Raw genomic sequence first — 72089 nt, forward strand, 5'->3', positions numbered from 1 at the left:
CTGGGATGGCCTCTACTTTACACCTTGTGGTATCATACACTGTGTCAGGCCCAGGCAGGGCATTTTACTTGGATGACCTCAACTTTCCACCTTGCGGTATCATACACTGTGTCAGGCCCAGGCAGGGCTTCCTACCTGGGATGGCCTCTACTTTCCACCTTGTGGTATCATACACCGTATCAGGCCCAGGCAGGGCATCTTACTTAGGATGGCCTCTACTTTCCACCTTGTGGTTTCATACACTGTGTCAGGCCCAGGCAAGTCTTCTTACCTGGGATGGCCTCTACTTTCCACCTTGTGGTATCATACACTGTGTCAGGCCCAGGCAGGGCATCTTACTTGGATGGCCTCAACTTTCCACCTTGTGGTATCATACACTGTGTCAGGCCCAGGCAGGGCATCTTACTTGGATGGCCTCAACTTTCCACCTTGTGGTATCATACACTGTGTCAGGCCCAGGCAGGGCTTCTTACCTGGGATGGCCTCTACTTTCCACCTTGTGGTATCATAAACTGTGTCTTGCCCAGGCAGGGCTTCTTACCTGGGATGTCCTCTACTTTCCACCTTGTGGTGTCATACACCGTATCAGGCCCAGGCAGGGCATCTTACCTGGGATGGCCTCAACTTTCCACCTTGTGGTATCATACACTGTGTCAGGCCCAGGCAGGGCATCTTACTTGGATGACCTCAACTTTCCACCTTGTGGTATCATACACTGTGTCAGGCCCAGATAGGGCTTCTTACCTGGGATGGCCTCAACTTTCCACTTTGTGGTATCATACACTTTATCAGGCCCAGACAGGGCATCTCACCTGGATGGCCTCAACTTTCCACCTTGTGGTATCATACACTGCGTCAGGTCCAGGCAGGGCTTCTTACCTAGGATGGCCTCAACGTTCCACCTTGTGGTATCATACACTGTGTCAGGCCCAGGCAGGGCTTCTTACCTGGGATGGCCTCAACTTTCCACCGTGTGGTTTCATTCACTGTGTCACACCCAGGCAGGGCTTCTTATCTGGGATGACCTCAACTTTCCACCTTGTGGTATCATACACTGTGTCAGGCCCAGGCAGGGCTTCTCACCTGGATGGCCTCAACTTTCCACCTTGTGGTATCATACACTGTGTCAGGCCCAGGCAGGGCTTCTCACCTGGATGGCCTCAACTTTCCACCTTGTGGTATCATACACCGTGTCACGCCCAAGCAGGGCATCTTACTTGGATGGCCTCAACTTTCCACCTTGTGGTATCATATACCGTGTCAGGCCCGGGAAGGGCAACTTACTTGGATGGCCTCAACTTTCCACCTTGTGGTATCATACAACGTGTCAGGCCCAGGCAGGGCTTCTTACCTGGGATGGCCTCTACTTTCCACCTTGTGGTATCATAAACTGTGTCAGGCCCAGGCAGGGCTTCTTACCTGTTATGGCCTCTACTTTCCACCTTGTGGTATCATACACCGTATCAGGCCCAGGCAGGGCATCTTACCTGGGATGGCCTCTACTTTCCACCTTGTGGTATCATACACTGTGTCAGGCCGCGGCAGGGCATCTTACTTGGATGGCCTCACCTTTCCACCTTGTGGTATCTTACACTGTGTCAGGCCCAGACAGGGCATCTTACTTGGATGGCCTCACCATTCCATCTTGTGGTATCATACACCGTATCAGGCATAGGCAAGGCTTCTTACCTGGGATAGCCTCAACTTTCCACCTTGTGGTAACATACACTGTGTCAGGCCCAGGCAGGGCATCTCACCTGGATGTCCTCAACTTTCCATCTTGTGGTATCATACACCGTATCAGGCATAGGCAAGGCTTCTTACCTGGGATGGCCTCAACTTTCCACCTTGTGATATAATACACAGTGTCAGGCCCAGGCAGGGCATCTCACCTGGATGGCCTCAACTTTCCACCTTGTGGTATCATAGACTGTGTAAGGCCCAGGCAGGGCATCTCACCTGGATGGCCTCAACTTTCCACCTTGTGGTATCATACACTGTGTCAGGCCCAGGCAGGGCACCTCATCTGGATGGCCTCAACTTTCCACCTTGTGGTATCATACACTGTGTCAGGCACAGGCAGGGCATCTTACTTGGATGGCCTCAACTTTCCACCTTGTTGTATCATACACTGTGTCAGGCCCAGGCAGGGCATCTCACCTGGATGGCCTCAACTTTCCACCTTGTGGTATCATTCACTGTGTCAGGCCCAGGCAGGGCATTTTACTTGGATGGCCTCAACTTTCCACCTTGTGGTATCATACACTGTGTCAGGCCCAGGCAGGGCATCTCACCTAGGATGACCTCTACTTTCCACCTTGTGGTATCATACACTGTGTCAGGCCCAGACAGGGCATCTTACTTGGATGGCCTCACCTTTCCACCTTGTGATATCATACACCGTGTCAGGCCCAGGCAGGGCATCTTACTTGGATGACCTCAACTTTCCACCTTGTGGTATCATACACTATGTCAGGGCCAGGCAGGGCATCTCACCTGGATGGCCTCACCTTTCCACCTTGTTGTATCATACACTGTGTCAGGCCCAGGTAGGGCATCTCACCTGAATGGCCTCAACTTTCCACCTTGTGGTATCATACACCGTGTCAGGCCCAGGCAAGGCATCTTACTTGGATGGCCTCAACTTTCCACCTTGTTGTATCATACACTGTGTCAGGCCCAGGCAGGGCATCTCACCTGGATGGCCTCAACTTTCCACCTTGTGGTATCATTCACTGTGTCAGTCCCAGGCAGGGCATTTTACTTGGATGGCCTCAACTTTCCACCTTGTGGTATCATACACTGTGTCAGGCCCAGGCAGGGCTTCTTACCTGGGATGGCCTCTACTTTCCACCTTGTGGTATCATACACTGTGTCAGGCCCGGGCAAGGCTACTTACCTGGGATGGCCACTACTTTCCACCTTGTGGTATCATACACTGTGTCAGGCCTAGGCAGGGCATCTTACTTGGATGACCTCAACTTTCCACCTTGTGGTATCATACACTGTGTCAGGCCGCGGCAGGGCATCTTACTTGGATGGCCTCAGCTTTCCACCTTGTGGTATCATACACTGTGTCAGGCCCAGGCAGGGCATCTTACTTGGGTGGCCTCAACTTTCCACCTTGTTGTATCATACACTGTGTCAGGCCCAGGCAGGGCATCTCAACTGGATGGCCTCAACTTTCCACCTTGTGGTATCATACACCGTGTCAGGCATAGGCAGGGCTTCTTACCTGGGATGGCTTCAACTTTCCACCTTGTGGTATCATCCACTGTGTCAGGCCCAGGCAGGGCATCTCACCTGGAGCCTCAACTTTCCACCTTGTGGAATCATACACTGTGTCAAGCATAGGCAGGGCTTCTTACCTGGGATGGCCTCAACTTTCCACCTTGTGGTATCATACACTGTGTCAGGCCCAGGCAGGGCCTCTTACTTGGATGGCCTCAACTTTCCACATTGTGGTTTCAGGTTTCATACACCGCATCAGGCCCAGGCAGGGCATCTTACTTGGATGGCCTCAACTTTCCACCTTGTTGTATCATACACTGTGTCAGGCCCAGGCAGGGCTTCTTACCTGGGATGGCCTCAACTTTCCACCTTGTGGTATCATACACTGTATCAGGCCCAGGCAGGGCATCTCACCTGGATGGCCTCAACTTTCCACCTTGTGGTATCATACACTGTGTCAGGCCCAGGCAGGGCATCTCACCTGGATGGCCTCAACTTTCCACCTTGTGGTATCATACACTGTGTCAGGCCCAGGCAGGGCCTCTCACCTGGATGGCCTCAACTTTCCACCTTGTGGTATCATACACACTGTCAGGCCCAGGCAGGGCACCTCACCTGGATGGCCCCAACTTTACACCTTGTGATAGCATACACTGTGTCAGGCCCAGGCAGGGCATCTTACTTGGATGGCCTCAACTTTCCACCTTGTGGTATCATACACCGTTCAGGCCCAGGCAGGGCATCTTACTTGGATGGCCTCAACTTTCCACCTTATGGTATCATATACCGTGTCAGGCCCAGGCAGGGCTACTTACCTGGGATGGCCTCTACTTTCCACCTTGTGGTATCATACACTGTGTCAGGCCCAGGCAGGGCATTTTACTTGGATGACCTCAACTTTCCACCTTGCGGTATCATACACTGTGTCAGGCCCAGGCAGGGCTTCCTACCTGGGATGGCCTCTACTTTCCACCTTGTGGTATCATACACCGTATCAGGCCCAGGCAGGGCATCTTACCTGGGATGGCCTCTACTTTCCACCTTGTGGTATCATACACTGTGTCAGGCCCAGGCAGGGCATCTTACTTGGATGGCCTCAACTTTCCACCTTGTGGTATCATACACTGTGTCAGGCCCAGGCAGGGCATCTTACTTGGATGGCCTCAACTTTCCACCTTGTGGTATCATACACCGTGTCAGGCCCAGGCAGGGCTTCTTACCTGGGATGGCCTCTACTTTCCACCTTGTGGTATCATAAACTGTGTCTTGCCCAGGCAGGGCTTCTTACCTGGGATGGCCTCTACTTTCCACCTTGTGGTGTCATACACCGTATCAGGCCCAGGCAGGGCATCCTACCTGGGATGGCCTCAACTTTCCACCTTGTGGTATCATACACTGTGTCAGGCCCAGGCAGGGCATCTTACTTGGATGGCCTCTACTTTCCACCTTGTGGTATCATACACCGTGTCAGGCCCAGGCAGGGCTTCTTACCTGGGATGGCCTCTACTTTCCACCTTGTTGTATCATACACTGTGTCAGGCCCAGGCAGGGCATCTCACCTGGATGGCCTCACCTTTCCACCCTGTGGCATCAAACACTGTGTCAGGCCCAGGCAGGGCATCTTACTTGGATGACCTCACCTTTCCACCTTGTTGTATCATACACTGTGTCAGGCCCAGGCAGGGCATCTCACCTGGATGGCCTCACCTTTCCACCTTGTGGTATCATACACCGTGTCAGGCCCAGGCAGGGCATCTTACTTGGATGGCCTCACCTTTCCACCTTGTGGTATCATACACTGTGTCAGGCCCAGACAGGGCATCTTACTTGGATGGCCTCACCATTCCATCTTGTGGTATCATACACCGTATCAGGCATAGGCAAGGCTTCTTACCTGGGATAGCCTCAACTTTCCACCTTGTGGTAACATACACTGTGTCAGGCCCAGGCAGGGCATCTCACCTGGATGTCCTCAACTTTCCATCTTGTGGTATCATACACCGTATCAGGCATAGGCAAGGCTTCTTACCTGGGATGGCCTCAACTTTCCACCTTGTGATATAATACACAGTGTCAGGCCCAGGCAGGGCATCTCACCTGGATGGCCTCAACTTTCCACCTTGTGGTATCATAGACTGTGTAAGGCCCAGGCAGGGCATCTCACCTGGATGGCCTCAACTTTCCACCTTGTGGTATCATACACTGTGTCAGGCCCAGGCAGGGCACCTCATCTGGATGGCCTCAACTTTCCACCTTGTTGTATCATTCACTGTGTCAGGCCCAGGCAGGGCATCTCACCTGGATGGCCTCAACTTTCCACCTTGTGGTAACATACACTGTGTCAGGCCCAGGCAGGGCATCTCACCTGGATGTCCTCAACTTTCCATCTTGTGGTATCATACACCGTATCAGGCATAGGCAAGGCTTCTTACCTGGGATGGCCTCAACTTTCCACCTTGTGATATAATACACAGTGTCAGGCCCAGGCAGGGCATCTCACCTGGATGGCCTCAACTTTCCACCTTGTGGTATCATAGACTGTGTAAGGCCCAGGCAGGGCATCTCACCTGGATGGCCTCAACTTTCCACCTTGTGGTATCATACACTGTGTCAGGCCGCGGCAGGGCATCTTACTTGGATGGCCTCAGCTTTCCACCTTGTTGTATCATTCACTGTGTCAGGCCCAGGCAGGGCATCTCACCTGGATGGCCTCAACTTTCCACCTTGTGGTATCATACACTGTGTCAGGCCCGGGCAAGGCTTCTTACCTGGGATGGCCTCAACTTTCCACCTTGTGGTATCATACACTGTGTCAGGCCCAGGCAAGGCTTCTTACCTGGGATGGCCTCAACTTTCCACCTTGTGGTATCATACACCGTGTCAGGCCCAGGCAGGGCATCTTACTTGGATGGCCTCAACTCTCCACCTTGTGGTATCATACACCGTGTCAGGCCCAGGCAGGGCATCTTACTTGGATGGCCTCAACTTTCCACCTTGTGGTATCATACACCGTATCAGGCCCAGGCAGGGCAACTTACTTGGATGGCCTCAGCTTTCCACCTTGTGGTATCATACACCGTATCAGGCATAGGCAAAGTTTCTTACCTGGAATGGCCTCAACTTTCCACCTTGTGGTATCATACACTGTGTCAGGCCCAGGCAGGGCATCTCACCTGGATGGCCTCAACTTTCCACCTTGTGGTATCATACACCTTGTCAGGCATAGGTAGGGCTTCTTACCTGGGATGGTCTCAACTTTCCACCTTGTGGTATCATACACTGTGTCAGGCCCAGGCATGGCATCTCACCTGGATGGCCTCAACTTTCCACCTTGTGGTATCATACACTGTGTCAGGCATAGGCAGGGCTTCTTACCTTGGATGGCCTCAACTTTCCACCTTGTGGTATCATACACTGTGTCAGGCCCAGACAGGGCATCTTACTTGGATGGCCTCAACTTTCCACCTTGTGGTATCATACACTGTGTCAGGCCCAGGCATGGCATCTCACCTGGATGGCCTCAACTTTCCACCTTGTGGTATCATACACTGTGTCAGGCCCAGGCAGGGCATCTCACCTGAATGGCCTCAACTTTCCACCTTGTGGTATCATACACTAAGTCAGGCCCAGGCAGGGCACCTCATCTGGATGGCCTCAACTTTCCACCTTGTTGTATCATACACTGTGTCAGGCCCAGGCATGGCATCTCACCTGGATGGCCTCAACTTTCCACCTTGTGGTATCATACACTGTGTCAGGCCCAGGCATGGCATCTCACCTGGATGGCCTCAAATTTCCACCTTGTGGTATCATACACTGTGTCAGGCATAGGCAGGGCTTCTTACCTTGGATGGCCTCAACTTTCCACCTTGTGGTATCATACACTGTGTCAGGCCCAGGCAGGGCATCTCACCTGGATGGCCTCAACTTTCCACCTTGTGGTATCATACACACTATCAGGCCCAGGCAGGGCACCTCACCTGGATGGCCTCAACTTTCCACCTTGTGGTATCATACACTGTGTCAGGCCCAGGCAGGGCATCTTACTTGGATGACCTCAACTTTCCACCTTGTGGTATCATACACTGTGTCAGGCCCAGGCAGGGCATCTCACCTGGATGGCCTCAACTTTCCACCTTGTGGTATCATACACTGTGTCAGGCCGCGGCAGGGCATCTTACTTGGATGGCCTCAGCTTTCCACCTTGTTGTATCATTCACTGTGTCAGGCCCAGGCAGGGCATCTCACCTGGATGGCCTCAACTTTCCACCTTGTGGTATCATACACTGTGTCAGGCCCGGGCAAGGCTTCTTACCTGGGATGGCCTCAACTTTCCACCTTGTGGTATCATACACTGTGTCAGGCCCAGGCAAGGCTTCTTACCTGGGATGGCCTCAACTTTCCACCTTGTGGTATCATACACCGTGTCAGGCCCAGGCAGGGCATCTTACTTGGATGGCCTCAACTCTCCACCTTGTGGTATCATACACCGTGTCAGGCCCAGGCAGGGCATCTTACTTGGATGGCCTCAACTTTCCACCTTGTGGTATCATACACCGTATCAGGCCCAGGCAGGGCAACTTACTTGGATGGCCTCAGCTTTCAACCTTGTGGTATCATACACCGTATCAGGCATAGGCAAAGTTTCTTACCTGGGATGGCCTCAACTTTCCACCTTGTGGTATCATACACTGTGTCAGGCCCAGGCAGGGCATCTCACCTGGATGGCCTCAACTTTCCACCTTGTGGTATCATACACCTTGTCAGGCATAGGTAGGGCTTCTTACCTGGGATGGTCTCAACTTTCCACCTTGTGGTATCATACACTGTGTCAGGCCCAGACAGGGCATCTTACTTGGATGGCCTCAACTTTCCACCTTGTGGTATCATACACTGTGTCAGGCCCAGGCATGGCATCTCACCTGGATGGCCTCAACTTTCCACCTTGTGGTATCATACACTGTGTCAGGCATAGGCAGGGCTTCTTACCTTGGATGGCCTCAACTTTCCACCTTGTGGTATCATACACCGTGTCGGGCCCAGGCAGGGCATCTTACTTGGATGGCCTCAACTTTCCACTTTGTGGTATCATACACTGTGTCAGGCCCAGACAGGGCATCTTACTTGGATGGCCTCAACTTTCCACCTTGTGGTATCATACACTGTGTCAGGCCCAGGCAGGGCATCTTACTTGGATGGCCTCACCTTTCCACCTTGTGGTATCATACACTGTGTCAGGCCCAGGCAGGGCATCTCACCTGGATCACCACAACTTTCCACCTTGTGGATTCATAACTGTGTAAGGCATAGGCAGGGCTTCTTACTTGGATGGCCTCACCTTTCCACCTTGTGGTATCATACACCGTGTCAAACCCAGGCAGGGCATCTTACTTGAATGGCCTCACCTTTCCACCTTGTGGTATCATACACTGTGTCAGGCCCAGGCAGGGCATCTCACCTGGATCACCACAACTTTCCACCTTGTGGATTCATACACTGTGTCAGGCATAGGCAGGGCTTCTTACCTGGGATGGCCTCGACTTTCCACCTTGTGGTATCATAAACTGTGTCAGGCCCAGGCAGGTCATCTCACCTGGATCGCCACAACTTTCCACCTTGTGGATTCACACACTGTGTCAGGCATAGGCAGGGCTTCTTACCTGGGATGGCCTCAACTTTCTACCTTGTGGTATCATACACTGTGTCAGGCCCAGGCAGGGCATCTCACCTGGATTACCTCAACTTTCCACCTTGTAGTATCATACACTGTGTCAGGCCCAGGCAGGTCTTCTTACCTGGGCTGGCCTGAACTTCCCACCTTGTGGTATCATACACTGTGTCAGGCCCAAGAAGGGCATCTCCCATGGATGGCATCACCTTCCAACTTGTGATATCATACTCCGTTTCAGGCATAGGCAAGGCTTGTTATCTGGGATGGCCTAAAGTTTCCACCTTGTGGTATCATACACTGTGTCAGGCCCAGGCAGGGCATCTCACCTGGATGGCCTCAACTTTCCACCTTGTGGTATCATACACCGTGTCAGGCATAGGCAGGGCTTCTTACCTGGGATGGCCTCAACTTTCCACCTTGTGGTTTCATACACTGTGTCAGGCCCAGGCAGGGCTTCTTACCTGGGATGGCCTCTACTTTCCACCTTGTGGTATCATACACTGTGTCAGGCCCAGACAGGGCATCTTACTTGATGGCCTCAACAATCCACCTTGTGGTATCATACACGGTGTCAGGCCCAGGCAGGGCTTCTTACTTGGATGGCCTCACCTTTCCACCTTGTGGTATCATACACCGTGTCAAGCCCAGGCAGGGCCTCTTACTTGGATGGCGTCAACTTTCCACCTTGTGGTATCATACACTGTGTCAGGCCCAGACAGGGCATCTTACTTGGATGGCATCACCTTCCAACTTGTGGTATCATACTCCGTTTCAGGCATAGGCAGGGCATCTCACCTGGATGGCCTCAGCTTTCCACCTTGTGGTGTCATACACTGTGTCAGGCCCAGGCAGGGCATCTCACCTGGATGGCCTCAGCTTTCCACCTTGTGGTGTCATACACTGTGTCAGGCCCAGGCAGGGCATCTCACCTGGATGGCCTCAACGTTCCACTTTGTGGTATCATACACTGTGTCAGGCCCAGACAGGGCATCTTACTTGGATGGCCTCAACTTTCCACCTTGTGGTATCATACACCGTGTCGTACCCAGGCAGGGCATCTTACTTGGATGGCCTCAACTTCCCACCTTGTGGTATCATACACCGTGTCAGGCCGAGGCAGGGCATCTTACTTGGATGGCCTCAACTTTCCACCTTGTGGTATCATACACCGTGTCAGGCCCAGACAGGGCATCTTACTTGGATGGCCTCACCTTTCCACCTTGTGGTATCATACACCGTATCAGGCATAGGCAAGGAATCTTACTTGAATGGCCTCACCTTTCCACCTTGTGGTATCATACACTGTGTCAGGCCCAGACAGGGCATCTTATTTGGATGGCCTCACCTTTCCACTTTGTGGTATCATACTCCGTTTCAGGCATAGGCAAGGCTTCTTACCTGGGATTGCCTCAACTTTCCATTTTGTGGTATCCTGTGTCAGGCCCAGGCAGGGTATCTCACCTGGATAGCCTCAACTTTCCACCTTGTGGTATCATACACTGTGTCAGGCATAGGCAGGGCTTCTTACCTGGGATGGCCTCAACTTTCCACCTTGTGGTATCATACACTTTGTCAGGCCCAGGCAGGCCATCTCACCAGGATCGCCTCAACTTTCCACCTTGTGGATTCATACACTGTGTCAGGCATAGGCAGGGCTTCTTACCTGGGATGGCCTCAACTTTCTACCTTGTGGTATCATACACTGTGTCAGGCGCAGGCAGGGCATCTCACCTGGGTGGCCTCAACTTTCCACCTTGTGGTATCATACACTGTTTCAGGCCCAGGTAGGGCATCTCGCCTGGATGGCCTCAACTTTCCACCTTGTGGTATCATACACTGTGTCAGGCCAGGCAGGGCCTCTTACTTGGATGGCCTCAACTTTCCACTTTGTGTTTTCAGGTTTCATACAACGTATCAGGCCCAGGCAGGGCATCTTACTTGGATGGCCTCAACTTTCCACCTTGTGGTATCATACACTGTGTCAGGCCCAGGCAGGGCTTCTTACCTGGGATGGCCTCAACTTTCGACCTTGTGGTATCATACACTGTATCCGGCCCAGGCGGGGCATCTCACCTGGATGGCCTCAACTTTCCACCTTGTGGTATCATACACTGTGTCAGGCCCAGGCAGGGATTCTTACCTGGGATGGCCTAAACTTTCCACATTGTGGTATCACACACTGTGTCAGTCCCAGGCAGGGCTTCTTACCTGGGATGGCCTCAACTTTCCACCTTGTGGTATCATACACTGTATCAGGCCCAGGCAGGGCATCTCACCTGGATTGCCTCAACTTTCCACCTTGTGGTATCATACACTGTGTCAGGCCCAGGCATGTCTTCTTACCTGGGCTGGCCTGAACTTTCCACCTTGTGGTATCATACACTGTGTCAGGCCCAGGCAGGGCTTCTTACCTGGGATGACCTCAACTTTCCACCTTGTGGTTTCATTCACTGTGTCAGACCCAGGCAGGGCTTCTTACCTGGGATGGCCTCAACTTTCCACCTTGTGGTATCATACACTGTGTCAGACCCAGGCAGGGCTTCTCACCTGGATGGCCTCAACTTTCCACCTTGTGGTATCATACACTGTGTCAGGACAGGCAGGGCATCTTACTTGGATGGCCTCAACTTTCCACCTTGTGGTATCATACACCGTGTCAGGCCAGGCAGGGCTTCTCACCTGATAGCCTCAACTTCCCACCTTGTGGTATCATACACTGTGTCAGGCCCAGGCAGGGCATCTTACTTGGATGGCCTCAACTTTCCACCTTGTGGTATCATACACCGTGTCAGGCCCAGGCAGGGAATCTTACTTGGATGGCCTCAACTTTCCACCTTGTGTTATCATACACCGTGTCAGGCCCATGCAGGGCATCTTACTTGGATGTCCTCAACTTTCCACCTTGTGGAATCTTACACCGTGTCAGGCCCAGGCAGGGCTTCTTACCTGGGATGGCCTCTACTTTCAACCTTGTGGTTTCATACACTGTGTCAGGCCCAGGTAAGGCTTCTTACATGGGATGGCCTCTACCTTCCACCTTGTGGTATCATACACTGTGTCAGGCCCAGGCAGGGCATCTTACTTGGATGACCTCAACTTTCCACCTTGTGGTATCATACACAGTGTCAGGCCCAGGCAGTGCTTCTTACTTGGATGGCCTCACCTTTCCACCTTGTGGTATCATACACTGTGTCAGGCCCAGGCAGGGCATCTTACTTGGATGGCCTCAGCTTTCCACCTTGTGGTATCATACACTGTGTCAGGCCCAGACAAGGCATCTTACTTGGATGGCCTCACCTTTCCACCTTGTGGTATCATACACTGTGTCAGGCCCAGGCAGGGCATCTCACCTGGATCGCCTCAACTTTCCACCTTGTGGTATCATACACCGTGTCAGGCATAGTCAGGGCTTCTTACCTGGGATGGCCTCAACTTTCCACCTTGTGGTATCATACACCGTATCAGGCCCAGGCAGGGCATCTTACCTGGGATGGCCTCTACTTTCCACCTTGTGGTATCATACACTGTGTCAGGCATAGGCAGGGCTTCTTACCTGGGATGGCCTCACCTTTCCACCTTGTGGTATCATACAACGTGTCAGGCACAGGCAGGGCATCTTACTTGGATGGCCTCAACTTTCCACCTTGTGGTATCATACACTGTGTCAGGCCCAGACAGGGCATCTTACTTGGATGGCCTCAACTTTCCACCTTGTGGTATCATACACCGTGTCAGGCCCAGGCAGGGAATCTTACTTGGATGGCCTCAACTTTCCACCTTGTGTTATCATACACCGTGTCAGGCCCAGGCAGGGCATCTTACTTGGATGTCCTCAACTTTCCACCTTGTGGTATCTTACACCGTGTCAGGCCCAGGCAGGGCTTCTTACCTGGGATGGCCTCTACTTTCAACCTTGTGGTATCATAAACTGTGTCAGGCCCAGGCAGGGCTTCTTACCTGGGATGGCCTCTACTTTCCACCTTGTGGTTTCATACACTGTGTCAGGCCCAGGTAAGGCTTCTTACATGGGATGGCCTCTACCTTCCACCTTGTGGTATCATACACTGTATCAGGCCCAGGCAGGGCTTCTTACCTGGGATGGCCTCTACTTTCCACCTTGTGGTATCATACACTGTGTCAGGCCCAGGCAGGGCATCTTACTTGGATGACCTCAACTTTCCACCTTGTGGTATCATACACAGTGTCAGGCCCAGGCAGTGCTTCTTACTTGGATGGCCTCACCTTTCCACCTTGTGGTATCATACACTGTGTCAGGCCCAGGCAGGGCATCTTACTTGGATGGCCTCACCTTTCCAGCTTGTGGTATCATACACTGTGTCAGGCCCAGACAAGGCATCTTACTTGGATGGCCTCACCTTTCCACCTTGTGGTATCATACACTGTGTCAGGCCCAGGCAGGGCATCTCACCTGGATCGCCTCTACTTTCCACCTTGTGGTATCATACACTGTGTCAGGCCCAGGCAGGGCATCTCACCTGGATGGCCTCAACTTTCCACCTTGTGGTATCATACAACGTGTCAGGCACAGGCAGGGCATCTTACTTGGATGGCCTCAACTTTCCACCTTGTGGTATCATACACCGTGTCAGGCCCAGGCAGGGCTTCTTACCTGGATGGCCTCAACTTTCCACCTTGTGGTATCATAAACCGTGTCAGGCCCAGGCAGGGCATCTTACTTGGATGGCCTCAGCTTTCCACCTTGTGGTATCATACACCGTATCAGGCATAGGCAAAGTTTCTTACCTGGGATGGCCTCAACTTTCCACCTTGTGGTATCATACACTGTGTCAGGCCCAGGCAGGGCATCTCACCTGGATGGCCTCAACTTTCCACCTTGTGGTATCATACACCTTGTCAGGCATAGGTAGGGCTTCTTACCTGGGATGGTCTCAACTTTCCACCTTGTGGTATCATACACTGTGTCAGGCCCAGGCATGGCATCTCACCTGGATGGCCTCAACTTTCCACCTTGTGGTATCATACACTGTGTCAGGCATAGGCAGGGCTTCTTACCTTGGATGGCCTCAACTTTCCACCTTGTGGTATCATACACTGTGTCAGGCCCAGGCAGGGCATCTCACCTGGATGGCCTCAACTTTCCACCTTGTGGTATCATACACACTGTCAGGCCCAGGCAGGGCACCTCACCTGGATGGCCTCAACTTTCCACCTTGTGGTGTCATACACTGTGTCAGGCCGAGGCAGGGCATCTTACTTGGATGGCCTCAACTTTCCACCTTGTGGTATAATACACTGTCTCAGGCCCAGGCAGGGCATTTTACCTGGATGGCCTCAACTTTCCACCTTGTTGTATCATATACTGTGTCAGGCCCAGGCAGGGCATCTCACCTGGATGGCCTCAACTTTCCACCTTGTGGTATCATTCACTGTGTCAGGCCCAGGCAGGGCATTTTACCTGGGATGGCTTCTAATTTCCACCTTGTGGTTTCATACACTGTGTCAGGCCCAGGCAAGGCTTCTTACCTGGGATGGCCTCTACTTTCCACCCTGTGGTATCATACACTGTGTCAGGCCCAGGCAGGGCATCTTACTTGGATGACCTCAACTTTCCACCTTGTGGTATCATACACTGTGTCAGGCCCAGGCAGGGCTTCTTAATTGGCTGGCCTCACCTTTCCACCTTGTGGTATCATACACCGTGTCAGGCCCAGGCAGGGCATCTTACTTGGATGGCCTCAACTTTCCACCTTGTGGTATCATACACTGTGACAGGCCCAGACAGGGCATCTTACTTGGATGGCCTCACCTTTCCACCTTGTGGTATCATACACTGTGTCAGGCCCAGACAGGGCATCTTACTTGGATGGCCTCAACTTTCCACCTTGTGGTATCATACACTGTGACAGGCCCAGACAGGGCATCTTACTTGGATGGCCTCAACTTTCCATCTTGTGGTATCATACACCGTATCAGGCATAGGCAAGGCTTCTTACCTGGGATAGCCTCAACTTTCCACCTTGTGGTATCATACACTGTGTCAGGCCCAGGCAGGGCATCTCACCTGGAAGGCCTCAACTTTCCACCTTGTGGTATCATACACCGTGTGAGGCATAGGCAGTGCTTCTTACCTGGGATGGCCTCAACTTTCCACCTTGTGGTAACATACACTGTGTCAGGCCCAGGCAGGGCATGTCACCTGGATGGCCTCAACTTTCCACCTTGTGGTATCATACACTGTGTCAGGCATAGACAGGGCTTCTTACCTGGGATGGCTTCAACTTTCCACCTTGTGGTATCATACACAGTGTCAGGCCCAGGCAGGGCATCTCACCTGGATGGCCTCAACTTTCCACCTTGTGGTATCATACACTGTGTAAGGCCCAGGCAGGGCATCTCACCTGGATGGCCTCAACTTTCCACCTTGTGGTATCATACACTAAGTCAGGCCCAGGCAGGGCACCTCATCTGGATGGCCTCAACTTTCCACCTTGTGGTATCATACACTGTGTTAGGCCCAGGCAGGGCATCTTACTTGGATGGCCTCAGCTTTCCACCTTGTTGTATCATTCACTGTGTCAGGCCCAGGCAGTGCATCTCACCTGGATGGCCTCAACTTTCCACCTTGTGGTATCATACACTGTGTCATGCCCAAGTAGGGCATCTCACCTGGATGGCCTCAACTTTCCACCTTGTGGTGTAATACACTGTGTCAGGCCGAGGCAGGACAACTTACTTGGATGGCCTCAACTTTCCACCTTGTGGTATCATACACTGTGTCAGGCCCAGGCAGGGCATTTTACTTGGATGGCCTCAAATTTCCATCTTGTTGTATCATACACTGTGTCAGGCCCAGGCAGGGCATCTTACTTGGATGGCCTCAACTTTCCCCCTTGTGGTATCATACACTGTGTCAGGCCCAGGCAGGGAATCTTACTTGGATGGCGTCAACTTTCCACCTTGTGGTATCATACACTGTGTCAGGCCCAGGCAGGGCATCTCACCTGGATGGCCTCAACTTTCCACCTTGTGGTATCATACACTAAGTCAGGCCCAGGCAGGGCACCTCATCTGGATGGCCTCAACTTTCCACCTTGTTGTATCATACACTGTGTCAGGCCCAGGCAGGGCATCTCACCTGGATGGCCTCAACTTTCCTCCTTGTGGTATCATACATTGTGTCAGGCCCAGGCAGGGCATCTTACTTGGATGGCCTCAACTTTCCACCTTGTGGTATCATACACCGTGTCAGGCCCAGGCAGGGCATCTTACTTGGATGGCCTCAACTTTCCACCTTGTGGTATCATACACCGTGTCAGGCCCAGGCAGGGCATATTACTTGGATGGCCTCAACTTTCCACCTTGTGGTATCATACACCATGTCAGGCCCAGGAAGGGCAACTTACTTGGATGGCCTCAACTTTCCACCTTGTGGTATCATACACCGTGTCATGCCCAGGCAGGGCTTCTTACCTGGGATGGCCTCTACTTTCCACCTTGTGATATCATAAACCGTGTAAGCCCAGGCAGGGCTTCTTACCTGGGATGGCCTCTACTTTCCACCTTGTGGTACCATACACCGTATCAGGAACAGGCAGGGCATCTTACCTGGGATGGCCTCTACTTTCCACCTTGTGGTTTTATACACTGTGTCAGGCCCGGGCAGGGCTTCTTACCTGGGATGGCCTCAACTTTCCACCTTGTGGTATCATACACCGTGTCAGGCCCAGGCAGGGCATCTTACTTGGATGGCCTTAACTTTCCACCTTGTGGTATCATACACTGTGTCAGGCCCAGACAGGGCATCTTACTTGGATGGCCTCACCTTTCCACCTTGTGGTATCATACACCGTATCAGGCATAGGCAAGGCTTCTTACCTGGGATGGCCTCAACTTTCCACCTTGTGGTATCATACAGTGTGTCAGGCCCAGGCAGGGCATTTCACATGGATGGCCTCAACTTTCCACCTTGTGGTATCATACACTGTGTCAGGCATAGGCAGGGCTTCTTACTTGGATGGCTTCAACTTTCCACCTTGTGGTATCATACACTGTGTCAGGCCCAGGAATGGCATCTCACCTGGATGGCCTCAACTTTCCACCTTGTGGTATCATACACTGTGTAAGGCATAGGCAGGGCTTCTTACCTGGGATGGCCACAACTTTCCACCTTGTGGTATCATACACTATGTCAGGCCCAGGCAGGGGATCTCACCTGGATGGCCTCAACTTTCCACCTTGTGGTATCATACACTGTGTCAGGCCCAGGCAGGGCATCTCACCTGGATGGCCTCAACTTTCCACCTTGTGGTATCATACACACTGTCAGGCCCAGGCAGGGCACCTCACCTGGATGGCCTCAATTTTCCACCTTGTGGTATCATACACACTGTCAGGCCCAGGCAGGGCACCTCACCTGGATGGCCTCAACTTTCCACCTTGTGGTATCATACACTGTGTCAGCACGAGGCAGGGCAACTTACTTGGATGGCCTCAACTTTCCACCTTGTGGTATCATACACTGTGTCAGGCCCAGGCAGGGCATCTTACTTGGATGGCCTCTACTTTCCACCTTGTGGTATCATAAACTGTGTCAGGCCCAGGCAGGGCTTCTTACCTGGGATGGCCTCTACTTTACACCTTGTGGTATCATACACTGTGTCAGGCCCAGGCAGGGCATCTTACTTGGATGACCTCAACTTTCCACCTTGCGGTATCATACACTGTGTCAGGCCCAGGCAGGGCTTCCTTCCTGGTATGGCCTCTACTTTCCACCTTGTGGTATCATACACTGTGTCAGGCCCAGGCAGGGCATCTTACTTGGATGGCCTCAACTTTCCACCTTGTGGTATCATACACTGTGTTAGGCCCAGGCAGGGCATCTTACTTGGATGGCCTCAACTTTCCACCTTGTTTTATCATACACTGTGTCAGGCCCAGGCAGGGCATCTCACCTGGATGGCCTCAACTTTTCACCTTGTGGTATCATTTACTGTGTCAGGCCCAGGCAGGGCATCTTACTTGGATGGCCTCAACTTTCCACCTTGTGGTATCATACACTGTGTCAGGCCCAGGCAGGGCTTCTTACCTGGGATGGCCTCTACTTTCCACCTTGTGGTATCATAAACTGTGTCAGGCCCAGGCAGGGCTTCTTACCTAGGATGACCTCTACTTTCCACCTTGTGGTATCATACACCCTATCAGGCCCAGGCAGGGAATTTTACCTGGGATGGCCTCTAGTTTCCACCTTGTGGTATCATAAACTGTGTCTTGCCCAGGCAGGGCTTCTTACCTGGGATGGCCTCAACTTTCCACCTTGTGGTATCATACACTGTGACAGGCCCAGACAGGGCATCTTACTTGGATGGCCTCAACTTTCCATCTTGTGGTATCATACACTGTATCAGGCATAGGCAAGGCTTCTTACCTGGGATAGCCTCAACTTTCCACCTTGTGGTATCATACACTGTGTCAGGCCCAGGCAGGGCATCTCACCTGGAAGGCCTCAACTTTCCACCTTGTGGTATCATACACCGTGTGAGGCATAGGCAGTGCTTCTTACCTGGGATGGCCTCAACTTTCCACCTTGTGGTAACATACACTGTGTCAGGCCCAGGCAGGGCATGTCACCTGGATGGCCTCAACTTTCCACCTTGTGGTATCATACACTGTGTCAGGCATAGACAGGGCTTCTTACCTGGGATGGCTTCAAATTTCCACCTTGTGGTATCATACACAGTGTCAGGCCCAGGCAGGGCATCTCACCTAGATGGCCTCAACTTTCCACCTTGTGGTATCATACACTGTGTAAGGCCCAGGCAGGGCATCTCACCTGGATGGCCTCAACTTTCCACCTTGTGGTATCATACACTAAGTCAGGCCCAGGCAGGGCACCTCATCTGGATGGCCTCAACTTTCCACCTTGTGGTATCATACACTGTGTTAGGCCCAGGCAGGGCATCTTACTTGGATGGCCTCAGCTTTCCACCTTGTTGTATCATTCACTGTGTCAGGCCCAGGCAGTGCATCTCACCTGGATGGCCTCAACTTTCCACCTTGTGGTATCATACACTGTGTCATGCCCAAGTAGGGCATCTCACCTGGATGGCCTCAACTTTCCACCTTGTGGTGTAATACACTGTGTCAGGCCGAGGCAGGACAACTTACTTGGATGGCCTCAACTTTCCACCTTGTGGTATCATACACTGTGTCAGGCCCAGGCAGGGCATTTTACTTGGATGGCCTCAACTTTCCATCTTGTTGTATCATACACTGTGTCAGGCCCAGGCAGGGCATCTTACTTGGATGGCCTCAACTTTCCCCCTTGTGGTATCATACACTGTGTCAGGCCCAGGCAGGGAATCTTACTTGGATGGCGTCAACTTTCCACCTTGTGGTATCATACACTGTGTCAGGCCCAGGCAGGGCATCTCACCTGGATGGCCTCAACTTTCCACCTTGTTGTATCATACACTGTGTCAGGCCCAGGCAGGGCATCTCACCTGGATGGCCTCAACTTTCCTCTTTGTGGTATCATACATTGTGTCAGGCCCAGGCAGGGCATCTTACTTGGATGGCCTCAACTTTCCACCTTGTGGTATCATACACCGTGTCAGGCCCAGGCAGGGCATCTTACTTGGATGGCCTCAACTTTCCACCTTGTGGTATCATACACCGTGTCAGGCCCAGGCAGGGCATATTACTTGGATGGCCTCAACTTTCCACCGTGTGGTATCATACACCATGTCAGGCCCAGGAAGGGCAACTTACTTGGATGGCCTCAACTTTCCACCTTGTGGTATCATACACCGTGTCATGCCCAGGCAGGGCTTCTTACCTGGGATGGCCTCTACTTTCCACCTTGTGATATCATAAACCGTGTAAGCCCAGGCAGGGCTTCTTACCTGGGATGGCCTCTACTTTCCACCTTGTGGTACCATACACCGTATCAGGAACAGGCAGGGCATCTTACCTGGGATGGCCTCTACTTTCCACCTTGTGGTTTTATACACTGTGTCAGGCCCGGGCAGGTCTTCTTACCTGGGATGGCCTCAACTTTCCACCTTGTGGTATCATACACCGTGTCAGGCCCAGGCAGGGCATCTTACTTGGATGGCCTTAACTTTCCACCTTGTGGTATCATACACTGTGTCAGGCCCAGACAGGGCATCTTACTTGGATGGCCTCACCTTTCCACCTTGTGGTATCATACACCGTATCAGGCATAGGCAAGGCTTCTTACCTGGGATGGCCTCAACTTTCCACCTTGTGGTATCATACAGTGTGTCAGGCCCAGGCAGGGCATTTCACATGGATGGCCTCAACTTTCCACCTTGTGGTATCATACACCGTGTCAGGCATAGGCAGGGCTTCTTACTTGGATGGCCTCAACTTTCCACCTTGTGGTATCATACACTGTGTCAGGCCCAGGAATGGCATCTCACCTGGATGGCCTCAACTTTCCACCTTGTGGTATCATACACTGTGTAAGGCATAGGCAGGGCTTCTTACCTGGGATGGCCACAACTTTCCACCTTGTGGTATCATACACTATGTCAGGCCCAGGCAGGGGATCTCACCTGGATGGCCTCAACTTTCCACCTTGTGGTATCATACACTGTGTCAGGCCCAGGCAGGGCATCTCACCTGGATGGCCTCAACTTTCCACCTTGTGGTATCATACACACTGTCAGGCCCAGGCAGGGCACCTCACCTGGATGGCCTCAATTTTCCACCTTGTGGTATCATACACACTGTCAGGCCCAGGCAGGGCACCTCACCTGGATGGCCTCAACTTTCCACCTTGTGGTATCATACACTGTGTCAGCACGAGGCAGGGCAACTTACTTGGATGGCCTCAACTTTCCACCTTGTGGTATCATACACTGTGTCAGGCCCAGGCAGGGCATCTTACTTGGATGGCCTCTACTTTCCACCTTGTGGTATCATAAACTGTGTCAGGCCCAGGCAGGGCTTCTTACCTGGGATGGCCTCTACTTTACACCTTGTGGTATCATACACTGTGTCAGGCCCAGGCAGGGCATCTTACTTGGATGACCTCAACTTTCCACCTTGCGGTATCATACACTGTGTCAGGCCCAGGCAGGGCTTCCTTCCTGGTATGGCCTCTACTTTCCACCTTGTGGTATCATACACTGTGTCAGGCCCAGGCAGGGCATCTTACTTGGATGGCCTCAACTTTCCACCTTGTGGTATCATACACTGTGTTAGGCCCAGGCAGGGCATCTTACTTGGATGGCCTCAACTTTCCACCTTGTTTTATCATACACTGTGTCAGGCCCAGGCATGGCATCTCACCTGGATGGCCTCAACTTTTCACCTTGTGGTATCATTTACTGTGTCAGGCCCAGGCAGGGCATCTTACTTGGATGGCCTCAACTTTCCACCTTGTGGTATCATACACTGTGTCAGGCCCAGGCAGGGCTTCTTACCTGGGATGGCCTCTACTTTCCACCTTGTGGTATCATAAACTGTGTCAGGCCCAGGCAGGGCTTCTTACCTAGGATGACCTCTACTTTCCACCTTGTGGTATCATACTCCCTATCAGGCCCAGGCAGGGCATTTTACCTGGGATGGCCTCTAGTTTCCACCTTGTGGTATCATAAACTGTGTCTTGCCCAGGCAGGGCTTCTTACCTGGGATGGCCTCAACTTTCCACCTTGTGGCATCATACACTGTGACAGGCCCAGACAGGGCATCTTACTTGGATGGCCTCAACTTTCCATCTTGTGGTATCATACACCGTATCAGGCATAGGCAAGGCTTCTTACCTGGGATAGCCTCAACTTTCCACCTTGTGGTATCATACACTGTGTCAGGCCCAGGCAGGGCATCTCACCTGGAAGGCCTCAACTTTCCACCTTGTGGTATCATACACCGTGTGAGGCATAGGCAGTGCTTCTTACCTGGGATGGCCTCAACTTTCCACCTTGTGGTAACATACACTGTGTCAGGCCCAGGCAGGGCATGTCACCTGGATGGCCTCAACTTTCCACCTTGTGGTATCATACACTGTGTCAGGCATAGACAGGGCTTCTTACCTGGGATGGCTTCAACTTTCCACCTTGTGGTATCATACACAGTGTCAGGCCCAGGCAGGGCATCTCACCTGGATGGCCTCAACTTTCCACCTTGTGGTATCATACACTGTGTAAGGCCCAGGCAGGGCATCTCACCTGGATGGCCTCAACTTTCCACCTTGTGGTATCATACACTAAGTCAGGCCCAGGCAGGGCACCTCATCTGGATGGCCTCAACTTTCCACCTTGTGGTATCATACACTGTGTTAGGCCCAGGCAGGGCATCTTACTTGGATGGCCTCAGCTTTCCACCTTGTTGTATCATTCACTGTGTCAGGCCCAGGCAGTGCATCTCACCTGGATGGCCTCAACTTTCCACCTTGTGGTATCATACACTGTGTCATGCCCAAGTAGGGCATCTCACCTGGATGGCCTCAACTTTCCACCTTGTGGTGTAATACACTGTGTCAGGCCGAGGCAGGACAACTTACTTGGATGGCCTCAACTTTCCACCTTGTGGTATCATACACTGTGTCAGGCCCAGGCAGGGCATTTTACTTGGATGGCCTCAACTTTCCATCTTGTTGTATCATACACTGTGTCAGGCCCAGGCAGGGCATCTTACTTGGATGGCCTCAACTTTCCCCCTTGTGGTATCATACACTGTGTCAGGCCCAGGCAGGGAATCTTACTTGGATGGCGTCAACTTTCCACCTTGTGGTATCATACACTGTGTCAGGCCCAGGCAGGGCATCTCACCTGGATGGCCTCAACTTTCCACCTTATGGTATCATACACTAAGTCAGGCCCAGGCAGGGCACCTCATCTGGATGGCCTCAACTTTCCACCTTGTTGTATCATACACTGTGTCAGGCCCAGGCAGGGCATCTCACCTGGATGGCCTCAACTTTCCTCCTTGTGGTATCATACATTGTGTCAGGCCCAGGCAGGGCATCTTACTTGGATGGCCTCAACTTTCCACCTTGTGGTATCATACACCGTGTCAGGCCCAGGCAGGGCATCTTACTTGGATGGCCTCAACTTTCCACCTTGTGGTATCATACACCATGTCAGGCCCAGGAAGGGCAACTTACTTGGATGGCCTCAACTTTCCACCTTGTGGTATCATACACCGTGTCATGCCCAGGCAGGGCTTCTTACCTGGGATGGCCTCTACTTTCCACCTTGTGATATCATAAACCGTGTAAGCCCAGGCAGGGCTTCTTACCTGGGATGGCCTCTACTTTCCACCTTGTGGTACCATACACCGTATCAGGAACAGGCAGGGCATCTTACCTGGGATGGCCTCTACTTTCCACCTTGTGGTTTTATACACTGTGTCAGGCCCGGGCAGGGCTTCTTACCTGGGATGGCCTCAACTTTCCACCTTGTGGTATCATACACCGTGTCAGGCCCAGGCAGGGCATCTTACTTGGATGGCCTTAACTTTCCACCTTGTGGTATCATACACTGTGTCAGGCCCAGACAGGGCATCTTACTTGGATGGCCTCACCTTTCCACCTTGTGGTATCATACACCGTATCAGGCATAGGCAAGGCTTCTTACCTGGGATGGCCTCAACTTTCCACCTTGTGGTATCATACAGTGTGTCAGGCCCAGGCAGGGCATTTCACATGGATGGCCTCAACTTTCCACCTTGTGGTATCATACACCGTGTCAGGCATAGGCAGGGCTTCTTACTTGGATGGCCTCAACTTTCCACCTTGTGGTATCATACACTGTGTCAGGCCCAGGAATGACATCTCACCTGGATGGCCTCAACTTTCCACCTTGTGGTATCATACACTGTGTAAGGCATAGGCAGGGCTTCTTACCTGGGATGGCCACAACTTTCCACCTTGTGGTATCATACACTATGTCAGGCCCAGGCAGGGGATCTCACCTGGATGGCCTCAACTTTCCACCTTGTGGTATCATACACTGTGTCAGGCCCAGGCAGGGCATCTCACCTGGATGGCCTCAACTTTCCACCTTGTGGTATCATACACACTGTCAGGCCCAGGCAGGGCACCTCACCTGGATGGCCTCAATTTTCCACCTTGTGGTATCATACACACTGTCAGGCCCAGGCAGGGCACCTCACCTGGATGGCCTCAACTTTCCACCTTGTGGTATCATACACTGTGTCAGCACGAGGCAGGGCAACTTACTTGGATGGCCTCAACTTTCCACCTTGTGGTATCATACACTGTGTCAGGCCCAGGCAGGGCATCTTACTTGGATGGCCTCAACTTTCCACCTTGTGGTATCATACACTGTGTCAGGCCCAGGCAGGGCATCTTACTTGGATGGCCTCTACTTTCCACCTTGTGGTATCATAAACTGTGTCAGGCCCAGGCAGGGCTTCTTACCTGGGATGGCCTCTACTTTACACCTTGTGGTATCATACACTGTGTCAGGCCCAGGCAGGGCATCTTACTTGGATGACCTCAACTTTCCACCTTGCGGTATCATACACTGTGTCAGGCCCAGGCAGGGCTTCCTTCCTGGTATGGCCTCTACTTTCCACCTTGTGGTATCATACACTGTGTCAGGCCCAGGCAGGGCATCTTACTTGGATGGCCTCAACTTTCCACCTTGTGGTATCATACACTGTGTTAGGCCCAGGCAGGGCATCTTACTTGGATGGCCTCAACTTTCCACCTTGTGGTATCATACACTGTGTCAGGCCCAGGCAGGGCTTCTTACCTGGGATGGCCTCTACTTTCCACCTTGTGGTATCATAAACTGTGTCAGGCCCAGGCAGGGCTTCTTACCTAGGATGACCTCTACTTTCCACCTTGTGGTATCATACTCCCTATCAGGCCCAGGCAGGGCATTTTACCTGGGATGGCCTCTAGTTTCCACCTTGTGGTATCATAAACTGTGTCTTGCCCAGGCAGGGCTTCTTACCTGGGATGGCCTCAACTTTCCACCTTGTGGCATCATACACTGTGACAGGCCCAGACAGGGCATCTTACTTGGATGGCCTCAACTTTCCATCTTGTGGTATCATACACCGTATCAGGCATAGGCAAGGCTTCTTACCTGGGATAGCCTCAACTTTCCACCTTGTGGTAACATACACTGTGTCAGGCCCAGGCAGGGCATCTCACCTGGAAGGCCTCAACTTTCCACCTTGTGGTATCATACACCGTGTGAGGCATAGGCAGTGCTTCTTACCTGGGATGGCCTCAACTTTCCACCTTGTGGTAACATACACTGTGTCAGGCCCAGGCAGGGCATGTCACCTGGATGGCCTCAACTTTCCACCTTGTGGTATCATACACTGTGTCAGGCATAGACAGGGCTTCTTACCTGGGATGGCTTCAACTTTCCACCTTGTGGTATCATACACAGTGTCAGGCCCAGGCAGGGCATCTCACCTGGATGGCCTCAACTTTCCACCTTGTGGTATCATACACTGTGTAAGGCCCAGGCAGGGCATCTCACCTGGATGGCCTCAACTTTCCACCTTGTGGTATCATACACTAAGTCAGGCCCAGGCAGGGCACCTCATCTGGATGGCCTCAACTTTCCACCTTGTGGTATCATACACTGTGTTAGGCCCAGGCAGGGCATCTTACTTGGATGGCCTCAGCTTTCCACCTTGTTGTATCATTCACTGTGTCAGGCCCAGGCAGTGCATCTCACCTGGATGGCCTCAACTTTCCACCTTGTGGTATCATACACTGTGTCATGCCCAAGTAGGGCATCTCACCTGGATGGCCTCAACTTTCCACCTTGTGGTGTAATACACTGTGTCAGGCCGAGGCAGGACAACTTACTTGGATGGCCTCAACTTTCCACCTTGTGGTATCATACACTGTGTCAGGCCCAGGCAGGGCATTTTACTTGGATGGCCTCAACTTTCCATCTTGTTGTATCATACACTGTGTCAGGCCCAGGCAGGGCATCTTACTTGGATGGCCTCAACTTTCCCCCTTGTGGTATCATACACTGTGTCAGGCCCAGGCAGGGAATCTTACTTGGATGGCGTCAACTTTCCACCTTGTGGTATCATACACTGTGTCAGGCCCAGGCAGGGCATCTCACCTGGATGGCCTCAACTTTCCACCTTATGGTATCATACACTAAGTCAGGCCCAGGCAGGGCACCTCATCTGGATGGCCTCAACTTTCCACCTTGTTGTATCATACACTGTGTCAGGCCCAGGCAGGGCATCTCACCTGGATGGCCTCAACTTTCCTCCTTGTGGTATCATACATTGTGTCAGGCCCAGGCAGGGCATCTTACTTGGATGGCCTCAACTTTCCACCTTGTGGTATCATACACCGTGTCAGGCCCAGGCAGGGCATCTTACTTGGATGGCCTCAACTTTCCACCTTGTGGTATCATACACCATGTCAGGCCCAGGAAGGGCAACTTACTTGGATGGCCTCAACTTTCCACCTTGTGGTATCATACACCGTGTCATGCCCAGGCAGGGCTTCTTACCTGGGATGGCCTCTACTTTCCACCTTGTGATATCATAAACCGTGTAAGCCCAGGCAGGGCTTCTTACCTGGGATGGCCTCTACTTTCCACCTTGTGGTACCATACACCGTATCAGGAACAGGCAGGGCATCTTACCTGGGATGGCCTCTACTTTCCACCTTGTGGTTTTATACACTGTGTCAGGCCCGGGCAGGGCTTCTTACCTGGGATGGCCTCAACTTTCCACCTTGTGGTATCATACACCGTGTCAGGCCCAGGCAGGGCATCTTACTTGGATGGCCTTAACTTTCCACCTTGTGGTATCATACACTGTGTCAGGCCCAGACAGGGCATCTTACTTGGATGGCCTCACCTTTCCACCTTGTGGTATCATACACCGTATCAGGCATAGGCAAGGCTTCTTACCTGGGATGGCCTCAACTTTCCACCTTGTGGTATCATACAGTGTGTCAGGCCCAGGCAGGGCATTTCACATGGATGGCCTCAACTTTCCACCTTGTGGTATCATACACCGTGTCAGGCATAGGCAGGGCTTCTTACTTGGATGGCCTCAACTTTCCACCTTGTGGTATCATACACTGTGTCAGGCCCAGGAATGACATCTCACCTGGATGGCCTCAACTTTCCACCTTGTGGTATCATACACTGTGTAAGGCATAGGCAGGGCTTCTTACCTGGGATGGCCACAACTTTCCACCTTGTGGTATCATACACTATGTCAGGCCCAGGCAGGGGATCTCACCTGGATGGCCTCAACTTTCCACCTTGTGGTATCATACACTGTGTCAGGCCCAGGCAGGGCATCTCACCTGGATGGCCTCAACTTTCCACCTTGTGGTATCATACACACTGTCAGGCCCAGGCAGGGCACCTCACCTGGATGGCCTCAATTTTCCACCTTGTGGTATCATACACACTGTCAGGCCCAGGCAGGGCACCTCACCTGGATGGCCTCAACTTTCCACCTTGTGGTATCATACACTGTGTCAGCACGAGGCAGGGCAACTTACTTGGATGGCCTCAACTTTCCACCTTGTGGTATCATACACTGTGTCAGGCCCAGGCAGGGCATCTTACTTGGATGGCCTCAACTTTCCACCTTGTGGTATCATACACTGTGTCAGGCCCAGGCAGGGCTACTTACCTGGGATGGCCTCTACTTTCCACCTTGTGGTATCATAAACTGTGTCAGGCCCAGGCAGGGCTTCTTACCTGGGATGGCCTCTACTTTACACCTTGTGGTATCATACACTGTGTCAGGCCCAGGCAGGGCATCTTACTTGGATGACCTCAACTTTCCACCTTGCGGTATCATACACTGTGTCAGGCCCAGGCAGGGCTTCCTTCCTGGTATGGCCTCTACTTTCCACCTTGTGGTATCATACACTGTGTCAGGCCCAGGCAGGGCATCTTACTTGGATGGCCTCAACTTTCCACCTTGTGGTATCATACACTGTGTTAGGCCCAGGCAGGGCATCTTACTTGGATGGCCTCAACTTTCCACCTTGTTTTATCATACACTGTGTCAGGCCCAGGCAGGGCATCTCACCTGGATGGCCTCAACTTTTCACCTTGTGGTATCATTTACTGTGTCAGGCCCAGGCAGGGCATCTTACTTGGATGGCCTCAACTTTCCACCTTGTGGTATCATACACTGTGTCAGGCCAAGGCAGGGCTTCTTACCTGGGATGGCCTCTACTTTCCACCTTGTGGTATCATAAACTGTGTCAGGCCCAGGCAGGGCTTCTTACCTAGGATGACCTCTACTTTCCACCTTGTGGTATCATACACCCTATCAGGCCCAGGCAGGGCATTTTACCTGGGATGGCCTCTAGTTTCCACCTTGTGGTATCATAAACTGTGTCTTGCCCAGGCAGGGCTTCTTACCTGGGATGGCCTCAACTTTCCACCTTGTGGTATCATACACTGTGTCAGGCCCAGGCAGGGCATCTTACTTGGATGGCCTCTACTTTCCACCTTGTGGTATCATACACTGTGTCAGGCCCAGGTAGGGCATCTTACTTGGATGACCTCAACTTTCCACCTTGTGGTATCATACACTGTGCCAGGCCCAGGCAGGGCTTCTTACCTGGGATGGCCTCAACGTTCCACCTTGTGGTTTCATTCACTGTGTCACACCAAGGCAGGGCTTCTTACCTGGGATGACCTCAACTTTCCACCTTGTGGTATCATACACTGTGTCAGGCCCAGGCAGGGCTTCTCACCTGGATGGCCTCCACTTTCCACCTTGTGTTATCATACACTGTGTTAGGCCCAGGCAGGCCATCTTGCTTGGATGGCCTCACCTTTGCACCTTGTGGTATCATACACTGTGTCAAGCCCAGGCAGGGCTTCTTACCTGGGATGGCCTCTACTTTCCACCTTGTGGTATCATACACCGTATCAGGCCCAGGCAGGGCATCTTACCTGGGATGGCCTCTACTTTCCATCTTGTGGTTTCATACACTGTATCAGGCCCAGGCAGGGCATCTCACCTGGATGGCCACTACTTTCCACCTTGTGGTATCATACACTGTGTCAGGCCCAGGCAGGGCTTCTTACCTGGGATGGCCACTACTTTCCACCTTGTGGTATCATACACTGTGTCAGGCCTAGGCAGGGCATCTTACTTGGATGACCTCAACTTTCCACCTTGTGGTATCATACACCGTGTCAGGCCCAGGCAGGGTATCTTACTTGGATGGCCTCAACTTTCCACCTTGTGGTATTATACACTGTGTCAGGCCCAGACAGGGCATCTTACTTGGATGGCCTCAGCTTTCCACCTTGTGGTATCATACATCGTATCAGGCATAGGCAAAGCTTCTTACCTGGGATGGCCTCAACTTTCCACCTTGTGGTATCATACACTGTGTCAGGCCAAGGCAGGGCATCTCACCTGGATGGCCTCAACTTTCCACCTTGTGGTATCATACACCGTGTCAGGCATAGGCAGGGCTTCTTACCTGGGATGGCCTCAACTTTCCACCTTGTGGTATCATACACTGTGTCAGGCCCAGGCAGGGCATCTCACCTGGATGGCCTCAACTTTCCACCTTGTGGTATCATACACACTGTCAGGCCCAGGCAGGGCACCTCACCTGGATGGCCTCAACTTTCCACCTTGTGGTATAATACACTGTGTCATACCCAGGCAGGGCTTCTTAATTGGATAGCCTCACCTTTCCACCTTGTGGTATCATACACTGTGTCAGGCCCAGGCAGGGCATCTTACTTGGATGGCCTCACCTTTCCACCTTGTGGTATCATACACTGTGTCAGGCCCAGACAGGGCATCTTACTTGGATGGCCTCACCATTCCATCTTGTGGTATCATACACCGTATCAGGCATAGGCAAGGTTCTTACCTGGGATAGCCTCAACGTTCCACCTTGTGGTATCATACACTGTGTCATGCCCAAGCAGGGCATCTCACCTGGATGGCCTCAAATTTCCAGCTTGTGGTATCATACACTGTGTCAGGCATAGACAGGGCTTCTTACCTGGGATGGCCTCAACATTCCACCTTGTGGTATCATACACAGTGTCAGGCCCAGGCAGGGCATCTCACCTGGATGGCCTCAACTTTCCACCTTGTGGTATCATACACTGTGTAAGGCCCAGGCAGGGCATCTCACCTGGATGGCCTCAACTTTCCACCTTGTGGTATCATACACTGTGTCAGGCCCAGGCAGGGCACCTCATCTGGATGGCCTCAACTTTCCACCTTGCGGTATCATACACTGTGTTAGGCCCAGGCAGGGCATCTTACTTGGATGGCCTCAGCTTTCCTCCTTGTTGTATCATTCACTGTGTCAGGCCCAGGCAGGGCATCTCACCTGGATGGCCTCAACGTTCCACCTTGTGGTATCATACACTGTGTCATGCCCAAGTAGGGCATCTCACCTGGATGGCATCAACTTTCCACCTTGTGGTATCATACACTGTGTCAGGCCGAGGCAGGACAACTTACTTGGATGGCCTCAACTTTCCACCTTGTGGTATCATACACTGTGTCAGGCCCAGACAGGGCATTTTACTTGGATGGCCTCAACTTTCCATCTTGTTGTATGATACACTGTGTCAGGCCCAGGCAGGGCATCTTACTTGGATGGCCTCAACTTTCCCCCTAGTGGTATCATACACTGTGTCAGGCCCAGGCAGGGAATCTTACTTGGATGGCGTCAACTTTCCACCTTGTGGTATCATACACGGTGTCAGGCCCAGGCAGGGCATCTTACTTGGATGGCCTCAACTTTCCCCCTTGTGGTATCATACACTGTGTCAGGCCCAGGCAGGGAATCTTACTTGGATGGCGTCAACTTTCCACCTTGTGGTATCATACACTGTGTCAGGCCCAGGCAGGGCATCTTACTTGGATGGCCTCAACTTTCCCCCTTGTGGTATCATACACTGTGTCAGGCCCAGGCAGGGAATCTTACTTGGATGGCGTCAACTTTCCACCTTGTGGTATCATACACTGTGTCAAACCCAGGCAGGGCATCTTACTTGGATGGCCTCAACTTTCCACCTTGTGGTTTCATTCACTGTGTCAGACCCAGGCAGGGCTTCTTACCAGGGATGGCCTCAACTTTCCACCTTGTGGTATCATACACTGTGTCAGACCCAGGCAGGGCTTCTTACCTCGGATGGCCTCAACTTTCCACCTTGTGGTATCATACACCCTATCAGGCCCATGCAGGGCTTCTCACCTGGATGGCCTCAACTTTCCACCTTGTGGTATCATACACTGTGTCAGGCCCATGCAGGGCTTCTCACCTGGATGGCCTCAACTTTCCACCTTGTGGTATCATACACTGTGTCAGGCCCAGGCAGGGCTTCTCACCTGGATGTCCTCAACTTTCCACCTTGTGGTATCATACACTGTTTCAGGCCCAGGCAGGGCATTTTACCTGGATGGCCTCAACTTTCCAACTTGTGGTATCATACACCGTGTCAGGCCCAGGCAGGGCATCTTACTTGGATGGCCTCAACTTTCCACCTTGTGGTATCATACACCGAGTCAGGCCCAGGCAGGGCTTCTTACCTGGGATGGCCTCTAATTTCCACCTTGTGGTATCATACACCGTGTCAAGCCCAGGCAGGGCTTCTTACCTGGGATGGCCTCTACTTTCCACCTTGTGGTATCATACACCGTATCCGGCCCAGGCAGGGCATCTTACTTGTATGGCCTCAACTTTCCACCTTGTGGTATCATACACCGTGTCAGGCCCAGGCAGGGCATCTTACTTGGATGGCCTCAACTTTCCACCTTGTGGTATCATACACCGTGTCAGGCCCAGGCAGGGCATCTTACTTGGATGGCCTCAACTTTCCACCTTGTGGTATCATACACCGTGTCAGTCCCAGGCAGGGCATCTTACTTGAATGGCCTCAACTTTCCACCTTGTGGTATCATACACCGTGTCAGGCCCAGACAGGGCATCTTACTTGGATGGCCTCAACTTTCCACCTTGTGGTATCATACACCGTGTCAGGCCCAGGCAGAGCATCTTACTTGGATGGCCTCAACTTTCCACTTTGTGGTATCATACACCGTGTCAGGCCCAGGCAGGGCATCTTACTTGGATGGCCTCAACTTTCCACCTTGTGGTATCATACACTGTGTCAGGCCCAGGCAGGGCTTCTCACCTGGATGGCCTCCACTTTCCACCTTGTGGTATCATACACTGTGTCAGGCCCAGGTAGGGATTCTTAACTGGGATGGCCTCAACTTTCCACCTTGTGGTTTCATTCACTGTGTCAAACCCAGACAGGGCTTCTTACCTGGGATGGCCTCTACTTTCCACCTTGTGGTATCATACACCGTGTCAGGCCCAGGCAGGGCTTCTTACTTGGATGGCCTCACCTTTCCACCTTGTGGTATCATACACCGTGTCAGGCCCAGTCAGGGCATCTTACGTGGATGGCCTCAACTTTCCACCTTGTGGTATCATACATCGTGTCAGGCTCAGGCAGGGCATCTTACTTGGATGGCCTCAACTTTCCACCTTGTGGTATCATACACTGTGCCAGGCCCAGGCAAGGCTTCTTACCTGGGATGGCCTCAACGTTCCACCTTGTGGTATCATTCACTGTGTCAGGCCCAGGCAGGGCATCTCACCTGGATGGCCTCAACTTTCCACCTTGTGGTATCATACACTGTGTCAGGCATAGGCAGGGATTCTTACCTGGGATGGCCTCAACTCTCCACCTTGTGGTATTATCCACTGTGTCAGGCCCAGGCAGGACATCTCACCTGTATGGCCTCAACTTTCCACCTTGTGGTATCATACACTGTGTCAAGCATAGGCAGGGCTTCTTACCTGGGATGGCCTCAACTTTCCACCTTGTGGTATCATACACTGTGTCAGGCCCAGGAAGGGCATCTCACCTTGATGGCCTCAACTTTCCACCTTGTGGTATCATACACTGTGTCAGGCCCAGGTAGGGCATCTCACCTGAATGGCCTCAACTTTCCACCTTGTGGTATCATACTCTGTGTCAGGCCCAGGCAAGGCATCTTACTTGGATGGCCTCAACTTTCCACCTTGTTGTATCATACACTGTGTCAGGCCCAGGCAGGGCATCTCACCTGGATGGCCTCAACTTTCCACCTTGTGGTATCATTCACTGTGTCAGGCCCAGGCAGGGCATTTTACTTGGATGGCCTCAACTTTCCACCTTGTGGTATCATACACTGTGTCAGGCCCAGGCAGGGCTTCTTACCTGGGATGGCCTCTACTTTCCACCTTGTGGTATCATACACTGTGTCAGGCCCGGGCAAGGCTACTTACCTGGGATGGCCACTACTTTCCACCTTGTGGTATCATACACTGTGTCAGGCCTAGGCAGGGCATCTTACTTGGATGACCTCAACTTTCCACCTTGTGGTATCATACACTGTGTCAGGCCGCGGCAGGGCATCTTACTTGGATGGCCTCAGCTTTCCACCTTGTGGTATCATACACTGTGTCAGGCCCAGGCAGGGCATCTTACTTGGGTGGCCTCAACTTTCCACCTTGTTGTATCATACACTGTGTCAGGCCCAGGCAGGGCATCTCACCTGGATGGCCTCAACTTTCCACCTTGTGGTATCATACACCGTGTCAGGCATAGGCAGGGCTTCTTACCTGGGATGGCTTCAACTTTCCACCTTGTGGTATCATCCACTGTGTCAGGCCCAGGCAGGGCATCTCACCTGGAGCCTCAACTTTCCACCTTGTGGAATCATACACTGTGTCAAACATAGGCAGGGCTTCTTACCTGGGATGGCCTCAACTTTCCACCTTGTGGTATCATACACTGTGTCAGGCCCAGGCAGGGCCTCTTACTTGGATGGCCTCAACTTTCCACATTGTGGTTTCAGGTTTCATACACCGTATCAGGCCCAGGCAGGGCATCTTACTTGGATGGCCTCAACTTTCCACCTTGTTGTATCATACACTGTGTCAGGCCCAGGCAGGGCTTCTTACCTGGGATGGCCTCAACTTTCCACCTTGTGGTATCATACACTGTATCAGGCCCAGGCAGGGCATCTCACCTGGATGGCCTCAACTTTCCACCTTGTGGTATCATACACTGTGTCAGGCCCAGGCAGGGCATCTCACCTGGATGGCCTCAACTTTCCACCTTGTGGTATCATACACTGTGTCAGGCCCAGGCAGGGCCTCTCACCTGGATGGCCTCAACTTTCCACCTTGTGGTATCATACACACTGTCAGGTCCAGGCAGGGCACCTCACCTGGATGGCCCCAACTTTACACCTTGTGATAGCATACACTGTGTCAGGCCCAGGCAGGGCATCTTACTTGGATGGCCTCAACTTTCCACCTTGTGGTATCATACACCGTGTCAGGCCCAGGCAGGGCATCTTACTTGGATGGCCTCAACTTTCCACCTTGTGGTATCATATACCGTGTCAGGCCCAGGCAGGGCTACTTACCTGGGATGGCCTCTACTTTCCAACTTGTTGTATCATAAACTGTGTCAGGCCCAGGCAGGGCTTCTTACCTGGGATGGCCTCTACTTTCCACCTTGTGGTATCATACACTGTGTCAGGCCCAGGCAGGGCATTTTACTTGGATGACCTCAACTTTCCACCTTGTGGTATCATACACCGTATCAGGCCCAGGCAGGGCATCTTACCTGGGATGGCCTCTACTTTCCACCTTGTGGTATCATACACTGTGTCAGGCCCAGGCAGGGCATCTTACTTGGATGGCCTCAACTTTCCACCTTGTGGTATCATACACTGTGTCAGGCCCAGGCAGGGCATCTTACTTGGATGGCCTCAACTTTCCACCTTGTGGTATCATACACCGTGTCAGGCCCAGGCAGGGCTTCTTACCTGGGATGGCCTCTACTTTCCACCTTGTGGTATCATAAACTGTGTCTTGCCCAGGCAGGGCTTCTTACCTGGGATGGCCTCTACTTTCCACCTTGTGGTGTCATACACCGTATCAGGCCCAGGCAGGGCATCCTACCTGGGATGGCCTCAACTTTCCACCTTGTGGTATCATACACTGTGTCAGGCCCAGGCAGGGCATCTTACTTGGATGGCCTCTACTTTCCACCTTGTGGTATCATACACCGTGTCAGGCCCAGGCAGGGCTTCTTACCTGGGATGGCCTCTACTTTCCACCTTGTTGTATCATACACTGTGTCAGGCCCAGGCAGGGCATCTCACCTGGATGGCCTCACCTTTCCACCCTGTGGCATCAAACACTGTGTCAGGCCCAGGCAGGGCATCTTACTTGGATGACCTCAACTTTCCACCTTGTTGTATCATACACTGTGTCAGGCCCAGGCAGGGCATCTCACCTGGATGGCCTCACCTTTCCACCTTGTGGTATCATACACCGTGTCAGGCCCAGGCAGGGCATCTTACTTGGATGGCCTCACCTTTCCACCTTGTGGTATCATACACTGTGTCAGGCCCAGGCAGGGCATCTCACCTGGATGGCCTCAACTTTCCACCTTGTGGTATCATACACCATGTCAGGCATAGGTAGGGCTTCTTACCTGGGATGGTCTCAACTTTCCACCTTGTGGTATCATACACTGTGTCAGGCCCAGGCATGGCATCTCACCTGGATGGCCTCAACTTTCCACCTTGTGGTATCATACACTGTGTCAGGCATAGGCAGGGCTTCTTACCTTGGATGGCCTCAACTTTCCACCTTGTGGTATCATACACCGTGTCGGGCCCAGGCAGGGCATCTTACTTGGATGGCCTCAACTTTCCACTTTGTGGTATCATACACTGTGTCAGGCCCAGACAGGGCATCTTACTTGGATGGCCTCAACTTTCCACCTTGTGGTATCATACACTGTGTCAGGCCCAGGCAGGGCATCTTACTTGGATGGCCTCACCTTTCCACCTTGTGGTATCATACACTGTGTCAGGCCCAGGCAGGGCATCTCACCTGGATCACCACAACTTTCCACCTTGTGGATTCATACACTGTGTAAGGCATAGGCAGGGCTTCTTACTTGGATGGCCTCACCTTTCCACCTTGTGGTATCATACACCGTGTCAAACCCAGGCAGGGCATCTTACTTGAATGGCCTCACCTTTCCACCTTGTGGTATCATACACTGTGTCAGGCCCAGGCAGGGCATCTCACCTGGATCACCACAACTTTCCACCTTGTGGATTCATACACTGTGTCAGGCATAGGCAGGGCTTCTTACCTGGGATGGCCTCGACTTTCCACCTTGTGGTATCATAAACTGTGTCAGGCCCAGGCAGGTCATCTCACCTGGATCGCCACAACTTTCCACCTTGTGGATTCACACACTGTGTCAGGCATAGGCAGGGCTTCTTACCTGGGATGGCCTCAACTTTCTACCTTGTGGTATCATACACTGTGTCAGGCCCAGGCAGGGCATCTCACCTGGATTACTTCAACTTTCCACCTTGTAGTATCATACACTGTGTCAGGCCCAGGCAGGTCTTCTTACCTGGGCTGGCCTGAACTTCCCACCTTGTGGTATCATACACTGTGTCAGGCCCAAGAAGGGCATCTCCCATGGATGGCATCACCTTCCAACTTGTGATATCATACTCCGTTTCAGGCATAGGCAAGGCTTGTTATCTGGGATGGCCTAAAGTTTCCACCTTGTGGTATCATACACTGTGTCAGGCCCAGGCAGGGCATCTCACCTGGATGGCCTCAACTTTCCACCTTGTGGTATCATACACCGTGTCAGGCATAGGCAGGGCTTCTTACCTGGGATGGCCTCAACTTTCCACCTTGTGGTTTCATACACTGTGTCAGGCCCAGGCAGGGCTTCTTACCTGGGATGGCCTCTACTTTCCACCTTGTGGTATCATACACTGTGTCAGGCCCAGACAGGGCATCTTACTTGATGGCCTCAACAATCCACCTTGTGGTATCATACACGGTGTCAGGCCCAGGCAGGGCTTCTTACTTGGATGGCCTCACCTTTCCACCTTGTGGTATCATACACCGTGTCAAGCCCAGGCAGGGCCTCTTACTTGGATGGCGTCAACTTTCCACCTTGTGGTATCATACACTGTGTCAGGCCCAGACAGGGCATCTTACTTGGATGGCATCACCTTCCAACTTGTGGTATCATACTCCGTTTCAGGCATAGGCAGGGCATCTCACCTGGATGGCCTCAGCTTTCCACCTTGTGGTGTCATACACTGTGTCAGGCCCAGGCAGGGCATCTCACCTGGATGGCCTCAGCTTTCCACCTTGTGGTGTCATACACTGTGTCAGGCCCAGGCAGGGCATCTCACCTGGATGGCCTCAACGTTCCACTTTGTGGTATCATACACTGTGTCAGGCCCAGACAGGGCATCTTACTTGGATGGCCTCAACTTTCCACCTTGTGGTATCATACACCGTGTCGTACCCAGGCAGGGCATCTTACTTGGATGGCCTCAACTTCCCACCTTGTGGTATCATACACCGTGTCAGGCCGAGGCAGGGCATCTTACTTGGATGGCCTCAACTTTAAACCTTGTGGTATCATACACCGTGTCAGGCCCAGGCAGGGCATCTTACTTGGATGGCCTCAACTTTCCACCTTGTGGTTTCATACACCGTGTGAGGCCCAGACAGGGAATCATACTTGGATGACCTCAACTTTCCACCTTCTGGTATCATACAATGTGTCAGGCCCAGGCAGGGCTTCTTACTTGGATGGCCTCACCTTTCCACCTTGTGGTATCATACACTGTATCAGGCCCAGGCAGGGCATCTTACTTGGATGGCCTTAACTTTCCACCTTGTGGTATCATACACTGTGTCAGGCCCAGACAGGGCATCTTACTTGGATGGCCTCACCTTTCCACCTTGTGGTATCATACACCGTATCAGGCATAGGCAAGGAATCTTACTTGAATGGCCTCACCTTTCCACCTTGTGGTATCATACACTGTGTCAGGCCTAGACAGGGCATCTTATTTGGATGGCCTCACCTTTCCACTTTGTGGTATCATACTCCGTTTCAGGCATAGGCAAGGCTTCTTACCTGGGATTGCCTCAACTTTCCATTTTGTGGTATCCTGTGTCAGGCCCAGGCAGGGTATCTCACCTGGATGGCCTCAACTTTCCACCTTGTGGTATCATACACTGTGTCAGGCATAGGCAGGGCTTCTTACCTGGGATGGCCTCAACTTTCCACCTTGTGGTATCATACACTTTGTCAGGCCCAGGCAGGCCATCTCACCAGGATCGCCTCAACTTTCCACCTTGTGGATTCATACACTGTGTCAGGCATAGGCAGGGCTTCTTACCTGGGATGGCCTCAACTTTCTACCTTGTGGTATCATACACTGTTTCAGGCCCAGGTAGGGCATCTCACCTGGATGGCCTCAACTTTCCACCTTGTGGTATCATACACTGTGTCAGGCCAGGCAGGGCCTCTTACTTGGATGGCCTCAACTTTCCACTTTGTGTTTTCAGGTTTCATACAACGTATCAGGCCCAGGCAGGGCATCTTACTTGGATGGCCTCAACTTTCCACCTTGTGGTATCATACACTGTGTCAGGCCCAGGCAGGGCTTCTTACCTGGGATGGCCTCAACTTTCGACCTTGTGGTATCATACACTGTATCCGGCCCAGGCGGGGCATCTCACCTGGATGGCCTCAACTTTCCACCTTGTGGTATCATACACTGTGTCAGGCCCAGGCAGGGATTCTTACCTGGGATGGCCTAAACTTTCCACATTGTGGTATCACACACTGTGTCAGTCCCAGGCAGGGCTTCTTACCTGGGATGGCCTCAACTTTCCACCTTGTGGTATCATACACTGTATCAGGCCCAGGCAGGGCATCTCACCTGGATTGCCTCAACTATCCACCTTGTGGTATCATTCACTGTGTCAGGCCCAGGCATGTCTTCTTACCTGGGCTGGCCTGAACTTTCCACCTTGTGGTATCATACACTGTGTCAGGCCCAGGCAGGGCTTCTTACCTGGGATGACCTCAACTTTCCACCTTGTGGTTTCATTCACTGTGTCAGACCCAGGCAGGGCTTCTTACCTGGGATGGCCTCAACTTTCCACCTTGTGGTATCATACACTGTGTCAGACCCAGGCAGGGCTTCTCACCTGGATGGCCTCAACTTTCCACCTTGTGGTATCATACACTGTGTCAGGACAGGCAGGGCATCTTACTTGGATGGCCTCAACTTTCCACCTTGTGGTATCATACACCGTGTCAGGCCAGGCAGGGCTTCTCACCTGATAGCCTCAACTTCCCACCTTGTGGTATCATACACTGTGTCAGGCCCAGGCAGGGCATCTTACTTGGATGGCCTCAACTTTCCACCTTGTGGTATCATACACCGTGTCAGGCCCAGGCAGGGAATCTTACTTGGATGGCCTCAACTTTCCACCTTGTGTTATCATACACCGTGTCAGGCCCATGCAGGGCATCTTACTTGGATGTCCTCAACTTTCCACCTTGTGGAATCTTACACCGTGTCAGGCCCAGGCAGGGCTTCTTACCTAGGATGGCCTCTACTTTCAACCTTGTGGTTTCATACACTGTGTCAGGCCCAGGTAAGGCTTCTTACATGGGATGGCCTCTACCTTCCACCTTGTGGTATCATACACTGTGTCAGGCCCAGGCAGGGCATCTTACTTGGATGACCTCAACTTTCCACCTTGTGGTATCATACACAGTGTCAGGCCCAGGCAGTGCTTCTTACTTGGATGGCCTCACCTTTCCACCTTGTGGTATCATACACTGTGTCAGGCCCAGGCAGGGCATCTTACTTGGATGGCCTCAGCTTTCCACCTTGTGGTATCATACACTGTGTCAGGCCCAGACAAGGCATCTTACTTGGATGGCCTCACCTTTCCACCTTGTGGTATCATACACTGTGTCAGGCCCAGGCAGGGCATCTCACCTGGATCGCCTCAACTTTCCACCTTGTGGTATCATACACCGTGTCAGGCATAGTCAGGGCTTCTTACCTGGGATGGCCTCAACTTTCCACCTTGTGGTATCATACACCGTATCAGGCCCAGGCAGGGCATCTTACCTGGGATGGCCTCTACTTTCCACCTTGTGGTATCATACACTGTGTCAGGCATAGGCAGGGCTTCTTACCTGGGATGGCCTCACCTTTCCACCTTGTGGTATCATACAACGTGTCAGGCACAGGCAGGGCATCTTACTTGGATGGCCTCAACTTTCCACCTTGTGGTATCATACACTGTGTCAGGCCCAGACAGGGCATCTTACTTGGATGGCCTCAACTTTCCACCTTGTGGTATCATACACCGTGTCAGGCCCAGGCAGGGAATCTTACTTGGATGGCCTCAACTTTCCACCTTGTGTTATCATACACCGTGTCAGGCCCAGGCAGGGCATCTTACTTGGATGTCCTCAACTTTCCACCTTGTGGTATCTTACACCGTGTCAGGCCCAGGCAGGGCTTCTTACCTGGGATGGCCTCTACTTTCAACCTTGTGGTATCATAAACTGTGTCAGGCCCAGACAGGGCTTCTTACCTGGGATGGCCTCTACTTTCCACCTTGTGGTTTCATACACTGTGTCAGGCCCAGGTAAGGCTTCTTACATGGGATGGCCTCTACCTTCCACCTTGTGGTATCATACACTGTGTCAGGCCCAGGCAGGGCTTCTTACCTGGGATGACCTCAACTTTCCACCTTGTGGTTTCATTCACTGTGTCAGACCCAGGCAGGGCTTCTTACCTGGGATGGCCTCAACTTTCCACCTTGTGGTATCATACACTGTGTCAGACCCAGGCAGGGCTTCTCACCTGGATGGCCTCAACTTTCCACCTTGTGGTATCATACACTGTGTCAGGACAGGCAGGGCATCTTACTTGGATGGCCTCAACTTTCCACCTTGTGGTATCATACACCGTGTCAGGCCAGGCAGGGCTTCTCACCTGATAGCCTCAACTTCCCACCTTGTGGTATCATACACTGTGTCAGGCCCAGGCAGGGCATCTTACTTGGATGGCCTCAACTTTCCACCTTGTGGTATCATACACCGTGTCAGGCCCAGGCAGGGAATCTTACTTGGATGGCCTCAACTTTCCACCTTGTGTTATCATACACCGTGTCAGGCCCATGCAGGGCATCTTACTTGGATGTCCTCAACTTTCCACCTTGTGGAATCTTACACCGTGTCAGGCCCAGGCAGGGCTTCTTACCTAGGATGGCCTCTACTTTCAACCTTGTGGTTTCATACACTGTGTCAGGCCCAGGTAAGGCTTCTTACATGGGATGGCCTCTACCTTCCACCTTGTGGTATCATACACTGTGTCAGGCCCAGGCAGGGCATCTTACTTGGATGACCTCAACTTTCCACCTTGTGGTATCATACACAGTGTCAGGCCCAGGCAGTGCTTCTTACTTGGATGGCCTCACCTTTCCACCTTGTGGTATCATACACTGTGTCAGGCCCAGGCAGGGCATCTTACTTGGATGGCCTCAGCTTTCCACCTTGTGGTATCATACACTGTGTCAGGCCCAGACAAGGCATCTTACTTGGATGGCCTCACCTTTCCACCTTGTGGTATCATACACTGTGTCAGGCCCAGGCAGGGCATCTCACCTGGATCGCCTCAACTTTCCACCTTGTGGTATCATACACCGTGTCAGGCATAGTCAGGGCTTCTTACCTGGGATGGCCTCAACTTTCCACCTTGTGGTATCATACACCGTATCAGGCCCAGGCAGGGCATCTTACCTGGGATGGCCTCTACTTTCCACCTTGTGGTATCATACACTGTGTCAGGCATAGGCAGGGCTTCTTACCTGGGATGGCCTCACCTTTCCACCTTGTGGTATCATACAACGTGTCAGGCACAGGCAGGGCATCTTACTTGGATGGCCTCAACTTTCCACCTTGTGGTATCATACACTGTGTCAGGCCCAGACAGGGCATCTTACTTGGATGGCCTCAACTTTCCACCTTGTGGTATCATACACCGTGTCAGGCCCAGGCAGGGAATCTTACTTGGATGGCCTCAACTTTCCACCTTGTGTTATCATACACCGTGTCAGGCCCAGGCAGGGCATCTTACTTGGATGTCCTCAACTTTCCACCTTGTGGTATCTTACACCGTGTCAGGCCCAGGCAGGGCTTCTTACCTGGGATGGCCTCTACTTTCAACCTTGTGGTATCATAAACTGTGTCAGGCCCAGACAGGGCTTCTTACCTGGGATGGCCTCTACTTTCCACCTTGTGGTTTCATACACTGTGTCAGGCCCAGGTAAGGCTTCTTACATGGGATGGCCTCTACCTTCCACCTTGTGGTATCATACACTGTATCAGGCCCAGGCAGGGCTTCTTACCTGGGATGGCCTCTACTTTCCACCTTGTGGTATCATACACTGTGTCAGGCCCAGGCAGGGCATCTTACTTGGATGACCTCAACTTTCCACCTTGTGGTATCATACAGAGTGTCAGGCCCAGGCAGTGCTTCTTACTTGGATGGCCTCACCTTTCCACCTTGTGGTATCATACACTGTGTCAGGCCCAGGCAGGGCATCTTACTTGGATGGCCTCACCTTTCCAGCTTGTGGTATCATACACTGTGTCAGGCCCAGACAAGGCATCTTACTTGGATGGCCTCACCTTTCCACCTTGTGGTATCATACACTGTGTCAGGCCCAGGCAGGGCATCTCACCTGGATCGCCTCTACTTTCCACCTTGTGGTATCATACACTGTGTCAGGCCCAGGCAGGGCATCTCACCTGGATGGCCTCAACTTTCCACCTTGTGGTATCATACAACGTGTCAGGCACAGGCAGGGCATCTTACTTGGATGGCCTCAACTTTCCACCTTGTGGTATCATACACCGTGTCAGGCCCAGGCAGGGCTTCTTACCTGGATGGCCTCAACTTTCCACCTTGTGGTATCATAAACCGTGTCAGGCCCAGGCAGGGCATCTTACTTGGATGGCCTCAGCTTTCCACCTTGTGGTATCATACACCGTATCAGGCATAGGCAAAGTTTCTTACCTGGGATGGCCTCAACTTTCCACCTTGTGGTATCATACACTGTGTCAGGCCCAGGCAGGGCATCTCACCTGGATGGCCTCAACTTTCCACCTTGTGGTATCATACGCCTTGTCAGGCATAGGTAGGGCTTCTTACCTGGGATGGTCTCAACTTTCCACCTTGTGGTATCATACACTGTGTCAGGCCCAGGCATGGCATCTCACCTGAATGGCCTCAACTTTCCACCTTGTGGTATCATACACTGTGTCAGGCATAGGCAGTGCTTCTTACCTTGGATGGCCTCAACTTTCCACCTTGTGGTATCATACACTGTGTCAGGCCCAGGCAGGGCATCTCACCTGGATGGCCTCAACTTTCCACCTTGTGGTATCATACACACTGTCAGGCCCAGGCAGGGCACCTCACCTGGATGGCCTCAACTTTCCACCTTGTGGTGTCATACACTGTGTCAGGCCGAGGCAGGGCATCTTACTTGGATGGCCTCAACTTTCCACCTTGTGGTATCATACACTGTGTCAGGCCCAGGCAGGGCATTTTACCTGGATGGCCTCAACTTTCCACCTTGTTGTATCATATACTGTGTCAGGCCCAGGCAGGGCATCTCACCTGGATGGCCTCAACTTTCCACCTTGTGGTATCATTCACTGTGTCAGGCCCAGGCAGGGCATTTTACCTGGGATGGCTTCTAATTTCCACCTTGTGGTTTCATACACTGTGTCAGGCCCAGGCAAGGCTTCTTACCTGGGATGGCCTCTACTTTCCACCCTGTGGTATCATACACTGTGTCAGGCCCAGGCAGGGCATCTTACTTGGATGACCTCAACTTTCCACCTTGTGGTATCATACACTGTGTCAGGCCCAGGCAGGGCTTCTTAATTGGCTGGCCTCACCTTTCCACCTTGTGGTATCATACACCGTGTCAGGCCCAGGCAGGGCATCTTACTTGGATGGCCTCAACTTTCCACCTTGTGGTATCATACACTGTGACAGGCCCAGACAGGGCATCTTACTTGGATGGCCTCACCTTTCCACCTTGTGGTATCATACACTGTGTCAGGCCCAGACAGGGCATCTTACTTGGATGGCCTCAACTTTCCACCTTGTGGTATCATACACTGTGACAGGCCCAGACAGGGCATCTTACTTGGATGGCCTCAACTTTCCATCTTGTGGTATCATACACCGTATCAGGCATAGGCAAGGCTTCTTACCTGGGATAGCCTCAACTTTCCACCTTGTGGTATCATACACTGTGTCAGGCCCAGGCAGGGCATCTCACCTGGAAGGCCTCACCTTTCCACCTTGTGGTATCATACACTGTGTCAGGCCCAGGCAGGGCATCTCACCTGGATCGCCTCAACTTTCCACCTTGTGGTATCATACACCGTGTCAGGCATAGTCAGGGCTTCTTACCTGGGATGGCCTCAACTTTCCACCTTGTGGTATCATACACCGTATCAGGCCCAGGCAGGGCATCTTACCTGGGATGGCCTCTACTTTCCACCTTGTGGTATCATACACTGTGTCAGGCATAGGCAGGGCTTCTTACCTGGGATGGCCTCACCTTTCCACCTTGTGGTATCATACAACGTGTCAGGCACAGGCAGGGCATCTTACTTGGATGGCCTCAACTTTCCACCTTGTGGTATCATACACTGTGTCAGGCCCAGACAGGGCATCTTACTTGGATGGCCTCAACTTTCCACCTTGTGGTATCATACACCGTGTCAGGCCCAGGCAGGGAATCTTACTTGGATGGCCTCAACTTTCCACCTTGTGTTATCATACACCGTGTCAGGCCCAGGCAGGGCATCTTACTTGGATGTCCTCAACTTTCCACCTTGTGGTATCTTACACCGTGTCAGGCCCAGGCAGGGCTTCTTACCTGGGATGGCCTCTACTTTCAACCTTGTGGTATCATAAACTGTGTCAGGCCCAGACAGGGCTTCTTACCTGGGATGGCCTCTACTTTCCACCTTGTGGTTTCATACACTGTGTCAGGCCCAGGTAAGGCTTCTTACATGGGATGGCCTCTACCTTCCACCTTGTGGTATCATACACTGTGTCAGGCCCAGGCAGGGCTTCTTACCTGGGATGACCTCAACTTTCCACCTTGTGGTTTCATTCACTGTGTCAGACCCAGGCAGGGCTTCTTACCTGGGATGGCCTCAACTTTCCACCTTGTGGTATCATACACTGTGTCAGACCCAGGCAGGGCTTCTCACCTGGATGGCCTCAACTTTCCACCTTGTGGTATCATACACTGTGTCAGGACAGGCAGGGCATCTTACTTGGATGGCCTCAACTTTCCACCTTGTGGTATCATACACCGTGTCAGGCCAGGCAGGGCTTCTCACCTGATAGCCTCAACTTCCCACCTTGTGGTATCATACACTGTGTCAGGCCCAGGCAGGGCATCTTACTTGGATGGCCTCAACTTTCCACCTTGTGGTATCATACACCGTGTCAGGCCCAGGCAGGGAATCTTACTTGGATGGCCTCAACTTTCCACCTTGTGTTATCATACACCGTGTCAGGCCCATGCAGGGCATCTTACTTGGATGTCCTCAACTTTCCACCTTGTGGAATCTTACACCGTGTCAGGCCCAGGCAGGGCTTCTTACCTAGGATGGCCTCTACTTTCAACCTTGTGGTTTCATACACTGTGTCAGGCCCAGGTAAGGCTTCTTACATGGGATGGCCTCTACCTTCCACCTTGTGGTATCATACACTGTGTCAGGCCCAGGCAGGGCATCTTACTTGGATGACCTCAACTTTCCACCTTGTGGTATCATACACAGTGTCAGGCCCAGGCAGTGCTTCTTACTTGGATGGCCTCACCTTTCCACCTTGTGGTATCATACACTGTGTCAGGCCCAGGCAGGGCATCTTACTTGGATGGCCTCAGCTTTCCACCTTGTGGTATCATACACTGTGTCAGGCCCAGACAAGGCATCTTACTTGGATGGCCTCACCTTTCCACCTTGTGGTATCATACACTGTGTCAGGCCCAGGCAGGGCATCTCACCTGGATCGCCTCAACTTTCCACCTTGTGGTATCATACACCGTGTCAGGCATAGTCAGGGCTTCTTACCTGGGATGGCCTCAACTTTCCACCTTGTGGTATCATACACCGTATCAGGCCCAGGCAGGGCATCTTACCTGGGATGGCCTCTACTTTCCACCTTGTGGTATCATACACTGTGTCAGGCATAGGCAGGGCTTCTTACCTGGGATGGCCTCACCTTTCCACCTTGTGGTATCATACAACGTGTCAGGCACAGGCAGGGCATCTTACTTGGATGGCCTCAACTTTCCACCTTGTGGTATCATACACTGTGTCAGGCCCAGACAGGGCATCTTACTTGGATGGCCTCAACTTTCCACCTTGTGGTATCATACACCGTGTCAGGCCCAGGCAGGGAATCTTACTTGGATGGCCTCAACTTTCCACCTTGTGTTATCATACACCGTGTCAGGCCCAGGCAGGGCATCTTACTTGGATGTCCTCAACTTTCCACCTTGTGGTATCTTACACCGTGTCAGGCCCAGGCAGGGCTTCTTACCTGGGATGGCCTCTACTTTCAACCTTGTGGTATCATAAACTGTGTCAGGCCCAGACAGGGCTTCTTACCTGGGATGGCCTCTACTTTCCACCTTGTGGTTTCATACACTGTGTCAGGCCCAGGTAAGGCTTCTTACATGGGATGGCCTCTACCTTCCACCTTGTGGTATCATACACTGTATCAGGCCCAGGCAGGGCTTCTTACCTGGGATGGCCTCTACTTTCCACCTTGTGGTATCATACACTGTGTCAGGCCCAGGCAGGGCATCTTACTTGGATGACCTCAACTTTCCACCTTGTGGTATCATACAGAGTGTCAGGCCCAGGCAGTGCTTCTTACTTGGATGGCCTCACCTTTCCACCTTGTGGTATCATACACTGTGTCAGGCCCAGGCAGGGCATCTTACTTGGATGGCCTCACCTTTCCAGCTTGTGGTATCATACACTGTGTCAGGCCCAGACAAGGCATCTTACTTGGATGGCCTCACCTTTCCACCTTGTGGTATCATACACTGTGTCAGGCCCAGGCAGGGCATCTCACCTGGATCGCCTCTACTTTCCACCTTGTGGTATCATACACTGTGTCAGGCCCAGGCAGGGCATCTCACCTGGATGGCCTCAACTTTCCACCTTGTGGTATCATACAACGTGTCAGGCACAGGCAGGGCATCTTACTTGGATGGCCTCAACTTTCCACCTTGTGGTATCATACACCGTGTCAGGCCCAGGCAGGGCTTCTTACCTGGATGGCCTCAACTTTCCACCTTGTGGTATCATAAACCGTGTCAGGCCCAGGCAGGGCATCTTACTTGGATGGCCTCAGCTTTCCACCTTGTGGTATCATACACCGTATCAGGCATAGGCAAAGTTTCTTACCTGGGATGGCCTCAACTTTCCACCTTGTGGTATCATACACTGTGTCAGGCCCAGGCAGGGCATCTCACCTGGATGGCCTCAACTTTCCACCTTGTGGTATCATACGCCTTGTCAGGCATAGGTAGGGCTTCTTACCTGGGATGGTCTCAACTTTCCACCTTGTGGTATCATACACTGTGTCAGGCCCAGGCATGGCATCTCACCTGAATGGCCTCAACTTTCCACCTTGTGGTATCATACACTGTGTCAGGCATAGGCAGTGCTTCTTACCTTGGATGGCCTCAACTTTCCACCTTGTGGTATCATACACTGTGTCAGGCCCAGGCAGGGCATCTCACCTGGATGGCCTCAACTTTCCACCTTGTGGTATCATACACACTGTCAGGCCCAGGCAGGGCACCTCACCTGGATGGCCTCAACTTTCCACCTTGTGGTGTCATACACTGTGTCAGGCCGAGGCAGGGCATCTTACTTGGATGGCCTCAACTTTCCACCTTGTGGTATCATACACTGTGTCAGGCCCAGGCAGGGCATTTTACCTGGATGGCCTCAACTTTCCACCTTGTTGTATCATATACTGTGTCAGGCCCAGGCAGGGCATCTCACCTGGATGGCCTCAACTTTCCACCTTGTGGTATCATTCACTGTGTCAGGCCCAGGCAGGGCATTTTACCTGGGATGGCTTCTAATTTCCACCTTGTGGTTTCATACACTGTGTCAGGCCCAGGCAAGGCTTCTTACCTGGGATGGCCTCTACTTTCCACCCTGTGGTATCATACACTGTGTCAGGCCCAGGCAGGGCATCTTACTTGGATGACCTCAACTTTCCACCTTGTGGTATCATACACTGTGTCAGGCCCAGGCAGGGCTTCTTAATTGGCTGGCCTCACCTTTCCACCTTGTGGTATCATACACCGTGTCAGGCCCAGGCAGGGCATCTTACTTGGATGGCCTCAACTTTCCACCTTGTGGTATCATACACTGTGACAGGCCCAGACAGGGCATCTTACTTGGATGGCCTCACCTTTCCACCTTGTGGTATCATACACTGTGTCAGGCCCAGACAGGGCATCTTACTTGGATGGCCTCAACTTTCCACCTTGTGGTATCATACACTGTGACAGGCCCAGACAGGGCATCTTACTTGGATGGCCTCAACTTTCCATCTTGTGGTATCATACACCGTATCAGGCATAGGCAAGGCTTCTTACCTGGGATAGCCTCAACTTTCCACCTTGTGGTATCATACACTGTGTCAGGCCCAGGCAGGGCATCTCACCTGGAAGGCCTCAACTTTCCACCTTGTGGTATCATACACCGTGTGAGGCATAGGCAGTGCTTCTTACCTGGGATGGCCTCAACTTTCCACCTTGTGGTAACATACACTGTGTCAGGCCCAGGCAGGGCATGTCACCTGGATGGCCTCAACTTTCCACCTTGTGGTATCATACACTGTGTCAGGCATAGACAGGGCTTCTTACCTGGGATGGCTTCAACTTTCCACCTTGTGGTATCATACACAGTGTCAGGCCCAGGCAGGGCATCTCACCTGGATGGCCTCAACTTTCCACCTTGTGGTATCATACACTGTGTAAGGCCCAGGCAGGGCATCTCACCTGGATGGCCTCAACTTTCCACCTTGTGGTATCATACACTAAGTCAGGCCCAGGCAGGGCACCTCATCTGGATGGCCTCAACTTTCCACCTTGTGGTATCATACACTGTGTTAGGCCCAGGCAGGGCATCTTACTTGGATGGCCTCAGCTTTCCACCTTGTTGTATCATTCACTGTGTCAGGCCCAGGCAGTGCATCTCACCTGGATGGCCTCAACTTTCCACCTTGTGGTATCATACACTGTGTCATGCCCAAGTAGGGCATCTCACCTGGATGGCCTCAACTTTCCACCTTGTGGTGTAATACACTGTGTCAGGCCGAGGCAGGACAACTTACTTGGATGGCCTCAACTTTCCACCTTGTGGTATCATACACTGTGTCAGGCCCAGGCAGGGCATCTTACTTGGATGGCCTCAACTTTCCCCCTTGTGGTATCATACACTGTGTCAGGCCCAGGCAGGGAATCTTACTTGGATGGCGTCAACTTTCCACCTTGTGGTATCATACACTGTGTCAGGCCCAGGCAGGGCATCTCACCTGGATGGCCTCAACTTTCCACCTTGTGGTATCATACACTAAGTCAGGCCCAGGCAGGGCACCTCATCTGGATGGCCTCAACTTTCCACCTTGTTGTATCATACACTGTGTCAGGCCCAGGCAGGGCATCTCACCTGGATGGCCTCAACTTTCCTCCTTGTGGTATCATACATTGTGTCAGGCCCAGGCAGGGCATCTTACTTGGATGGCCTCAACTTTCCACCTTGTGGTATCATACACCGTGTCAGGCCCAGGCAGGGCATCTTACTTGGATGGCCTCAACTTTCCACCTTGTGGTATCATACACCGTGTCAGGCCCAGGCAGGGCATATTACTTGGATGGCCTCAACTTTCCACCTTGTGGTATCATACACCATGTCAGGCCCAGGAAGGGCAACTTACTTGGATGGCCTCAACTTTCCACCTTGTGGTATCATACACCGTGTCATGCCCAGGCAGGGCTTCTTACCTGGGATGGCCTCTACTTTCCACCTTGTGATATCATAAACCGTGTAAGCCCAGGCAGGGCTTCTTACCTGGGATGGCCTCTACTTTCCACCTTATGGTACCATACACCGTATCAGGAACAGGCAGGGCATCTTACCTGGGATGGCCTCTACTTTCCACCTTGTGGTTTTATACACTGTGTCAGGCCCGGGCAGGGCTTCTTACCTGGGATGGCCTCAACTTTCCACCTTGTGGTATCATACACCGTGTCAGGCCCAGGCAGGGCATCTTACTTGGATGGCCTTAACTTTCCACCTTGTGGTATCATACACTGTGTCAGGCCCAGACAGGGCATCTTACTTGGATGGCCTCACCTTTCCACCTTGTGGTATCATACACCGTATCAGGCATAGGCAAGGCTTCTTACCTGGGATGGCCTCAACTTTCCACCTTGTGGTATCATACAGTGTGTCAGGCCCAGACAGGGCATTTCACATGGATGGCCTCAACTTTCCACCTTGTGGTATCATACACAGTGTCAGGCCCAGGCAGGGCATCTCACCTGGATGGCCTCAACTTTCCACCTTGTGGTATCATACACTGTGTAAGGCCCAGGCAGGGCATCTCACCTGGATGGCCTCAACTTTCCACCTTGTGGTATCATACACTAAGTCAGGCCCAGGCAGGGCACCTCATCTGGATGGCCTCAACTTTCCACCTTGTGGTATCATACACTGTGTTAGGCCCAGGCAGGGCATCTTACTTGGATGGCCTCAGCTTTCCACCTTGTTGTATCATTCACTGTGTCAGGCCCAGGCAGTGCATCTCACCTGGATGGCCTCAACTTTCCACCTTGTGGTATCATACACTGTGTCATGCCCAAGTAGGGCATCTCACCTGGATGGCCTCAACTTTCCACCTTGTGGTGTAATACACTGTGTCAGGCCGAGGCAGGACAACTTACTTGGATGGCCTCAACTTTCCACCTTGTGGTATCATACACTGTGTCAGGCCCAGGCAGGGCATCTTACTTGGATGGCCTCAACTTTCCCCCTTGTGGTATCATACACTGTGTCAGGCCCAGGCAGGGAATCTTACTTGGATGGCGTCAACTTTCCACCTTGTGGTATCATACACTGTGTCAGGCCCAGGCAGGGCATCTCACCTGGATGGCCTCAACTTTCCACCTTGTGGTATCATACACTAAGTCAGGCCCAGGCAGGGCACCTCATCTGGATGGCCTCAACTTTCCACCTTGTTGTATCATACACTGTGTCAGGCCCAGGCAGGGCATCTCACCTGGATGGCCTCAACTTTCCTCCTTGTGGTATCATACATTGTGTCAGGCCCAGGCAGGGCATCTTACTTGGATGGCCTCAACTTTCCACCTTGTGGTATCATACACCGTGTCAGGCCCAGGCAGGGCATCTTACTTGGATGGCCTCAACTTTCCACCTTGTGGTATCATACACCGTGTCAGGCCCAGGCAGGGCATATTACTTGGATGGCCTCAACTTTCCACCTTGTGGTATCATACACCATGTCAGGCCCAGGAAGGGCAACTTACTTGGATGGCCTCAACTTTCCACTTTGTGGTATCATACACCGTGTCATGCCCAGGCAGGGCTTCTTACCTGGGATGGCCTCTACTTTCCACCTTGTGATATCATAAACCGTGTAAGCCCAGGCAGGGCTTCTTACCTGGGATGGCCTCTACTTTCCACCTTGTGGTACCATACACCGTATCAGGAACAGGCAGGGCATCTTACCTGGGATGGCCTCTACTTTCCACCTTGTGGTTTTATACACTGTGTCAGGCCCGGGCAGGGCTTCTTACCTGGGATGGCCTCAACTTTCCACCTTGTGGTATCATACACCGTGTCAGGCCCAGGCAGGGCATCTTACTTGGATGGCCTTAACTTTCCACCTTGTGGTATCATACACTGTGTCAGGCCCAGACAGGGCATCTTACTTGGATGGCCTCACCTTTCCACCTTGTGGTATCATACACCGTATCAGGCATAGGCAAGGCTTCTTACCTGGGATGGCCTCAACTTTCCACCTTGTGGTATCATACAGTGTGTCAGGCCCAGGCAGGGCATTTCACGTGGATGGCCTCAACTTTCCACCTTGTGGTATCATACACCGTGTCAGGCATAGGCAGGGCTTCTTACTTGGATGGCCTCAACTTTCCACCTTGTGGTATCATACACTGTGTCAGGCCCAGGAATGGCATCTCATCTGGATGGCCTCAACTTTCCACCTTGTGGTATCATACACTGTGTAAGGCATAGGCAGGGCTTCTTACCTGGGATGGCCACAACTTTCCACCTTGTGGTATCATACACTATGTCAGGCCCAGGCAGGGGATCTCACCTGGATGGCCTCAACTTTCCACCTTGTGGTATCATACACTGTGTCAGGCCCAGGCAGGGCATCTCACCTGGATGGCCTCAACTTTCCACCTTGTGGTATCATACACACTGTCAGGCCCAGGCAGGGCACCTCACCTGGATGGCCTCAATTTTCCACCTTGTGGTATCATACACACTGTCAGGCCCAGGCAGGGCACCTCACCTGGATGGCCTCAACTTTCCACCTTGTGGTATCATACACTGTGTCAGCACGAGGCAGGGCAACTTACTTGGATGGCCTCAACTTTCCACCTTGTGGTATCATACACTGTGTCAGGCCCAGGCAGGGCATCTTACTTGGATGGCCTCTACTTTCCACCTTGTGGTATCATAAACTGTGTCAGGCCCAGGCAGGGCTTCTTACCTGGGATGGCCTCTACTTTACACCTTGTGGTATCATACACTGTGTCAGGCCCAGGCAGGGCATCTTACTTGGATGACCTCAACTTTCCACCTTGTGGTATCATACACTGTGTCAGGCCCAGGCAGGGCTTCCTTCCTGGTATGGCCTCTACTTTCCACCTTGTGGTATCATACACTGTGTCAGGCCCAGGCAGGGCATCTTACTTGGATGGCCTCAACTTTCCACCTTGTGGTATCATACACCGTGTCAGGCCCAGGCAGGGCATATTACTTGGATGGCCTCAACTTTCCACCTTGTGGTATCATACACCATGTCAGGCCCAGGAAGGGCAACTTACTTGGATGGCCTCAACTTTCCACCTTGTGGTATCATACACCGTGTCATGCCCAGGCAGGGCTTCTTACCTGGGATGGCCTCTACTTTCCACCTTGTGATATCATAAACCGTGTAAGCCCAGGCAGGGCTTCTTACCTGGGATGGCCTCTACTTTCCACCTTGTGGTACCATACACCGTATCAGGAACAGGCAGGGCATCTTACCTGGGATGGCCTCTACTTTCCACCTTGTGGTTTTATACACTGTGTCAGGCCCGGGCAGGGCTTCTTACCTGGGATGGCCTCAACTTTCCACCTTGTGGTATCATACACCGTGTCAGGCCCAGGCAGGGCATCTTACTTGGATGGCCTTAACTTTCCACCTTGTGGTATCATACACTGTGTCAGGCCCAGACAGGGCATCTTACTTGGATGGCCTCACCTTTCCACCTTGTGGTATCATACACCGTATCAGGCATAGGCAAGGCTTCTTACCTGGGATGGCCTCAACTTTCCACCTTGTGGTATCATACAGTGTGTCAGGCCCAGGCAGGGCATTTCACATGGATGGCCTCAACTTTCCACCTTGTGGTATCATACACCGTGTCAGGCATAGGCAGGGCTTCTTACTTGGATGGCCTCAACTTTCCACCTTGTGGTATCATACACTGTGTCAGGCCCAGGAATGGCATCTCACCTGGATGGCCTCAACTTTCCACCTTGTGGTATCATACACTGTGTAAGGCATAGGCAGGGCTTCTTACCTGGGATGGCCACAACTTTCCACCTTGTGGTATCATACACTATGTCAGGCCCAGGCAGGGGATCTCACCTGGATGGCCTCAACTTTCCACCTTGTGGTATCATACACTGTGTCAGGCCCAGGCAGGGCATCTCACCTGGATGGCCTCAACTTTCCACCTTGTGGTATCATACACACTGTCAGGCCCAGGCAGGGCACCTCACCTGGATGGCCTCAATTTTCCACCTTGTGGTATCATACACACTGTCAGGCCCAGGCAGGGCACCTCACCTGGATGGCCTCAACTTTCCACCTTGTGGTATCATACACTGTGTCAGCACGAGGCAGGGCAACTTACTTGGATGGCCTCAACTTTCCACCTTGTGGTATCATACACTGTGTCAGGCTCAGGCAGGGCATCTTACTTGGATGGCCTCTACTTTCCACCTTGTGGTATCATAAACTGTGTCAGGCCCAGGCAGGGCTTCTTACCTGGGATGGCCTCTACTTTACACCTTGTGGTATCATACACTGTGTCAGGCCCAGGCAGGGCATCTTACTTGGATGACCTCAACTTTCCACCTTGCGGTATCATACACTGTGTCAGGCCCAGGCAGGGCTTCCTTCCTGGTATGGCCTCTACTTTCCACCTTGTGGTATCATACACTGTGTCAGGCCCAGGCAGGGCATCTTACTTGGATGGCCTCAACTTTCCACCTTGTGGTATCATACACTGTGTTAGGCCCAGGCAGGGCATCTTACTTGGATGGCCTCAACTTTCCACCTTGTTTTATCATACACTGTGTCAGGCCCAGGCAGGGCATCTCACCTGGATGGCCTCAACTTTTCACCTTGTGGTATCATTTACTGTGTCAGGCCCAGGCAGGGCATCTTACTTGGATGGCCTCAACTTTCCACCTTGTGGTATCATACACTGTGTCAGGCCCAGGCAGGGCTTCTTACCTGGGATGGCCTCTACTTTCCACCTTGTGGTATCATAAACTGTGTCAGGCCCAGGCAGGGCTTCTTACCTAGGATGACCTCTACTTTCCACCTTGTGGTATCATACACCCTATCAGGCCCAGGCAGGGAATTTTACCTGGGATGGCCTCTAGTTTCCACCTTGTGGTATCATAAACTGTGTCTTGCCCAGGCAGGGCTTCTTACCTGGGATGGCCTCAACTTTCCACCTTGTGGTATCATACACTGTGACAGGCCCAGACAGGGCATCTTACTTGGATGGCCTCAACTTTCCATCTTGTGGTATCATACACCGTATCAGGCATAGGCAAGGCTTCTTACCTGGGATAGCCTCAACTTTCCACCTTGTGGTATCATACACTGTGTCAGGCCCAGGCAGGGCATCTCACCTGGAAGGCCTCAACTTTCCACCTTGTGGTATCATACACCGTGTGAGGCATAGGCAGTGCTTCTTACCTGGGATGGCCTCAACTTTCCACCTTGTGGTAACATACACTGTGTCAGGCCCAGGCAGGGCATGTCACCTGGATGTCCTCAACTTTCCACCTTGTGGTATCATACACTGTGTCAGGCATAGACAGGGCTTCTTACCTGGGATGGCTTCAACTTTCCACCTTGTGGTATCATACACAGTGTCAGGCCCAGGCAGGGCATCTCACCTGGATGGCCTCAACTTTCCACCTTGTGGTATCATACACTGTGTAAGGCCCAGGCAGGGCATCTCACCTGGATGGCCTCAACTTTCCACCTTGTGGTATCATACACTAAGTCAGGCCCAGGCAGGGCACCTCATCTGGATGGCCTCAACTTTCCACCTTGTGGTATCATACACTGTGTTAGGCCCAGGCAGGGCATCTTACTTGGATGGCCTCAGCTTTCCACCTTGTTGTATCATTCACTGTGTCAGGCCCAGGCAGTGCATCTCACCTGGATGGCCTCAACTTTCCACCTTGTGGTATCATACACTGTGTCATGCCCAAGTAGGGCATCTCACCTGGATGGCCTCAACTTTCCACCTTGTGGTGTAATACACTGTGTCAGGCCGAGGCAGGACAACTTACTTGGATGGCCTCAACTTTCCACCTTGTGGTATCATACACTGTGTCAGGCCCAGGCAGGGCATTTTACTTGGATGGCCTCAACTTTCCATCTTGTTGTATCATACACTGTGTCAGGCCCAGGCAGGGCATCTTACTTGGATGGCCTCAACTTTCCCCCTTGTGGTATCATACACTGTGTCAGGCCCAGGCAGGGAATCTTACTTGGATGGCGTCAACTTTCCACCTTGTGGTATCATACACTGTGTCAGGCCCAGGCAGGGCATCTCACCTGGATGGCCTCAACTTTCCACCTTGTTGTATCATACACTGTGTCAGGCCCAGGCAGGGCATCTCACCTGGATGGCCTCAACTTTCCTCCTTGTGGTATCATACATTGTGTCAGGCCCAGGCAGGGCATCTTACTTGGATGGCCTCAACTTTCCACCTTGTGGTATCATACACCGTGTCAGGCCCAGGCAGGGCATCTTACTTGGATGGCCTCAACTTTCCACCTTGTGGTATCATACACCGTGTCAGGCCCAGGCAGGGCATATTACTTGGATGGCCTCAACTTTCCACCTTGTGGTACCATACACCATGTCAGGCCCAGGAAGGGCAACTTACTTGGATGGCCTCAACTTTCCACCTTGTGGTATCATACACCGTGTCATGCCCAGGCAGGGCTTCTTACCTGGGATGGCCTCTACTTTCCACCTTGTGATATCATAAACCGTGTAAGCCCAGGCAGGGCTTCTTACCTGGGATGGCCTCTACTTTCCACCTTGTGGTACCATACACCGTATCAGGAACAGGCAGGGCATCTTACCTGGGATGGCCTCTACTTTCCACCTTGTGGTTTTATACACTGTGTCAGGCCCGGGCAGGGCTTCTTACCTGGGATGGCCTCAACTTTCCACCTTGTGGTATCATACACCGTGTCAGGCCCAGGCAGGGCATCTTACTTGGATGGCCTTAACTTTCCACCTTGTGGTATCATACACTGTGTCAGGCCCAGACAGGGCATCTTACTTGGATGGCCTCACCTTTCCACCTTGTGGTATCATACAGTGTGTCAGGCCCAGGCAGGGCATTTCACATGGATGGCCTCAACTTTCCACCTTGTGGTATCATACACCGTGTCAGGCATAGGCAGGGCTTCTTACTTGGATGGCCTCAACTTTCCACCTTGTGGTATCATACACTGTGTCAGGCCCAGGAATGGCATCTCACCTGGATGGCCTCAACTTTCCACCTTGTGGTATCATACACTGTGTAAGGCATAGGCAGGGCTTCTTACCTGGGATGGCCACAACTTTCCACCTTGTGGTATCATACACTATGTCAGGCCCAGGCAGGGGATCTCACCTGGATGGCCTCAACTTTCCACCTTGTGGTATCATACACTGTGTCAGGCCCAGGCAGGGCATCTCACCTGGATGGCCTCAACTTTCCACCTTGTGGTATCATACACACTGTCAGGCCCAGGCAGGGCACCTCACCTGGATGGCCTCAATTTTCCACCTTGTGGTATCATACACACTGTCAGGCCCAGGCAGGGCACCTCACCTGGATGGCCTCAACTTTCCACCTTGTGGTATCATACACTGTGTCAGCACGAGGCAGGGCAACTTACTTGGATGGCCTCAACTTTCCACCTTGTGGTATCATACACTGTGTCAGGCCCAGGCAGGGCATCTTACTTGGATGGCCTCAACTTTCCACCTTGTGGTATCATACACTGTGTCAGGCCCAGGCAGGGCTACTTACCTGGGATGGCCTCTACTTTCCACCTTGTGGTATCATAAACTGTGTCAGGCCCAGGCAGGGCTTCTTACCTGGGATGGCCTCTACTTTACACCTTGTGGTATCATACACTGTGTCAGGCCCAGGCAGGGCATCTTACTTGGATGACCTCAACTTTCCACCTTGCGGTATCATACACTGTGTCAGGCCCAGGCAGGGCTTCCTTCCTGGTATGGCCTCTACTTTCCACCTTGTGGTATCATACACTGTGTCAGGCCCAGGCAGGGCATCTTACTTGGATGGCCTCAACTTTCCACCTTGTGGTATCATACACTGTGTTAGGCCCAGGCAGGGCATCTTACTTGGATGGCCTCAACTTTCCACCTTGTTTTATCATACACTGTGTCAGGCCCAGGCAGGGCATCTCACTTGGATGGCCTCAACTTTTCACCTTGTGGTATCATTTACTGTGTCAGGCCCAGGCAGGGCATCTTACTTGGATGGCCTCAACTTTCCACCTTGTGGTATCATACACTGTGTCAGGCCCAGGCAGGGCTTCTTACCTGGGATGGCCTCTACTTTCCACCTTGTGGTATCATAAACTGTGTCAGGCCCAGGCAGGGCTTCTTACCTAGGATGACCTCTACTTTCCACCTTGTGGTATCATACACCCTATCAGGCCCAGGCAGGGCATTTTACCTGGGATGGCCTCTAGTTTCCACCTTGTGGTATCATAAACTGTGTCTTGCCCAGGCAGGGCTTCTTACCTGGGATGGCCTCAACTTTCCACCTTGTGGTATCATACACTGTGTCAGGCCCAGGCAGGGCATCTTACTTGGATGGCCTCTACTTTCCACCTTGTGGTATCATACACTGTGTCAGGCCCAGGTAGGGCATCTTACTTGGATGACCTCAACTTTCCAGCTTGTGGTATCATACACTGTGCCAGGCCCAGGCAGGGCTTCTTACCTGGGATGGCCTCAACGTTCCACCTTGTGGTTTCATTCACTGTGTCACACCAAGGCAGGGCTTCTTACCTGGGATGACCTCAACTTTCCACCTTGTGGTATCATACACTGTGTCAGGCCCAGGCAGGGCTTCTCACCTGGATGGCCTCCACTTTCCACCTTGTGTTATCATACACTGTGTTAGGCCCAGGCAGGCCATCTTGCTTGGATGGCCTCACCTTTGCACCTTGTGGTATCATACACTGTGTCAAGCCCAGGCAGGGCTTCTTACCTGGGATGGCCTCTACTTTCCACCTTGTGGTATCATACACCGTATCAGGCCCAGGCAGGGCATCTTACCTGGGATGGCCTCTACTTTCCATCTTGTGGTTTCATACACTGTATCAGGCCCAGGCAGGGCATCTCACCTGGATGGCCACTACTTTCCACCTTGTGGTATCATACACTGTGTCAGGCCCAGGCAGGGCTTCTTACCTGGGATGGCCACTACTTTCCACCTTGTGGTATCATACACTGTGTCAGGCCTAGGCAGGGCATCTTACTTGGATGACCTCAACTTTCCACCTTGTGGTATCATACACCGTGTCAGGCCCAGGCAGGGTATCTTACTTGGATGGCCTCAACTTTCCACCTTGTGGTATTATACACTGTGTCAGGCCCAGACAGGGCATCTTACTTGGATGGCCTCAGCTTTCCACCTTGTGGTATCATACATCGTATCAGGCATAGGCAAAGCTTCTTACCTGGGATGGCCTCAACTTTCCACCTTGTGGTATCATACACTGTGTCAGGCCAAGGCAGGGCATCTCACCTGGATGGCCTCAACTTTCCACCTTGTGGTATCATACACCGTGTCAGGCATAGGCAGGGCTTCTTACCTGGGATGGCCTCAACTTTCCACCTTGTGGTATCATACACTGTGTCAGGCCCAGGCAGGGCATCTCACCTGGATGGCCTCAACTTTCCACCTTGTGGTATCATACACACTGTCAGGCCCAGGCAGGGCACCTCACCTGGATGGCCTCAACTTTCCACCTTGTGGTATCATTCATTGTGTCAGGCCCAGGCAGGGCATCTCACTTGGATGGCCTCTACTTTCCACCTTGTGGTATCATACACTGTGTGAGGCCGAGGCAGGGCATCTTACTTGGATGGCCTCAGCTTTCCACCTTGTGGTATCATACACTGTGTGAGGCCGAGGCAGGGCATCTTACTTGGATGGCCTCAACTTTCCACCTTGTGGTATCATACTCTGTGTCAGGCCCATGCAGGGCATCTTACTTGGATGGCCTCAACTTTCCACCTTGTTGTATCATACACTGTGTCAGGCCCAGGCAGGGCATCTCACCTGGATGGCCTCAACTTTCCACCTTGTGGTATCATTCATTGTGTCAGGCCCAGGCAGGGCATCTCACTTGGATGGCCTCTACTTTCCACCTTGTGGTATCATACACTGTGTCAGGCCCAGGCAGGGCATTTTACCTGGGATGGCCTCTACTTTCCACCTTGTGGTTTCATACACTGTGTCAGGCCCAGGCAAGGCTTCTTACCTGGGATGGCCTCTAGTTTCCACCCTGTGGTATCAAACACTGTGTCAGGCCCAGGCAGGGCATCTTACTTAGATGACCTCAACTTTCCACCTTGTGGTATAATACACTGTGTCATGCCCAGGCAGGGCTTCTTAATTGGATAGCCTCACCTTTCCACCTTGTGGTATCATACACTGTGTCAGGCCCAGGCAGGGCATCTTACTTGGATGGCCTCACCTTTCCACCTTGTGGTATCATACACTGTGTCAGGCCCAGACAGGGCATCTTACTTGGATGGCCTCACCATTCCATCTTGTGGTATCATACACCGTATCAGGCATAGGCAAGGTTCTTACCTGGGATAGCCTCAACGTTCCACCTTGTGGTATCATACACTGTGTCATGCCCAAGCAGGGCATCTCACCTGGATGGCCTCAAATTTCCAGCTTGTGGTATCATACACTGTGTCAGGCATAGACAGGGCTTCTTACCTGGGATGGCCTCAACATTCCACCTTGTGGTATCATACACAGTGTCAGTCCCAGGCAGGGCATCTCACCTGGATGGCCTCAACTTTCCACCTTGTGGTATCATACACTGTGTAAGGCCCAGGCAGGGCATCTCACCTGGATGGCCTCAACTTTCCACCTTGTGGTATCATACACTGTGTCAGGCCCAGGCAGGGCACCTCATCTGGATGGCCTCAACTTTCCACCTTGCGGTATCATACACTGTGTTAGGCCCAGGCAGGGCATCTTACTTGGATGGCCTCAGCTTTCCTCCTTGTTGTATCATTCACTGTGTCAGGCCCAGGCAGGGCATCTCACCTGGATGGCCTCAACGTTCCACCTTGTGGTATCATACACTGTGTCATGCCCAAGTAGGGCCTCTCACCTGGATGGCATCAACTTTCCACCTTGTGGTATCATACACTGTGTCAGGCCGAGGCAGGACAACTTACTTGGATGGCCTCAACTTTCCACCTTGTGGTATCATACACTGTGTCAGGCCCAGACAGGGCATTTTACTTGGATGGCCTCAACTTTCCATCTTGTTGTATGATACACTGTGTCAGGCCCAGGCAGGGCATCTTACTTGGATGGCCTCAACTTTCCCCCTTGTGGTATCATACACTGTGTCAGGCCCAGGTAGGGAATCTTACTTGGATGGCGTCAACTTTCCACCTTGTGGTATCATACACTGTGTCAGGCCCAGGCAGGGCATCTTTCTTGGATGGCCTCAACTTTCCCCCTTGTGGTATCATACACTGTGTCAGGCCCAGGCAGGGAATCTTACTTGGATGGCGTCAACTTTCCACCTTGTGGTATCATACACTGTGTCAGGCCCAGGCAGGGCATCTTACTTGGATGGCCTCAACTTTCCCCCTTGTGGTATCATACACTGTGTCAGGCCCAGGCAGGGAATCTTACTTGGATGGCGTCAACTTTCCACCTTGTGGTATCATACACTGTGTCAAACCCAGGCAGGGCATCTTACTTGGATGGCCTCAACTTTCCACCTTGTGGTTTCATTCACTGTGTCAGACCCAGGCAGGGCTTCTTACCAGGGATGGCCTCAACTTTCCACCTTGTGGTATCATACACTGTGTCAGACCCAGGCAGGGCTTCTTACCTCGGATGGCCTCAACTTTCCACCTTGTGGTATCATACACCCTATCAGGCCCATGCAGGGCTTCTCACCTGGATGGCCTCAACTTTCCACCTTGTGGTATCATACACTGTGTCAGGCCCATGCAGGGCTTCTCACCTGGATGGCCTCAACTTTCCACCTTGTGGTATCATACACTGTGTCAGGCCCAGGCAGGGCTTCTCACCTGGATGTCCTCAACTTTCCACCTTGTGGTATCATACACTGTGTCAGGCCCAGGCAGGGCTATTTACCTGGATGGCCTCAACTTTCCAACTTGTGGTATCATACACCGTGTCAGGCCCAGGCAGGGCATCTTACTTGGATGGCCTCAACTTTCCACCTTGTGGTATCATACACCGAGTCAGGCCCAGGCAGGGCTTCTTACCTGGGATGGCCTCTAATTTCCACCTTGTGGTATCATACACCGTGTCAAGCCCAGGCAGGGCTTCTTACCTGGGATGGCCTCTACTTTCCACCTTGTGGTATCATACACCGTATCCGGCCCAGGCAGGGCATCTTACTTGTATGGCCTCAACTTTCCACCTTGTGGTATCATACACCGTGTCAGGCCCAGGCAGGGCATCTTACTTGGATGGCCTCAACTTTCCACCTTGTGGTATCATACACCGTGTCAGGCCCAGGCAGGGCATCTTACTTGGATGGCCTCAACTTTCCACCTTGTGGTATCATACACCGTGTCAGTCCCAGGCAGGGCATCTTACTTGAATGGCCTCAACTTTCCACCTTGTGGTATCATACACCGTGTCAGGCCCAGACAGGGCATCTTACTTGGATGGCCTCAACTTTCCACCTTGTGGTATCATACACCGTGTCAGGCCCAGGCAGAGCATCTTACTTGGATGGCCTCAACTTTCCACTTTGTGGTATCATACACCGTGTCAGGCCCAGGCAAGGCATCTTACTTGGATGGCCTCAACTTTCCACCTTGTGGTATCATACACTGTGTCAGGCCCAGGCAGGGCTTCTCACCTGGATGGCCTCCACTTTCCACCTTGTGGTATCATACACTGTGTCAGGCCCAGGTAGGGATTCTTAACTGGGATGGCCTCAACTTTCCACCTTGTGGTTTCATTCACTGTGTCAAACCCAGACAGGGCTTCTTACCTGGGATGGCCTCTACTTTCCACCTTGTGGTATCATACACCGTGTCAGGCCCAGGCAGGGCTTCTTACTTGGATGGCCTCACCTTTCCACCTTGTGGTATCATACACCGTGTCAGGCCCAGTCAGGGCATCTTACGTGGATGGCCTCAACTTTCCACCTTGTGGTATCATACATCGTGTCAGGCTCAGGCAGGGCATCTTACTTGGATGGCCTCAACTTTCCACCTTGTGGTATCATACACTGTGCCAGGCCCAGGCAAGGCTTCTTACCTGGGATGGCCTCAACGTTCCACCTTGTGGTATCATACATTGTGTCAGGCAGGGCATCTCACCTGGATGGCCTCAACTTTCCACCTTGTGGTATCATACACTGTGTCAGGCATAGGCAGGGATTCTTACCTGGGATGGCCTCAACTCTCCACCTTGTGGTATTATCCACTGTGTCAGGCCCAGGCAGGACATCTCACCTGTATGGCCTCAACTTTCCACCTTGTGGTATCATACACTGTGTCAAGCATAGGCAGGGCTTCTTACCTGGGATGGCCTCAACTTTCCACCTTGTGGTATCATACACTGTGTCAGGCCCAGGAAGGGCATCTCACCTTGATGGCCTCAACTTTCCACCTTGTGGTATCATACACTGTGTCAGGCCCAGGTAGGGCATCTCACCTGAATGGCCTCAACTTTCCACCTTGTGGTATCATACTCTGTGTCAGGCCCAGGCAGGGCCTCTTACTTGGATGGCCTCAACTTTCCACTTTGTGGTTTCGCCGTTTCATACACCGTATCAGGCCCAGGCAGGGCTTCTTACCTGGGATGGCCTCAACTTTCCACCTTGTAGTAACAAACACGTTGTTTAGGCCCAGGCAGGGCTTCTTACCTGGGATGGCCTCAACTTTCCACCTTGTGGTGTCATACACTGTATCAGGCCCAGGCAGGGCCTCTCACTTGGATGGCCTCAACTTTCCACCTTGTGGTATCATACACTGTGTCAGGTCCAGGCAGGGCTTCTTACATGGGATGGCCTCAACTTTCCTCCTTGTGGTATCAATCACTGTGTCAGGCCCAGGCAGGGCCTCCAATCTGGGATGGCCTCAACTTTCCACCTTGTGGTTTCATTCACTGTGTCAGACCCAGGCAGGGCTTCTTACCTGGGATGGTCTCAACTTTCCACCTTGTGGTATCATACACTGTGTCAGGCCCAGGCAGGGATTCTCACCTGGATGGCCTCAACTTTCCACCTTGTGATATCATACACTGTGTCAGGTCCAGGCAGGACATCTTACTTGGATGGCCTCAACTTTCCACCCTGTGGTATCATACACCGTGTCAGGCCCAGGCAGGGCATCTTACTTGGATGGCCTCACCTTTCCACCTTGTGGTGTCATACACCGTGTCAGGCGCAGACAGGGCATCTTATTTGGATGGCCTCACCTTTCCACTTTGTGGTATCATACTCCGTTTCAGGCATAGGCAAGGCTTCTTACCTGGGATTGCCTCAACTTTCCATTTTGTGGTATCCTGTGTCAGGCCCAGGCAGGGTATCTCACCTGGATGGCCTCAACTTTCCACCTTGTGGTATCATACACTGTGTCAGGCATAGGCAGGGCTTCTTACCTGGGATGGCCTCAACTTTCCACCTTGTGGTATCATACACTTTGTCAGGCCCAGGCAGGCCATCTCACCAGGATCGCCTCAACTTTCCACCTTGTGGATTCATACACTGTGTCAGGCATAGGCAGGGCTTCTTACCTGGGATGGCCTCAACTTTCTACCTTGTGGTATCATACACTGTGTCAGGCCCAGGCAGGGCATCTCACCTGGGTGGCCTCAACTTTCCACCTTGTGGTATCATACACTGTTTCAGGCCCAGGTAGGGCATCTCACCTGGATGGCCTCAACTTTCCACCTTGTGGTATCATACACTGTGTCAGGCCAGGCAGGGCCTCTTACTTGGATGGCCTCAACTTTCCACTTTGTGTTTTCAGGTTTCATACAACGTATCAGGCCCAGGCAGGGCATCTTACTTGGATGGCCTCTACCTTCCACCTTGTGGTATCATACACTGTATCAGGCCCAGGCAGGGCTTCTTACCTGGGATGGCCTCTACTTTCCACCTTGTGGTATCATACACTGTGTCAGGCCCAGGCAGGGCATCTTACTTGGATGACCTCAACTTTCCACCTTGTGGTATCATACACAGTGTCAGGCCCAGGCAGTGCTTCTTACTTGGATGGCCTCACCTTTCCACCTTGTGGTATCATACACTGTGTCAGGCCCAGGCAGGGCATCTTACTTGGATGGCCTCACCTTTCCAGCTTGTGGTATCATACACTGTGTCAGGCCCAGACAAGGCATCTTACTTGGATGGCCTCACCTTTCCACCTTGTGGTATCATACACTGTGTCAGGCCCAGGCAGGGCATCTCACCTGGATCGCCTCTACTTTCCACCTTGTGGTATCATACACTGTGTCAGGCCCAGGCAGGGCATCTCACCTGGATGGCCTCAACTTTCCACCTTGTGGTATCATACAACGTGTCAGGCACAGGCAGGGCATCTTACTTGGATGGCCTCAACTTTCCACCTTGTGGTATCATACACCGTGTCAGGCCCAGGCAGGGCTTCTTACCTGGATGGCCTCAACTTTCCACCTTGTGGTATCATAAACCGTGTCAGGCCCAGGCAGGGCATCTTACTTGGATGGCCTCAGCTTTCCACCTTGTGGTATCATACACCGTATCAGGCATAGGCAAAGTTTCTTACCTGGGATGGCCTCAACTTTCCACCTTGTGGTATCATACACTGTGTCAGGCCCAGGCAGGGCATCTCACCTGGATGGCCTCAACTTTCCACCTTGTGGTATCATACACCTTGTCAGGCATAGGTAGGGCTTCTTACCTGGGATGGTCTCAACTTTCCACCTTGTGGTATCATACACTGTGTCAGGCCCAGGCATGGCATCTCACCTGGATGGCCTCAACTTTCCACCTTGTGGTATCATACACTGTGTCAGGCATAGGCAGGGCTTCTTACCTTGGATGGCCTCAACTTTCCACCTTGTGGTATCATACACTGTGTCAGGCCCAGGCAGGGCATCTCACCTGGATGGCCTCAACTTTCCACCTTGTGGTATCATACACACTGTCAGGCCCAGGCAGGGCACCTCACCTGGATGGCCTCAACTTTCCACCTTGTGGTGTCATACACTGTGTCAGGCCGAGGCAGGGCATCTTACTTGGATGGCCTCAACTTTCCACCTTGTGGTATCATACACTGTGTCAGGCCCAGGCAGGGCATTTTACCTGGATGGCCTCAACTTTCCACCTTGTTGTATCATATACTGTGTCAGGCCCAGGCAGGGCATCTCACCTGGATGGCCTCAACTTTCCACCTTGTGGTATCATTCACTGTGTCAGGCCCAGGCAGGGCATTTTACCTGGGATGGCTTCTAATTTCCACCTTGTGGTTTCATACACTGTGTCAGGCCCAGGCAAGGCTTCTTACCTGGGATGGCCTCTACTTTCCACCCTGTGGTATCATACACTGTGTCAGGCCCAGGCAGGGCATCTTACTTGGATGACCTCAACTTTCCACCTTGTGGTATCATACACTGTGTCAGGCCCAGGCAGGGCTTCTTAATTGGCTGGCCTCACCTTTCCACCTTGTGGTATCATACACCGTGTCAGGCCCAGGCAGGGCATCTTACTTGGATGGCCTCAACTTTCCACCTTGTGGTATCATACACTGTGACAGGCCCAGACAGGGCATCTTACTTGGATGGCCTCACCTTTCAACCTTGTGGTATCATACACTGTGTCAGACCCAGGCAGGGCTTCTTACCTCGGATGGCCTCAACTTTCCACCTTGTGGTATCATACACCCTATCAGGCCCATGCAGGGCTTCTCACCTGGATGGCCTCAACTTTCCACCTTGTGGTATCATACACTGTGTCAGGCCCATGCAGGGCTTCTCACCTGGATGGCCTCAACTTTCCACCTTGTGGTATCATACACTGTGTCAGGCCCAGGCAGGGCTTCTCACCTGGATGTCCTCAACTTTCCACCTTGTGGTATCATACACTGTGTCAGGCCCAGGCAGGGCATTTTACCTGGATGGCCTCAACTTTCCAACTTGTGGTATCATACACCGTGTCAGGCCCAGGCAGGGCATCTTACTTGGATGGCCTCAACTTTCCACCTTGTGGTATCATACACCGAGTCAGGCCCAGGCAGGGCTTCTTACCTGGGATGGCCTCTAATTTCCACCTTGTGGTATCATACACCGTGTCAAGCCCAGGCAGGGCTTCTTACCTGGGATGGCCTCTACTTTCCACCTTGTGGTATCATACACCGTATCCGGCCCAGGCAGGGCATCTTACTTGTATGGCCTCAACTTTCCACCTTGTGGTATCATACACCGTGTCAGGCCCAGGCAGGGCCTCTTACTTGGATGGCCTCAACTTTCCACCTTGTGGTATCATACACCGTGTCAGGCCCAGGCAGGGCATCTTACTTGGATGGCCTCAACTTTCCACCTTGTGGTATCATACACCGTGTCAGTCCCAGGCAGGGCATCTTACTTGAATGGCCTCAACTTTCCACCTTGTGGTATCATACACCGTGTCAGGCCCAGACAGGGCATCTTACTTGGATGGCCTCAACTTTCCACCTTGTGGTATCATACACCGTGTCAGGCCCAGGCAGAGCATCTTACTTGGATGGCCTCAACTTTCCACTTTGTGGTATCATACACCGTGTCAGGCCCAGGCAGGGCATCTTACTTGGATGGCCTCAACTTTCCACCTTGTGGTATCATACACTGTGTCAGGCCCAGGCAGGGCTTCTCACCTGGATGGCCTCCACTTTCCACCTTGTGGTATCATACACTGTGTCAGGCCCAGGTAGGGATTCTTAACTGGGATGGCCTCAACTTTCCACCTTGTGGTTTCATTCACTGTGTCAAACCCAGACAGGGCTTCTTACCTGGGATGGCCTCTACTTTCCACCTTGTGGTATCATACACCGTGTCAGGCCCAGGCAGGGCTTCTTACTTGGATGGCCTCACCTTTCCACCTTGTGGTATCATACACCGTGTCAGGCCCAGTCAGGGCATCTTACGTGGATGGCCTCAACTTTCCACCTTGTGGTATCATACATCGTGTCAGGCTCAGGCAGGGCATCTTACTTGGATGGCCTCAACTTTCCACCTTGTGGTATCATACACTGTGCCAGGCCCAGGCAAGGCTTCTTACCTGGGATGGCCTCAACGTTCCACCTTGTGGTATCATACATTGTGTCAGGCAGGGCATCTCACCTGGATGGCCTCAACTTTCCACCTTGTGGTATCATACACTGTGTCAGGCATAGGCAGGGATTCTTACCTGGGATGGCCTCAACTCTCCACCTTGTGGTATTATCCACTGTGTCAGGCCCAGGCAGGACATCTCACCTGTATGGCCTCAACTTTCCACCTTGTGGTATCATACACTGTGTCAAGCATAGGCAGGGCTTCTTACCTGGGATGGCCTCAACTTTCCACCTTGTGGTATCATACACTGTGTCAGGCCCAGGAAGGGCATCTCACCTTGATGGCCTCAACTTTCCACCTTGTGGTATCATACACTGTGTCAGGCCCAGGTAGGGCATCTCACCTGAATGGCCTCAACTTTCCACCTTGTGGTATCATACTCTGTGTCAGGCCCAGGCAGGGCCTCTTACTTGGATGGCCTCAACTTTCCACTTTGTGGTTTCGCCGTTTCATACACAGTATCAGGCCCAGGCAGGGCTTCTTACCTGGGATGGCCTCAACTTTCCACCTTGTAGTAACAAACACGTTGTTTAGGCCCAGGCAGGGCTTCTTACCTGGGATGGCCTCAACTTTCCACCTTGTGGTGTCATACACTGTATCAGGCCCAGGCAGGGCCTCTCACTTGGATGGCCTCAACTTTCCACCTTGTGGTATCATACACTGTGTCAGGTCCAGGCAGGGCTTCTTACATGGGATGGCCTCAACTTTCCTCCTTGTGGTATCAATCACTGTGTCAGGCCCAGGCAGGGCCTCCAATCTGGGATGGCCTCAACTTTCCACCTTGTGGTTTCATTCACTGTGTCAGACCCAGGCAGGGCTTCTTACCTGGGATGGTCTCAACTTTCCACCTTGTGGTATCATACACTGTGTCAGGCCCAGGCAGGGATTCTCACCTGGATGGCCTCAACTTTCCACCTTGTGATATCATACACTGTGTCAGGTCCAGGCAGGACATCTTACTTGGATGGCCTCAACTTTCCACCCTGTGGTATCATACACCGTGTCAGGCCCAGGCAGGGCATCTTACTTGGATGGCCTCACCTTTCCACCTTGTGGTGTCATACACCGTGTCAGGCGCAGACAGGGCATCTTATTTGGATGGCCTCACCTTTCCACTTTGTGGTATCATACTCCGTTTCAGGCATAGGCAAGGCTTCTTACCTGGGATTGCCTCAACTTTCCATTTTGTGGTATCCTGTGTCAGGCCCAGGCAGGGTATCTCACCTGGATGGCCTCAACTTTCCACCTTGTGGTATCATACACTGTGTCAGGCATAGGCAGGGCTTCTTACCTGGGATGGCCTCAACTTTCCACCTTGTGGTATCATACACTTTGTCAGGCCCAGGCAGGCCATCTCACCAGGATCGCCTCAACTTTCCACCTTGTGGATTCATACACTGTGTCAGGCATAGGCAGGGCTTCTTACCTGGGATGGCCTCAACTTTCTACCTTGTGGTATCATACACTGTGTCAGGCCCAGGCAGGGCATCTCACCTGGGTGGCCTCAACTTTCCACCTTGTGGTATCATACACTGTTTCAGGCCCAGGTAGGGCATCTCACCTGGATGGCCTCAACTTTCCACCTTGTGGTATCATACACTGTGTCAGGCCAGGCAGGGCCTCTTACTTGGATGGCCTCAACTTTCCACTTTGTGTTTTCAGGTTTCATACAACGTATCAGGCCCAGGCAGGGCATCTTACTTGGATGGCCTCAACTTTCCACCTTGTGGTATCATACACTGTGTCAGGCCCAGGCAGGGCTTCTTACCTGGGATGGCCTCAACTTTCGACCTTGTGGTATCATACACTGTATCCGGCCCAGGCGGGGCATCTCACCTGGATGGCCTCAACTTTCCACCTTGTGGTATCATACACTGTGTCAGGCCCAGGCAGGGATTCTTACCTGGGATGGCCTAAACTTTCCACATTGTGGTATCACACACTTGTCAGTCCCAGGCAGGGCTTCTTACCTGGGATGGCCTCAACTTTCCACCTTGTGGTATCATACACTGTATCAGGCCCAGGCAGGGCATCTCACCTGGATTGCCTCAACTTTCCACCTTGTGGTATCATACACTGTGTCAGGCCCAGGCATGTCTTCTTACCTGGGCTGGCCTGAACTTTCCACCTTGTGGTATCATACACTGTGTCAGGCCCAGGCAGGGCTTCTTACCTGGGATGACCTCAACTTTCCACCTTGTGGTTTCATTCACTGTGTCAGACCCAGGCAGGGCTTCTTACCTGGGATGGCCTCAACTTTCCACCTTGTGGTATCATACACTGTGTCAGACCCAGGCAGGGCTTCTCACCTGGATGGCCTCAACTTTCCACCTTGTGGTATCATACACTGTGTCAGGACAGGCAGGGCATCTTACTTGGATGGCCTCAACTTTCCACCTTGTGGTATCATACACCATGTCAGGCCAGGCAGGGCTTCTCACCTGATAGCCTCAACTTCCCACCTTGTGGTATCATACACTGTGTCAGGCCCAGGCAGGGCATCTTACTTGGATGGCCTCAACTTTCCACCTTGTGGTATCATACACCGTGTCAGGCCCAGGCAGGGAATCTTACTTGGATGGCCTCAACTTTCCACCTTGTGTTATCATACACAGTGTCAGGCCCATGCAGGGCATCTTACTTGGATGTCCTCAACTTTCCACCTTGTGGAATCTTACACCGTGTCAGGCCCAGGCAGGGCTTCTTACCTGGGATGGCCTCTACTTTCAACCTTGTGGTTTCATACACTGTGTCAGGCCCAGGTAAGGCTTCTTACATGGGATGGCCTCTACCTTCCACCTTGTGGTATCATACACTGTGTCAGGCCCAGTCAGGGCATCTTACTTGGATGACCTCAACTTTCCACCTTGTGGTATCATACACAGTGTCAGGCCCAGGCAGTGCTTCTTACTTGGATGGCCTCACCTTTCCACCTTGTGGTATCATACACTGTGTCAGGCCCAGGCAGGGCATCTTACTTGGATGGCCTCAGCTTTCCACCTTGTGGTATCATACACTGTGTCAGGCCCAGACAAGGCATCTTACTTGGATGGCCTCACCTTTCCACCTTGTGGTATCATACACTGTGTCAGGCCCAGGCAGGGCATCTCTCCTGGATCGCCTCAACTTTCCACCTTGTGGTATCATACACCGTGTCAGGCATAGTCAGGGCTTCTTACCTGGGATGGCCTCAACTTTCCACCTTGTGGTATCATACACCGTATCAGGCCCAGGCAGGGCATCTTACCTGGGATGGCCTCTACTTTCCACCTTGTGGTATCATACACTGTGTCAGGCATAGGCAGGGCTTCTTACCTGGGATGGCCTCACCTTTCCACCTTGTGGTATCATACAACGTGTCAGGCACAGGCAGGGCATCTTACTTGGATGGCCTCAACTTTCCACCTTGTGGTATCATACACTGTGTCAGGCCCAGACAGGGCATCTTACTTGGATGGCCTCAACTTTCCACCTTGTGGTATCATACACCGTGTCAGGCCCAGGCAGGGAATCTTACTTGGATGGCCTCAACTTTCCACCTTGTGTTATCATACACCGTGTCAGGCCCAGGCAGGGCATCTTAATTGGATGTCCTCAACTTTCCACCTTGTGGTATCTTACACCGTGTCAGGCCCAGGCAGGGCTTCTTACCTGGGATGGCCTCTACTTTCAACCTTGTGGTATCATAAACTGTGTCAGGCCCAGGCAGGGCTTCTTACCTGGGATGGCCTCTACTTTCCACCTTGTGGTTTCATACACTGTGTCAGGCCCAGGTAAGGCTTCTTACATGGGATGGCCTCTACCTTCCACCTTGTGGTATCATACACTGTATCAGGCCCAGGCAGGGCTTCTTACCTGGGATGGCCTCTACTTTCCACCTTGTGGTATCATACACTGTGTCAGGCCCAGGCAGGGCATCTTACTTGGATGACCTCAACTTTCCACCTTGTGGTATCATACACAGTGTCAGGCCCAGGCAGTGCTTCTTACTTGGATGGCCT

Source organism: Ambystoma mexicanum, chromosome 5p (assembly GCF_040938575.1).
Source record: "Ambystoma mexicanum isolate Mex_15411 chromosome 5p, UKY_AmexF1_1, whole genome shotgun sequence".
Lineage (NCBI taxonomy): Eukaryota > Metazoa > Chordata > Amphibia > Caudata > Ambystomatidae > Ambystoma > Ambystoma mexicanum.